At 42.1% G+C, this 72,089-nt stretch overlaps 2 protein-coding genes across 2 annotated transcripts; one reads left to right on the top strand and one right to left on the bottom strand.

Annotated features, from left to right (window-relative positions):
- The first annotated feature begins 12,949 nt into the window (after window positions 1-12,949).
- Window positions 12,950-46,339, top strand: lrfn2b (leucine rich repeat and fibronectin type III domain containing 2b). The gene is made up of 3 exons (XM_056260115.1): window positions 12,950-13,039; window positions 31,091-32,487; window positions 45,373-46,339. The coding sequence occupies exons 2-3, from the start codon at window positions 31,112-31,114 to the stop codon at window positions 46,337-46,339; spliced, it is 2,343 nt and encodes a 780-aa protein (XP_056116090.1). The 5' UTR covers window positions 12,950-13,039; window positions 31,091-31,111.
- Window positions 46,340-67,336: 20,997 nt separating this feature from the next.
- Window positions 67,337-69,701, bottom strand: LOC130091952 (uncharacterized). The gene is made up of 3 exons (XM_056260113.1): window positions 68,868-69,701; window positions 68,389-68,705; window positions 67,337-67,776 (listed from the first exon to the last, which is right to left on the bottom strand). Exons 1-3 carry the CDS (start codon window positions 69,683-69,685, stop codon window positions 67,424-67,426), a joined length of 1,488 nt encoding a protein of 495 aa, XP_056116088.1. The 5' UTR covers window positions 69,686-69,701; the 3' UTR covers window positions 67,337-67,423.
- Window positions 69,702-72,089: the final 2,388 nt, after the last annotated feature.

Below are 72,089 nucleotides of genomic sequence, written 5' to 3'. Positions count from 1 at the left end.
ATCATACTCTAGATCTAATATTATCACATGGAATCAATGTTGATGGCGTTGAAACTCTGCAGCAGAGCGATGACATCTCAGATCATTTAGCCAAGGCTGCAAAGCCGACTCAGTGTTATAAATTTGTTAGATCTATCACTTCTGCCACTAAAGATTGCTTTATTAATAATCTTCCTGATCAGTTTCATCATCTCAGCATCCCAGATAGCTTAGAAGAACTCGATATTGCAACAGAAACTTTTAACTCTCTCTTTTCCAGCACTTTAGACACAGTTGCTCCATTGCGTTTAATAAAGATTACAGAAAATATTCCAATGCCATGGTTAAAAGAAAATAACCGTATTAGAAGAAAATAAACAAAACCCTAGGTATTTATTTGAAACAGTGGCTAAACTAACAAAAAATTAAGCTTCAAGCCCAGACGTTTCCAAGCCACACAGCAGTAATGACTTTATTAGCTACTTTACTTACAAGATTGATAATATCAGGGAAAAATTATAACTATGCAACCGTCTACTACAGTATCGCATCAGGGAGTGCATTGTAGTCTCCCTGAGGAAAAATTCGAATCATTCATTGCTATAGGAGAGGATGAATTTTCTAAACTTCATCTGTCAAAGATACTAGAAAAGGCAGTGTCTTAACAACTCTGTTCCTTTTTAGAAAGAAATGATATCTGTGAGGATTTCCAGTCAGGATTTAGACCGTACCATAGCACTGAGACAGCTCTCATCAGAGTCACAAATGATTTGCTCTTATCATCCGATCATGGTTGTATCTCTCTATTATCTCTGGTTAGTACCTGGATGGGAGACCTTCTGGGAAAACCAGGTTACTGCTGGAAGAGGTGTTAGTGAGGCCAGCAGGGGGTGCTCACCCTGTGGTCTGTGTGGGTCCTAACGCCCCAGTATAGTGATGGGGACACTATACTGTCAAAGAGCACTGTCCTTCGGATGAGACGTTAAACCGAGGTCCTGACTCTCTGTGGTCATTAAAAATCCCAGGATGTCTTTCGAAAGAGTAGGGGTGTAACCCCGGCATCCTGGCCAAATTTGCCCAGTGGCCTCTTTCCATCATGGCCTCCTAATCATCCCTATATACCAATTGGCTTCATCACTCTGTCTCCTCTCCACCAGTAAGCTGGTGTGTGGTGGGCATTCTGGCGCAATATGGCTGCTGTCGCATCATCCAGGTGGAGCTGCACATTGGTGGTGGTTGAGGAGATTCCCCCTTCTATGTAAAGCGCTTTGAGTGCCGAGAAAAGCGCTATATAAATGTAATGAATTATTATTATTATTATTAGTGCTACTCAATCTTAGTGCTGCATTTGATACTATTGACCACAACATTCTTTTGAATAGACTCTGAAATTATATTGGCATTAGTGGAATTGCACTAGCATGGTTTAAATCATACTTATCTGACTGTTATCAGTTTGTAGCAATAAATGAAGAGATGTCTTATCGATCACAATTTCAGTATGGCGTACCACAAGGCTCAGTACTAGGATCGTTGCTGTTCACTCTGTACATGCTACCATTAGGAGATATCATTAGGGAACATGGAATTAGTTTTCACTGTTATGCTGATGATACTCAGCTGTATATTTCTTTAAAACCTAACAAAACTTACCAATTCACAAAATTAATGGAATGCATAGCTGATAAAAAAAACTGGATGACTAGTCATTTCCTACAACTTAATTATGAAAAAAACAGAGATTATAATCATTGGACAATAAACTTCCTCACGTAATAACCTAGAATACTGTCTAACACTTAATGGCTGCTCTGTCAAGTCTTCGTCGTCGGTTAGGAACCTGGGTGTGCTCTTTGATACCAACCTTTCATTTGAAAGTCACGTGTCTAGTATCTGTAAAACCGCATTTTTCCATCTTAAAAATATATCCAGATTACGTCATATGCTCTCATTAACAAATGCAGAACAATTAGTTCATGGGTTCATGACATCAAGGCTAGATTATTGTAATGCTCTACTGGGTGGTTGCCCTGCACGCTTAATAAACAAACTACAGCTAGTTCAAAACGCAGCAGCTCGAGTTCTTACCAGAACCAGGAAGTATGACCATATTAGCCCGGTTCTGTCAACACTGCATTGGCCTCCTTTTAAACATCGTATACATTTTTAAATATTGCTGATTACTTACAAAGCACTAAATGGTTTAGCTCCCCAGTACTTGAGCGAGCTCTTAAAGCATTATAGTCCTTCACGTCTATTGCGATCTCAAAACTCCGGCCAGTTGATAATACCTAGAATATCTAAATCGACTGCTGGCGGTAGATCCTTTTCCTATTTAGCACCAAAACTCTGGAACAGTCTTCCTACCATTGTCCGGGAAGCAGACACACTCTGTCAGTTCAAAGCTAGACTAAAAACACATCTCTTTGACCTAGCATACACATAATACATTATAGACTTCTATAATTCAATGTTAGGCTGCATAGATTAGGTCAGCCGGAACCGGGAACACTTCCAATAAATCCTTATGTACTTGTTACATCATATGAAAGATGGCGTCTACGATAATATTAGTCTCTCTGTTTATCCCGAGGTTTACTGCAGTCCGCCGGATCCAGATCTGATGAAGGACCCGCGTCTGGACACGACAATAACGCAGTCCTGAAGTTTCACTAGTCTCTCCCCTGTGAAGGCCGCCTTCCCTTTACCTCTGTATTGATAATCATTGTCGGGATAATTCCGGTTCGCATGGCTATGCAGACGCGACAATTTCTGTATCATAAATTTTTAAGACCAGACAAGTAGTTTGTTGAGGGTTGATTTGTGAAGAAGGACTACACGCCTGCGCACATATATATTCAAACGCGCATACCTATGGACTGAACATGTGATGCGCCGTCAGCGATTTCGCAGGTTTGCTTTTTTGAGGTTTGCGCAGAGATAATGGATAATCGTTTGCACCTTCGAACCTATTTCAGGGAGTGCGTTCTCGAGACACCAGGCACTGTTTTGTGCGGATGGGCGGCAACAGTTTATGAGGCTGCTGTCCCTTTAAGAATGAATGCACGGATCTGTTACAGCATCTTCTGGTGTCTCCTCAGCATCAGTGTCTGTGGATCTGTGTCCTGTGTAGGGAACGATCATGACTGCAGGATCTGCTTTAGATCTGAAGTGTGTTTGCGCAGTCACAGAGCCATCAGGTCATGAGTGTTATCTCTGGGATCGAGCTCTGTCCTCCTCACCGGCCCAACAGGGATCTGCTCCAACACCCGCAGTCACTCATCTAACAATCACCACCGTGGAGGAAAATACACACACAAATACCATAATTTACTCACACAGAAGGAGATTTGTTTGAAGCATCACAACTGTTAGCTTCATAATAACAGATGTCTATATGACTCACGCTCTACATCTCAAGTCTTCTGAAGTCATGTGATGCTTGGTGTGAGGAACAGACCCAGGTTACACGATAGTATTCCGAAGCCTGTGTGTAAAGTCATCAGTGAATAATAATGCATGTTTCATTTGGTTTCCACAAGTAATCACATGTCCTCAGACGACATGGAAAGCGCTAAAGCAGTAAATAATGACAGATTTTCGTTTTTGAGTGAAGCATTGCTTTAATGCGGCCTAATCTGCTTGTGCTGAGGCAAATCGCCACAGATTTTCCACTTTCAGGCTCTTCTCATGTGAGGTCATTTCTCTTAAGAGCGCCAGTACCACTGACTGAACAGATGTCAAGTAGAGGTCATGATGTTGAGGTTTTTGGATGTATGTTTGAGAAATAACGTGTCTGCGGTGATGGCTAACAGCATTTATAAATGCAGTTACTGGGACAAGCACAACAGAGCTGAGATGAGGAGCTCAGAGAGGAGGACATCACAGCATCGAGGACATGAGTTTGAGAAAAGAAAATATTTTAAAACCGTTTTCTGGAATGGTCTGATCTGATGATCTGTGTGAGATTTGGTGAAGATTGGACAAACCGTTCTAAGTGTTGGAAAGTAGGATTATGTATCATTGGATTCTGTAGGACTCAAGGAATAGAAAGAGGTGATATTTATGGTCATCATCACAAATTTGACAAAAACTATAAACCTATTTGTGTAGTTTATGTCTTTTGAGCACTAGGTGTTGTTGACCCCAAAGCTTCATAAGTAGCTTCACAGTTCAAATACACTTCAGTTTCATGGCAGTACCTGAAAGTATTTGTAGTTCACAACAATAGTAATTCTCCAGTGAAACTCCTCAGGCTGTGACACATAGCAAGTTACAGCCTCAAATTCGTTGAATCATTATTTAAGGCTTGGTCTCTCTAAAAAGCTTTTATATGATATCCGGCAATTTGTGTGAAGGACGATGCAAAGTCTAGGATGAGGTTGAAAAAATAGGTTTCACCACAGGACTACAGGACTTTAAACTGTTCAGACTACAGGACTTTAAAACGTCTGCAGATCGCTAAACATCTTCAGATCGCTGTGCTGTTCAGACTACAGGACTCGCTGTCTGTAATCTGAGTCTGGAAGTTGTTGTGGTGTTCACACTGCTTGACACTGCGTAAATGATCTGCACCAGAGGGTCACACACTACACGAGCTGACCACAGCTGTCACCTTACGACTCTACGACTCGAGTTGTTTATTTGAAAATAGACGTCAGGAAGAAAAGCAGCCGAGATGCAGTACCTTCAGTGCCCTGAAGATGGAGACATCACTTCTGTTCTGGCAGGAATAAACTGCTGCAGAACGACTCGGTTACTAACGTAACCTCGGTTCCCTGAGAGGAGGGAACGAGTATTGCGTAAGTAGCTTACGCTATGGGAAAACTCCTTTTCTCGAGAAATATTGAAGTCTTTATGTAAAACGCATTGCAGCTGCACAGCATACAGCAATGAGCGAGGCAGCTCGGTCATTGGCTGTGCTGCGGCAACTGCACGAACCTATGACGGGGCGACTCTGAACCCGCTTCCAATGAGCGTGCTTCGAGCCCGCCAAGATGGGCGTGGCCAAGGGCTATATATTGGGCGCCCCGTCGTCTGAGTTCTTTAGGTTCAATCGACTGAAGCAAACTGACCAAGCACAAGCACGGCAGATTACGCAATACTCGTTCACTCCTCTCAGGGAACCGAGGTTACGTTAGTAACCGAGTCGTTCCCTTTCGAGAGGTTCCTCCTATTGCGTAAGTACCTTACGCTATGGGAACGCCATGTAAAACGCCGTGCGTGCTGACTTCGCTCTATTAAGCCGGAGGCAGATGCCTGAGCCTTTAAGCAAAGTAATTATCCAACAAGCCAGCCGAAGGCGGGCTTTATAAAGGACAACGTGGAACGGCCCAATGGGCGTCCAGAGAAACACACAAGCACATTTTTATGTACTGTCATGCATAAAAAATCCTCTACATCAGTCAGAGACGGATTCTATGAGGGAGGAGACAGTGCTCAGCATGTACACACTCCAGCCTATGTCGTAGTTAGACCGACAGTATGTTGGAGTGCAATGAGGGGACCTGTAGGTTATAAAACCTGATAAATGTTGACGGTGAGGCCCAGCCTGCTGCCGCACAAATATCTTGAATGGGTATCCCACTCGACCACGTCCACGAGGAGTCCATGCCTCTCGTAGAGTGAGCTCTGATGCCCAAGGGGCACTGAAGGCCCTTGGCTTCATAAGCCAGCGCTATAGCATCAACTATCCAGCGCGATATTCTTTGCTTTGAAACAGCGAGACCCTTGGTGCGGCCGCCAAAGCATACGAACAACTGCTCTGTCTGTCTGAACAGGGCAGAACGTTCCAAATATACTCTGAGCGCCCTGACCGGGCAGAGTAAATTAGCGTCGCTTTCGTCTGCTGGAGACGATAGCGCGTGCCAGGTCCCAGATCGGCACCGAGGGGGGGCGTGGGGGGTTTATCCTCCTGGCGCCCCTCAGGAAACGAACAACTAGGTAGTTTTTCCCTAGTGTGCGTCCTTCTACAGGGTCGTGTGATGCCGCTACTGCAGCCACATATACTTTGAGCGTGGAGGGGGTGCGGGCTGCCTCCAACAGCTCTTGTAAGAAAACGAGCACACTCGGTACTTCGCATGTCTCAGGGTTCAGGTTCCTGGATTTACACCAGTCACTGAACACCTTCCATTTCTGGGCATATAAGCGCCTCGTAGAGGGCGCTCGCGCCTCAGTGATGGTCCTCAACACTCCACTGGGGAGGTTACCGGGAATCCGTTGAGGGGCCACGCATGGAGGGCCCACAGATCGGGGCGGGGATGGAGGATCATCCCGTTGGCCTGCCTGAGGAGATCTAGCCTCAGTGGAATCGGCCATGGGGCAGATTGCATCATCTGCATCAGTTCTGGAAACCACGTCTGGTTCTTCCAGAGTGGGGCTATCAGGAGCACTGCACATTTCTCCTCCCTGATCCAACTGATGATCTGCATGGTCCGGTCCCAAGCAGCGGGCGCAGATGATGTGACGATCCGCGTCCTGAAGAGGGCCTCGACACGAGGCGCAGGAAGGCATTTGAAACAACGCCTTGATAATTTGCTCTTTTAGAAAGTGTCGCGGGGGCGAACACTGAAGCTTTTGAAAGGATATAGGATGATGCGCGCCGGATGGCTTAGCAGAAAAGGTGATCGAAGGCGGCTGAAGGCGCCGGCGTCCTCGAAGCAGTCCTGCTGTAGGCTTGTCGACGGCGGCGGCGAAAAACTCCAAGAAATCCGGAGGATCCAGCGAAGAGAAGGTTCTTTGCTGAAGGAGATTAAATCTAAAGAACTCAGACGACGGGGCGCCCAATATATAGCCCTTGGCCACGCCCATCTTGGCGGGCTCGAAGCACGCTCATTGGAAGCGGGTTCAGAGTCGCCCCGTCATAGGTTCGTGCAGTTGCCGCAGCACAGCCAATGACCGAGCTGCCTCGCTCATTGCTGTATGCTGTGCAGCTGCAATGCGTTTTACATAAAGACTTCAATATTTCTCGAGAAAAGGAGTTTTCCCATAGCGTAAGCTACTTACGCAATAGGAGGAAGCTCTCGAAAGGGAACAAGACAGGGGCCTTGCAAAACAGTAACGGGTAACCGCATCAAAAATGTACTGGAGTAAAGACATATACTTATTCAGAAATGTAGTCAAGTAGAGAGTAAAGGCTGGGCTGCTAATATCTTTGACACTCAAACTACAAAGTACCCAGAGAGAAATACAGTAATAACATTTAGAGCCCTGCACGGGCCTCAAATCTAGGCCCTAGCCCGGCCCGTGTCCGACAGCTCATCAGAATGATCAGCCCGAGTCCGGCCCGAGTCCGACCCGAGCCCGTAAAAAATAAAATAAAAAAATCACAGCCTGCCCTATGTTGCAGTCAGTAAAACAGATATGTTTTGTTCTCAATGGCAAAGTATTTACCAGTAAGTTTATTTTCATTTCTTTATAAAGTTCATTTAGAAATTTTTTTTTTTTTTTTTTTATGACGACCAAGCAGCCGACAGTGAGTTAAACATGTTTGATCCATTTATAGCCTCTCAAATCAACACTTTACTTGGCTACAATACAATCCATATATATAAAACAACTTAAGCATATCACACAGACAGTTAACGTTTGTTTAAACGTTTATTGTCATTTTTGAAAAGCTGAGGCAAACTGCTATGCTGCTCAGTCGCAACAGCTCTCGCAAACTAAATGAGTTTACAATACAATACAGAGAATGCAATCTAAACAAATCAAATAAATTACATTAAAAACAAACATGCAGGTTATCTTACCTCAAAAATCAAGTCTTCACTACAGAACATGGCCATTCTTATTTCCAATAGTTTCCAACAGACTCATGAAAATAAAGTCCAATCAAACAAAAAACAACCTCCTAACATGGCTAAGAACAGTCTCAGAGCCTCGTGAAGGAAAAGCACAGCATCCACAGTGGAAGGTTTTAATCCAGTCGTACTTTTTCCAGCTGCGCTGAAGTCACGCTCGCTACCGGGACACTAAACACCGAACGAGCCGGTCGCGCGAATCTCAGATCGCCCCGCCGGGAAACCTGTGTGCGTGAGCAGACTGTCATGTGTCAGTCATGTCAGTGTGATAGGTTATAAAACGTCTTTCTATGTTTGCTTTTCAATCGTCATCTTCTCATATTTTATTTTAATTAATGTCTAAAATAGGCTATAAAAAAAGATAAGCCTAAAACAGGCCCGAGGCCCGGGTCGCGTGTGAACTATGACGTGAAAATTGGCCCGAAGCCCGGCCCTAGAAGCGTAAATAAGTCAGGGCCCGTCGGGCTGAAATGCAGGCCTCTAATAACATTTACTGCAGTGCTTTTCACCACTGGCCAGTGAATCAGAGCGAAGCGTGAGAAGAAACAGACGGCTGCTCCTTCACCTCACGTTTCCGATCGGAAAGCTCAGCAAATGATTGTGTAGCGTCTTGTTTGATTTAGCATGTTTATTGAACTGAATGTGAATTGAAATGACAGAAACAGGAATTTAAGGAAATTCAACCCACACAAGAGATGAATTTCACTAGTCCAACACACTAATAAATCAGACTGATCTCATGAAATGGCGTATGTATGACACGCCAATTCGTATTTCCATTTTTGGCGTGCTATCAACACGCATAATCGCTTTTCAGCGTGTTTATCAACGCCTTTGACTTAACGTTACATTACTGCAGGGGTCTCAAACTCAACTTAACTGGGGGCCGCTGGAGGTAGAGTCTGGGTCAGGCTGGGCCGCATCAAGTATTCCACAAAATAATAGTATTCAAGTATTCCAAAAAAGGAGCACAACTGATCCAATCTTCTCAATATTTCTTATTAACGTTTCCTCTGAACTGTTCCTCTGAATTAGAACATTCCTTTCTGTACATGATTGGTTCTTCATGAGCTGTCCTTCTGACAGTTGAAGTTCATTTTTACAAACTTTCTTTGTCTATAACACATATTTGTGATATTTATATTTGCTTAATATGTCCTTTTTATTTTATTTATACAACACATTAATGATATTGAATGTTTTTTTTGGAAGGCACATTTCCTTTTATTATACTTAGAAAAACAATTATTGCTTTTGAAATGTAAATATTTGCAGTCATGTCTGCCCGTCTTATTGAATTCTTTCTACACATGTATAGTGTCTCAAATTACTGACTGCACAAATCAAAGCAAACCTTCTTATCAACCTGTTGGACACATATTACAAGCTCAAAATGTTTATTCTCACATTGTTTTAGGGCAGGGTCTCTCTCCAACACGTCGCTCGCGAGCTGCCAGTAGCTCGAGGCCTGATTGGTGGCAGCTCGACAAGGGGCCGTTCACATATCGCGCTCACATATTTTGCGCGCTCAAGTTCGTTATTTCAAATGTAGGCGCGCGGCAAGCGCGCTCATAATTGAAGCGACGCGCTCATTTTTTCCAGACACAGTCGGGGCGCAGTATGTTTGTACTTCGCGGTTGTCTATGACAACTATTGACAACAAACCCACCGTAAGCTGTCACGAGACTATCTGTGGTAGCCCATAAGGGATACTTTTTTTTTTTTTTTTTTAAACGCCGCACACGCAACGACGGGCCGCACTAACATTAAACTTTAATGTCAAGTAGGGGGCCACAAAATATCACGGCCCGCGGGCCGCGAGTTTGAGACCACTGCTTTACTGTATATATAAATATATGACCTACCCCAACCCCGTCCCTAAACCTACCCGTCACTGGGGTTAATACCATTTATGAATCTTCCCCTACCATCCTAGGAAAAAAAATATTGCTCCCCAGATGTAGATCTACATTTTGTTTCATTTCGCTCAGACGTTTAAAGACGTACACATACACGCGGAATCACTCGGACATTTAACGGCGTAGACATACACGCAAAAGATGACGGTTCGTTTCGGCGTGGACACACACGCGGATAGCTCAAAATGCGTATAGATAACACGCCACTTGACTTGAAAGTGGCGTGTACATTGTTTACGCAAAGTCATGATGTCATGTTGCATAAATAATCAATAATCTTTACTTTAGATGAATTATACTTTTCCTGAATTATACTATTCCCTGATACAACTACAGTTTCATCAACTGATTTTCCATCACAAATAAATATTTACATCACTTACAAATATTTACAATATTTGAACCTATTGACTATGTAATATATTGAGCATTTTATAAATTAATTGTTCTTCCACCATGATCCTTAAAATGAAAGTAATTGAATAAATAATTCAGTGTTATTTGAAAAACGACATGATTTTAATAACCAGTGTTTCTAGAAATCCTCCATATGTCGTGTGTATGATGGCAATATGAGTATTTCATGCGGAAACATGACACAGTTAGATGCATTTCTGTCAGTTTCAATTCTGCATCTTGTTTGGGTCTCCATTCATATGCAGGGATTGTGAAATGTATGTTATTATGATCAGTTCTGCAGCACAGTCACATTGTTCTCTGGGCTCATGATGATGGTAGGAACATCTGAAAGGCTTAAAGTGCCACAGAAACTGCCTAGTTTCCGGTTCCTGATGAACGCTCAGTAATATATTCCCTGAAGGGTTTAGCCAGTGTCTCCTTTCACCCGGTTTTCTCTGTTTCTCTCTCCTCTTCTGTAAGAGTGGATGTCTGTGAGGATATACAGAACTACTGTTCAGGTGTGTGTGGCGACTGAAGCCTCCTCAGGAGCTGAGGGCATCGACCCCAGTAAACATGATCAGCAGTCCATGTCTCCGAGGACAGGAACAGCATAAGAAGCTTGTATCTCCCACCTGGATGCACCTGGTGCCGCTAAACCCTGTTTACACATGGAAATCCCTGAAATCAAATTGATTCTAGAACAATGAACCCCTGTGTGCTCAGCATTAATCACAGCAAATCCCCCTCATAACGCACACAGACTGAATGATAACGCAGTCGGGCGCTGAACCCTCGACCAGCCACAGCTGGACTGAGCTGAAGCTTCAACACTCCTCTCTCTCTCTGCTTCATCCTGATCCAGAACCTGTACATCAGCTGGGAAACAGCAGATCTGTACCAGAGACTGTAAATAAATATGGACATAGTGTCCGTGACGTCACCAGTAGTGTTTCTGAAGAGCGTTTCTGAAGCCCAAAGTGGGCGGAGCCACTGTCGCAATCTTGGCCACGCGTCACTCCCGGATAACGGAAATCCACCTGTCACTCAAGTGGCCACGCCCTTAATTATGCAGAACTTAAAGGCTTAATATAATTTAAACAGATAAGTTATAAAATAATTCACCCCCTCACAGTCGTCATGAAGGGCAGAATTAGCTACATAGACCAAAACCACTTTTACCACCAGACTGTAAACATGTTTCTTTCTGCTGTAAAGATGGACATTTTAACATGCGGGTCTATGGGATTGAGTCTCTTCTGCAGCCGGCCTCCAGTGGCCAGTGGAGGAACTGCAGTTTAAGTCACTTCCATGTTGGTTTCAAGAGAGAGACAGGCAGGTCTGTACAGGCTTATTTACACCCCTCGTTTACATTGACCGATTGGAAATGAGAGGAATGTGGAGCTGGATCTCTTCAGACCTGCAGAAACTCTGTCCTCAACAGGTCAAAAAGTACACTTTAACATACTTTTAAATATCAATACTTGATATTGGTGGGGTCTTAAAAGCAGTACCCCTGTTTCCCCCACATCTTTATGTCCCGATCCCCAGAACTGTGAACTCTGCGTCCGCGGATGGACGTGAGGTTTAATGTGGTGCTTGTGAACACTGAGCTCAGAACAGGTTTGGCTTCATCAGAAAGCGCAGGGATTTACAGACTCTGTCCAGCCTCAGGCCAGAGACACTCACTGCTCATCTCCCTCTCTCATCATTATTGCCAGTCATCTCTATCTTTCATTACTCCACATTCACATTCAGTCCCTTCTAACCCAACGCCGCTGCTTCCCAGAACCCATTGCTGCACACACACATCCCCAGTCCTGCAGCACAGGCTGATTCTGTGAGGCCTGGCTGATTCACACTGAGGTATTAGTGATGAGGATGACATGATGTCCAGTCCTGAGGTTTGATCAAATGACCAGCATCAGTCTGAATAACATCAGCAGGCTTGAGTTTCTCTTATCATTAAATTCTGTCCCAGGTTGTAGAAGTATTAAATATTCATCTAATAATTAAATAAATGAATTGTATAAAAAGTAATTTCTTTAAAGGCCGACTGAAGTGCCTTGGAACACGTAGCTTTGTTTGATGCATTGACGTAATTTCCACTGAAACAGGAAGCTAAGGCAGAGGCGGGACATATTGAATGGCCCCTCCCCCTTTCAAATAGCCAATAGCATTTAGTTTCCCTCACAGACTGACAGCACCATGGCAGCGAATCGGAGCGCTGATGATATGCTGATGATTCGACAGTAGAGATGTGAATAAATTCTAGCCATTTCATTCTTAACCAGCGTACAGTTAGAAACCGTAATAAAACTGAAGAGTTTGAGCCACCGAACACACATCTCTGACCCATATTGCTCTGTGACGCGTCAACGCTCGCTTTGGTCAGGTGGTGTTTATAGCAGAGGGTGGAGCTTTAGATTCTAGAGAGCATTTGATTGGACAGAAGATGTGATGAGAAGCTGAAGTCCGCGTGATGTCATCAAAATTTGTGATCCATTTTAGCGAAAGTGAGAGACTGTACGTTTTGAATGCTTAAATCTCCTAAATGCGAATTTTGTCATTGTTTTGGAACACACCAGCTTATTCATAAACTTAAGGCTAACATATTCATACTAAAAGCTAAAAAACTTACATTTTGATTTCAGGGGGCCTTTAAAATGAATGCACTTAATCCTGCCCTCTGAGCTTTATGTACTGTGCATGTCTGGTACTAATGTAATGATTTGGCACACGATGCCCACACATAGACACAAAGCTGTAGTCATGTGATTGTGTCAGTGACTGTGTTGGTCCCACTCACACATGATCATGAGAGATCATGAGAGAACGCTCACCCGATGCTCTCCTCTCCTCAGGTGTGTCATCATCACCTTCAGCTGGAGACGGGAGGATCCTGAGACGGACTGACTATGTCTGAGCAGCGGCTCCATACAGGTAACAATTCCTGACGTCTCTGCTGATTCTCACTGATAAAGTACAGTTAGGGGTGTAACAATATATCGTGCCACAATATATATCACAATACAAAAATGCAGCAATATGTATCGTGGATAGTTCACCCAAAATAAAAATTACTGTGAGGAAAAAATTCAAGTTTACAGTTTCAGTACTACATAAGTAAAGTGTAAAGTAAAGTGTAAGTAAAGTGAAGTGTCAGTACTACATTCAATTAATATATATAATGTTGAATATAATATATAATAATGCAATGGGGGAATATTTGTGGGTCCTGATAATGCCAAATGTCTGATGTTACCTGTAAAAAGTTAGCCTGGTTCTACGAGACTCTCGAACATTTCATTTGAACAGAGAGTCTGGCACCGCTCCATTGACAATCGTTAACTTCCTTGTAGGCGGGTACTCTATTGAAGTCTAAAACTATTGGATCTGCCCAGAGTCACTCTGGATCTGCCACCAATCGCTAAAGGTTGCTCGTGATGTATGTCGAACCCCGTGGGGAGGAGGGCCACAACATCATGGCCAAAACAAAACTAAGCAAAGATTGTTCTTGCTCGGCTTTAACTTCTTGATATTCGGCAGCGTTGCTACAACGGACCGAATGGCTTCGCTCGCATCTTTCTCCGCTGCCATTACTGAACTACAACTCAAAATAACACACAACGTTCTCAGCCACTCCCTCTGTTCGCTGATTGGCCCTACAAAAAATTGATCGGAGAAAACCAAAGTCTACAGCAGAATCCCAGACGTAGTACTGAAGGAAAATGAAATTGAGCGGAAGTGCGTAGGAGGGCGCAGCCAGGCTAGTAAAAAGTGGCCTACATGATTTTAAATAAATCTAGTCAGAGTGAAAGCATGTTCATCTAAAATAATTCTGTATTTTCAGCTTCAGAATCATGAATATTGTTATTCTGGTGTCACTATTGTCCTGTGCTTTGGGTTTCCAGCACCAAGTCCAAGCCTATTCATTTACACCCACAATGTAAAACTAAATGTAGCATTTTAATCAACTACATTTTTTGTTGACCTTTTATCATATGTTTTGGAGTATAATAATATTGTATCGTGAGTTCAGGATCGTGATATGTATCGAATCGTGACATGAGGGTATCGTTACACCCCTATGTACACTGTAAAAATGAGTAGAATATGTCAGTCATTCCCTCTTAGCAGCCACTGATCCTGAAACCTTACATAACTTCTGCTATATATCACACAGTCATTCAGCTGTGAATATCTGCGGCACACAGCAGTTCTGCTTCAGGCCAGCTCTCTCAACTCTCATGGAGAAATCACGGCCAAATGGCTAATAAATCATATAAAAACAGTGCACTTTTATTCTGATTGCTTTTGAATCTTTGAATGCAGGATTTATATCTGCACACCAGGGATGAATGGAATATGAAAATATTAATATATTGTATATGAAATCATGATCATCAACGCTTGTGTGCAGCTTGTGTTTGTGTTTTCCTTCTATAATCATGGGTGTTATTAGAGCTGGAGGAACAGGATTCATCCCACCAAATAATCTTTCTTTTGGGACTCCTCTAGTGTTGGACTTTACATGAAAAGCAATAGCAGCAGACAGTTTATCTGTGGCTTGTTCTGGAGGGAAACTGCTTACCGCAGGACTCCTGTCAGGAACAGTGTTATTTTTAGAGCGGCAGCTTTGTTTGGGAAGTGTTTCCCAGCGGGATTATCTGCCCCGTCGGAGGCATTCGAGTACCTCGCTGTTTTAATCTGTCAGTGTGACTGTAAGTGATAATAGATTATGATGGCAGAGCTGATCCCGCAGTGACCACAGCTCAACCTCAAACGGCATCAGTACGGATCGCTTCAGTCCAATCTAGAGGGATGAGCGGAGCGGCTCCTCACTCCTCTCAGAAGATCATTTATGGTCCGCTCTGGACCGGCCATCTTTGGCTTCTCTCACTTTGATCCTCTGGGAAATTTCATCAGCGGGATGCAGAACTGATCCGTTCAGTATTAAAGTGCTGTCGCTTCCTTCCCAGAGAAATTGCCAATTGATTCTGCTTTCAGAAGAGGAGCTTTTAGTGTGACGTCCAGAACGAGAGAGATTGAAGTGGATTAGTTTATTTTCTGACCTCTGTGTCCAAAAAGGCGTCCGCTATGAAAGCATCTCTGCCTCTGTGTGGATGCGAAATATTCATGCACTGATAACTCATTTACAATGCAGATTTATCACATACTCTAGGGATTAGGCTGATCGGGGTATTGCCGTTCAGGAGGAAAAGCTTTCAAAACTCAACAATATACTGCAAGCAATATACATAGTAAATCTTTAGTACATATTTCAGCCTCTATTTCCTTTTCCCTGCGATGAATGGGAACGCTAACAGACAGAGGTCTCCAGGTCTCATGTTGTACATCAAACTCTTATTTTCAAACTCTTAAAGGGGTCATATAATGCCATTTTTGTACAAGCTAATATGATTCTTTAGAGTCTAAATTAAGACTTTGTAATATACTTTAATTAAAAATTCTCATTAGTATTGTAAGAAAACACTCATTTTACCTGGTCAAAAACAGCTCTGTTTTCAGCACGCCGTTTCAGTGCATATGCCTTTAAATGATAATGAGCTTCGCTGACTCCGCCCCTCTGTTCTGTGCGTACACCGTTTGTAACACAATACCCATAACGCGTTGTTCATTATAGACGTGGGATTATGAATTATATTGAGAACGTCGTACATAGAAAACATGCCGTAATGTACCCTGAGTGTAAACCTTAGACGCATTCATTGTGAAGCGTGCATCTAGCGATTTGCAAAGATTAATATAAATATTAAAGGTTAATAAAACGTTACACTCACTTCAGTTATTTTGGAGGTTCAGCAGGAACACGAATAGTTGGTACTGGTCCAGGAGCAGCTTCTTAGCAAAACCAGCTTTATACTGACCCTCCTCGTTTATAAAGCAGTCTGGTGTGTGAAATGATTCGCGCAAATATGAAAGCATTGACGTTGCTCGTGGGGAATATTCCCTTCGAAAACAAACTCAGCCACTGCGTCTTCAGCGGTTCGGATTTAGGAACATTAAAATGACTGTGTTCGTTATTACACCCAAGAACAGAACACCACAATCGCTTAGACGCCATTCTGCTCATAGACAGTGCTCCAGCATATCAACAATGACCGCGCCGGTCCGCGCGGACTATGATTTACAGCTGGCTCACGAGCGAGGGCGGGTCTGTGTTGAAACCCGGCTGTCAATCAACAATCGTGGGAGCGGCGTGCGAGCTTGTGACATCACAGGCTCGAACGGCTCGATTTGAGGCAGGGGAAACATATAAGGAGATTAAAACAAAAACACTGGATGGATTTTTATCATTTTATGATGGTTGTGTACAGGCACTGCCAACACACATTTCAGTACAATCAACTTGTAAAAGTGCATGTACCATTAAAATAAAAAATAAAAATCTTGAAATTGGCATTCACGCACTAATCTCTTCTAGACTGGACTACTGTAATTCTCTGTATGTCGGTCTTCCTCAAAGCACTCTATCTCGGCTTCAGATGGTCCAAAATGCGGCAGCCAGATTGCTGACAGGAACAAAAAAACGGGAGCATATCACTCCTGTTCTTGCTTCACTCCACTGGCTCCCTGTCAAATTCAGAGTTGATTTTAAGGTTCTTCTTTTTGTATATAAGGCCATACAAAAATCAGCCCCAGATTATATCTGTGAACTTATCCAGCCATATACAACCTCTACGTCATTAAGATCTTGTAACCAGCTTCTTTTATCAGTCCCTCGTTCACGTTGCAAATCCAAAGGTGACAGAGCTTTCACGGTTGCTGCACCTAAACTTTGGAACAGCTTACCTTTTAATATCATCTCCATCGCTCAACGTTTTTAAATCTAGTTTAAAGACTCGTTTTAATACTCTTGCATTTGAGTGATGCTGTGTATGTTACACCGCGTATTTATGTGTGTATGTACAAATGTTCTTTTATTAGTCTATTATTATAAGTTTTTTCTCTATTAACTTATCTGACCATCTGTAAAGCACTTTGGATTAACAAATTTTGTGTTTATGTTGTGCTCTATAAATAAAATTGACTTGACTTGACTTGTTGAGCGTTTGATAAGTAATCCAGTGTTGAGTGTTTGATGAGTAATCCAGTGTTGAGTGTTTGATGAGTAATCTAGTGTTGAGGGTTTGATGAGTAATCCAGTGTTGAGGGTTTGATGAGTAATCTAGTGTTGAGGGTTTGTTGAGTAATCTAGTGTTGAGGGTTTGATGAGTAATCTAGTGTTGAGGGTTTGTTGAGTAATCCAGTGTTGAGAGTTTGATGAGTAATCTAGTGTTGATGGTTTGATGAGTAATCTAGTGTTGAGGGTTTGATGAGTAATCTAGTGTTGAGGGTTTGATGAGTAATCTAGTGTTGAGGGTTTGTTAAGTAATCTAGTGTTGAGGGTTTGATGAGTAATCTAGTGTTGAGGGTTTGATGAGTAATCTAGTGTTGAGGGTTTGATGAGTAATCCAGTGTTGAGGGTTTGATGAGTAATCTAGTGTTGAGGGTTTGATGAGTAATCTAGTGTTGAGGGTTTGATGAGTAATCCAGTGTTGAGGGTTTGATGAGTAATCTAGTGTTGAGGGTTTGATGAGTAATCTAGTGTTGAGGGTTTGATGAGTAATCTAGTGTTGAGGGTTTGATGAGTAATCTAGTGTTGAGGGTTTGATGAGTAATCTAGTGTTGAGGGTTTGATGAGTAATCCAGTGTTGAGGGTTTGATGAGTAATCTAGTGTTGAGGGTTTGTTGAGTAATCCAGTGTTGAGGGTTTGATGAGTAATCTAGTGTTGAGGGTTTGTTAAGTAATCTAGTGTTGAGGGTTTGATGAGTAATCTAGTGTTGAGGGTTTGATGAGTAATCTAGTGTTGAGGGTTTGATGAGTGATCTAGTGTTGAGGGTTTGATGAGTAATCCAGTGTTGAGGGTTTGATGAGTAATCCAGTGTTGAGGGTTTGATGAGTAATCCAGTGTTGAGGGTTTGATGAGTAATCTAGTGTTGAGGGTTTGATGAGTAATCTAGTGTTGAGGGTTTGATGAGTAATCCAGTGTTGAGGGTTTGATGAGTAATCCAGTGTTGAGGGTTTGATGAGTAATCCAGTGTTGAGGGTTTGATGAGTAATCTAGTGTTGAGGGTTTGTTGAGTAATCTAGTGTTGAGGGTTTGATGAGTAATCCAGTGTTGAGGGTTTGATGAGTAATCTAGTGTTGAGGGTTTGATGAGTAATCCAGTGTTGAGGGTTTGATGAGTAATCTAGTGTTGAGGGTTTGATGAGTAATCTAGTGTTGAGGGTTTGATGAGTAATCCAGTGTTGAGGGTTTGATGAGTAATCTAGTGTTGAGGGTTTGTTGAGTAATCCAGTGTTGAGGGTTTGATGAGTAATCCAGTGTTGAGGGTTTGATGAGTAATCTAGTGTTGAGGGTTTGTTAAGTAATCTAGTGTTGAGGGTTTGATGAGTAATCTAGTGTTGAGGGTTTGATGAGTAATCTAGTGTTGAGGGTTTGATGAGTGATCTAGTGTTGAGGGTTTGTTAAGTAATCTAGTGTTGAGGGTTTGATGAGTAATCCAGTGTTGAGGGTTTGTTGAGTAATCCAGTGTTGATGGTTTGATGAGTAATCCAGTGTTGAGGGTTTGTTGAGTAATCCAGTGTTGAGGGTTTGATGAGTAATCCAGTGTTGAGGGTTTGATGAGTAATCTAGTGTTGAGGGTTTGATGAGTAATCTAGTGTTGAGGGTTTGATGAGTAATCTAGTGTTGAGGGTTTGTTAAGTAATCTAGTGTTGAGGGTTTGATGAGTAATCTAGTGTTGAGGGTTTGATGAGTAATCTAGTGTTGAGGGTTTGATGAGTAATCCAGTGTTGAGGGTTTGATGAGTAATCTAGTGTTGAGGGTTTGATGAGTAATCTAGTGTTGAGGGTTTGATGAGTAATCCAGTGTTGAGGGTTTGATGAGTAATCTAGTGTTGAGGGTTTGTTGAGTAATCCAGTGTTGAGGGTTTGATGAGTAATCTAGTGTTGAGGGTTTGTTAAGTAATCTAGTGTTGAGGGTTTGATGAGTAATCTAGTGTTGAGGGTTTGATGAGTAATCTAGTGTTGAGGGTTTGATGAGTAATCCAGTGTTGAGGGTTTGATGAGTAATCTAGTGTTGAGGGTTTGATGAGTAATCCAGTGTTGAGGGTTTGTTGAGTAATCCAGTGTTGAGGGTTTGTTGAGTAATCCAGTGTTGAGGGTTTGATGAGTAATCCAGTGTTGAGGGTTTGTTGAGTAATCCAGTGTTGAGGGTTTGATGAGTAATCTAGTGTTGAGGGTTTGTTGAGTAATCCAGTGTTGAGGGTTTGATGAGTAATCTAGTGTTGAGGGTTTGTTAAGTAATCTAGTGTTGAGGGTTTGATGAGTAATCTAGTGTTGAGGGTTTGATGAGTAATCTAGTGTTGAGGGTTTGATGAGTAATCCAGTGTTGAGGGTTTGTTGAGTAATCCAGTGTTGAGGGTTTGATGAGTAATTCAGTGTTGAGGGTTTGATGAGTAATCTAGTGTTGAGGGTTTGATGAGTAATCCAGTGTTGAGGGTTTGTTGAGTAATCCAGTGTTGAGGGTTTGTTGAGTAATCCAGTGTTGAGGGTTTGATGAGTAATCTAGTGTCGAGGGTTTGATGAGTAATCTAGTGTTGAGGGTTTGATGAGTAATCCAGTGTTGAGGGTTTGATGAGTAATCCAGTGTTGAGGGTTTGATGAGTAATCCAGTGTTGAGGGTTTGATGAGTAATCCAGTGTTGAGGGTTTGATGAGTAATCCAGTGTTGAGGGTTTGATGAGTAATCCAGTGTTGAGGGTTTGATGAGTAATCTAGTGTTGAGGGTTTGATGAGTAATCTAGTGTTGAGGGTTTGATGAGTAATCCAGTGTTGAGGGTTTGATGAGTAATCCAGTGTTGAGGGTTTGTTGAGTAATCTAGTGTTGAGGGTTTGATGAGTAATCTAGTGTTGAGGGTTTGATGAGTAATCCAGTGTTGAGGGTTTGATGAGTAATCTAGTGTTGAGGTTTGTTGAGTAATCTAGTGTTGAGGGTTTGATGAGTAATCCAGTGTTGAGGGTTTGATGAGTAATCTAGTGTTGAGGGTTTGATGAGTAATCTAGTGTTGAGGGTTTGTGAGTAATCTAGTGTTGAGGGTTTGATGAGTAATCTAGTGTTGAGGGTTTGATGAGTAATCTAGTGTTGTGAGGGTTTGATGAGTAATCCAGTGTTGAGGGTTTGATGAGTAATCTAGTGTTGAGGGTTTGATGAGTAATCTAGTGTTGAGGGTTTGATGAGTAATCCAGTGTTGAGGGTTTGATGAGTAATCTAGTGTTGAGGGTTTGTTGAGTAATCCAGTGTTGAGGGTTTGATGAGTAATCCAGTGTTGAGGGTTTGATGAGTAATCTAGTGTTGAGGGTTTGTTAAGTAATCTAGTGTTGAGGGTTTGATGAGTAATCTAGTGTTGAGGGTTTGATGAGTAATCTAGTGTTGAGGGTTTGATGAGTGATCTAGTGTTGAGGGTTTGTTAAGTAATCCAGTGTTGAGGGTTTGTTAAGTAATCTAGTGTTGAGGGTTTGATGAGTAATCCAGTGTTGAGGGTTTGTTGAGTAATCCAGTGTTGATGGTTTGATGAGTAATCCAGTGTTGATGGTTTGATGAGTAATCCAGTGTTGAGGGTTTGTTGAGTAATCCAGTGTTGAGGGTTTGATGAGTAATCCAGTGTTGAGGGTTTGATGAGTAATCTAGTGTTGAGGGTTTGATGAGTAATCCAGTGTTGAGGGTTTGTTGAGTAATCCAGTGTTGAGGGTTTGTTGAGTAATCCAGTGTTGAGGGTTTGATGAGTAATCTAGTGTCGAGGGTTTGATGAGTAATCCAGTGTTGAGGGTTTGATGAGTAATCTAGTGTTGAGGGTTTGATGAGTAATCCAGTGTTGAGGGTTTGATGAGTAATCCAGTGTTGAGGGTTTGATGAGTAATCTAGTGTTGAGGGTTTGATGAGTAATCCAGTGTTGAGGGTTTGATGAGTAATCCAGTGTTGAGGGTTTGATGAGTAATCCAGTGTTGAGGGTTTGTTGAGTAATCCAGTGTTGATGGTTTGATGAGTAATCCAGTGTTGAGGGTTTGTTGAGTAATCCAGTGTTGAGGGTTTGATGAGTAATCCAGTGTTGAGGGTTTGATGAGTAATCCAGTGTTGAGGGTTTGATGAGTAATCTAGTGTTGAGGGTTTGATGAGTAATCTAGTGTTGAGGGTTTGATGAGTAATCTAGTGTTGAGGGTTTGATGAGTAATCCAGTGTTGAGGGTTTGATGAGTAATCTAGTGTTGAGGGTTTGATGAGTAATCTAGTGTTGAGGGTTTGATGAGTAATCCAGTGTTGAGGGTTTGATGAGTAATCCAGTGTTGAGGGTTTGATGAGTAATCCAGTGTTGAGGGTTTGTTCCCTTTAAGAGGAGCGGGGGGATAAATGATGGTGTAGCTCAGCACACAGAAATGATCTAATATTAGAGTAAAAGCGAGGCCACTGAGAATATATTCTCCTCTTAGCAACGGCTCTGCTCATGATAATGGAGCACATGTTCGTCAGTCTATTGATAGTTCATTAACACTCTTCAGCGGCGCTTTGTTTGCTCTGCCTACGCCTGTTCAGCGTTCTGGAGGTGGAAGCACAAACTCAAGCGCAGCTGCTCTGTTTTCTCTTCCTGCTGGTGATCCTCGGCTCATAGCATGCCTTTTTATGTTGTTTTAACCTTCCTTAAAGGTCACTTATGTCAATTAAGTTAATTTATGCACAAAAACTCATTAATGCACAAATACTACACAAATTATGATTTTCTATTTTCATTGTGACACTGTCTGAAACACTTTAAAGTGACCACATTATCCCTTTTTTTCGAGTTTACAATTTCAATTTTGGGGTCTGCCAGAAAACATTTACATGACACACAATACTCTTTTCACCCTCAGACTGAAACACTCTGTTTTATTTTATTGTCTCTATCCCACCTCTCCAGAAAAGCCCAGTCTGCTCTGATTGGTCCAAGGGACCAAACAAAAAATCATATTCTAATAATTGAATAATGCTACTGAATCCTGTTCCTCTGTATGAGAGATCTGCAGGTTTTGTTCTTGTGTTGAGTGTCACATGCGGTCTCTGAATCATTATTAGTATTATGATCATTCAGTGACGCTTATACTTTGTACTGTGGATTCAGTAATTGTGCTCTTACTGTCACTGACTCTAATCACATTACATAATGAATATGGGTGTGTTTCCACAAGCCCTGTGAGATCCTGGTGGGCTATAAAGCTGCTCACTGAAGTGGGACGGGACTTTCTGCTTCCCGAACATTAAAGGTGCTTTATGGGATTTCAGACCTTCTGCTGGTGGAGACGTTGTTCTGAAGAGATAGAGTTTAAAGGGGCTTATCCTACACTCTTGGAGCATATAATCCCACTTATCATGTTAGTCAAGGTTTCTGTGTGTGGCCTCATGAACGGGTTATTTCACTGAAAGTGAAGAAGGTAGCGAGAGAGAGAGAGATAAGTGTCACATGTTTTCCTGAATCTGCTGATTGTTGCCTGGCAAACAGTTACTAAAGGTCAGGTGTTACTTGTTAGCTGAGTGTGTGTGTGTGTGTGTGTGTGTGTGTGTGTGTGTGTGTGTGTGTGTGTGTGTGTGTGTGTGTGTGTGTGTGTGTGTGTGTGCGTGTGTGTGTGTGTGTGTGTGTGTGTGCGTGCGTGCGTGTGTGTGTGCGTGTGTGTGTGTTCCATCAGCTGAAACACTGTGAACAGAAAGCTCTCAGCACTCGCTCAGATCAAGAACGTCTGGTGTTTTTGACCAACAATATGTAGATGTAGTGAGTGCTATTTGGTGTTCATGTAGTTCATTACGTGTCTGTTGAAGTGTGTTTTCTCAGGTCACTGATGCACGAACACAGTTTTATGCACTGTTGTAACCTAATTTTCCTTGCATGCACCTGAAGGAAATTTATATTTTGATTTAAGAACAATTGTTTCAAAAGTTAATGCACTTTAAAAAGTGATTGTCATTTCATTTCAATAAAAGATGCGATGCTTGATTTGGTTTATATTTGCTGATTGCGCACGCTCGCGTCCTCTTGTGGGCATAGGAGACAATGCAGTACTTTTTTAAAGTTTTGCCTTTAGTATTCGAATATAATTTGAATTTTGTTAATATTTCAGAAAGAAATTGGAATTGAGCTTTTCAGCCATTTTGACGCACTCCACAGGCTAATGTGTCGAACGGGGGGTTATTGTGTTAGGCATCGTCCCCAGGCAGACCCGAGGCCGGATCATGTAAATAAAGACAGCAGCGTCTCAGCAACACTCTTTACGGTTGATCTCGTCTGAAGACTCGTTTACGCTCTCGCCAACAGCCCTGCACAGTCGGTTACGCACTCTCTCTGTCCCAACAGTGTGCATGAAGTTTTAATGAGGACATACCCATCTGGAAATGACCAATGAATTGGGGACAATTCTTGTTCGATTGCAGTTTTATTCCACTTTTGTATTTGCAAGATGAAGTCTTGGTGATTCTTGCTAAGTCTATGGTTGAGTATGTTGTGAGTAGTGTAACCTCAGTAACCTCAGCGGACAGTACAGACTAATCAATCAATCGTTTTCTTGTGACGTCACCCATAAAGGAACACACTCCTGCAGGGCAAACCACGGCTTTCCTCCGCTGCCCGCCTGTCCTTTTCCCCAGGTTTGTATTAAGTACTAATGTAGACAGTGATATTAAAAGAAAAATTCAGTATACATCTTATTGATGATGTATAATATAACAGGCGAGCGATGAACCCTGAATATAAACGTAATGCACAGCTTCTGGTTAAGCGCTTTTCCATATAAACCATTATAAAGAAAACACTTAACCATTGAGCATGTTGTGTTGATATTCAGAGCTCATCTGCTCGCGTGGATGAAGTCTGCATCATCAATAACCTGTATACTGCATTTGATCGTGTAATATCACTGTTTTACTACATTAAGGGGTACATCAAGTGTTTTTGCACAGTAAGTGTGTTTGGATGGATATGCTGCTGAGTGAAATACTGCAGCATGTGCTTTATATGGATCATATATTCCCAGAATGTGCATTATTTTAGTTCTTCTTCTTTTGAGATGTGATGTAAATGTCCGTGGCTTGAAACAGATTGTGCAGCAGGTCTGCAGATGTTTTGCCCTCCAGTTCTCCACACCAGTCACGTGACTGAAAACGGTCAATACTACGTTACTTAACATCAACTCACAGTGAAAATACTTTTTAGTTCATGATACTGAATGAACTAATGTTACTGTTTCTTTCGTCTACTTATTCCATGTTTTGATAAATCTAGTTCTTAATTGTAAGTGCATTTCACGTGTTTTATATTTGTTAACAGGGACGTGCACAGGGGGGTTGCTCAGGTTGCCCGGGCAACTGCCCATATGCCCTTCTCACTCAAGTTGCCCTTCCGAGGGAGAATAAATACATAAATAAATCGTACAATGGATGCAGAATTTCACGTAGGCCTAAATAAAAAAAAATCGCAAAGCCTCATTCACTTCCATTCGGGCACCGGAAGTGAAAGTCATTAGGGGAAGGGCAAACTCTGTTTCCGTGGCTGAGCGCTGCACGCGACCGGTGTAGCCGTCGATTCTGTTCTCTACCGGAATTCCTGTTCCCTTTACACAATCATACTACTAATCATGCGTAGTTGCCCAGTTACCATACGTACCATCAGAACTGAATACGAGCAAGAAGCACAACTGAATGTACGGGAAGCCAAAAGGTTAAAAAAGGATTGTATTTTTCCCGAAATCTAAGCGTTTTTTTGCGCACCCTTTTTTCAGGTCAGAGCAACATTGACAGCTTATTGACGTCATTGACAGCTGATTGACGTCATTGACAGCTGATTGACATCATTGACAGCTGATTGACATCATTGACAGCTGATTGACGTCATTGACAGCTGATTGACGTCATTGACAGCTGATTGACATCATTGACAGCTGATTGACGTCATTGACAGCTGATTGACGTCATTGACAGCTGATTGACATCATTGACAGCTGATTGACATCATTGACAGCTGATTGACATCATTGACGACAGCTGATTGACATCATTGACGACAGCTGATTGACATCATTGACAGCTGATGATTGACAGCTGATTGACATCATTGACAGCTGATTGACGTCATTGACAGCTGATTGACATCATTGACAGCTGATTGACGTCATTGACAGCTGATTGACATCATTGACAGCTGATTGACGTCATTGACAGCTGATTGACATGCGTTGACAGCTGATTGACGTCATTGACAGCTGATTGACGTCATTGACAGCTGATTGACGTCATTGACAGCTGATTGACATCATTGACAGCTGATTGACATCATTGACAGCTGATTGACATCATTGACACCTGATTGACGTCATTGACAGCTGATTGACATCATTGACAGCTGATTGACGTCATTGACAGCTGATTGACATCATTGACAGCTGATTGACATCATTGACAGCTGATTGACGTCATTGACAGCTGATTGACATCATTGACAGCTGATTGACATGCGTTGACATGGGGAAGTCCTGTCGAATCTCTACACCTGCATTGGGGACGCGTTGGAATAAAAGTCTAAATTCAATCCGGCTAAAAATATCTTGATACGAACATGTTAATTCCAGATGTACTGTAAAGGGTTTTACTGTTGTGATCAATTATCCGTCCTGGGCCTGTCATGCATGAGATAACCGGGATCTTTGTGCACTTTCGATTTCAGTCTCCAATAGGCATCCGCATAAAGGAATCTTAAGCAAATGCTCATTTTAAAGTCTCTCTCTCTCTTTAGTGCAGTAGCGTGATATGTGAGCGCTCCAAATGAAGTACGACGTCTCAATTACCCGCACTGTGGACTTAATGTGACCCACACTAAACTTATGAAGTATAGATGCGACTGGAGCTCTTCTAGCCTACTGAACTCATTTATTTGGCAGACACTTTCACCTAAAGCAACTTACTCTGTGCTTTAAGGGATAATCCTTGCACAACCTGCGAAAATGTTAATAGTTTTAACAAAAAAAGAGGGATCATAAAAATGTATACATATAGATCACAAGACAAAATAATAAGTGACCTTATAAAAAAGGACCCTGTTCAAAAGTTTACACACCCTTGAATCTGTTGTTACGACTGTTTCTATGTTTCGTGATGGTTGTTCGTGAGTCCCTTGTGTGTCCTGAGCAGGTCAGCTGTCTGCTGTTCTCCAGAAAAATCCTCCAGCTCCTGGACATTCATTGGTTTTCCAGCGTTTATTTCATCTTTTCACACTGAGGACAGTTGAGGGGCTCAAACACACGATTAGAGTAGCTGAAACATCCACTGATGCTGAAGAAGGAAACACAATGCTTTAAGGGCTGGGGGAATTTGTGTATTAAACATGCCTTGCATGTCACATGAACAAAACAGACAATTCAACCATTATTCACAGTTATTTCTATAGCAATTAATTGTTTAATTGTCTCCAACCAGTCTGTTTTTCTCTTTCTTTCTTCTATTTTATCTTCCTCCTTTTGCTAAGCATGCGATTTGTTGTGCAGTTTGCACTATTGACCGTGATTAGGACCAGCCCATTAACTGAAGTATCTAACATCCTCTGTTTTCAGACTTTAATTAGGGAAAATCCTCTGTGACTCTGTCATGGTCTGAAGGTGATGAGGCCTGTGCACGGACAAATGTCTCACCTAAAGCCAAGCATGTTAATGAGCTTGCTGGGGAATAAAATGTGTAATAAGCCTCAAGTGAAGTAAAAACCCGTAATGATAATGTTAGATGGCTTCACACTGGTTCCCCAGAAGCCACCCATCAATGTCACGGTCCTAGCAGAGGCAGATACTCATGCAGCCACACGGAGTGTATGAAACACACTGCATGCACAGCACTTCACATAGAAACATTGATAAGCGAACATAAAAAGAAGCTCAACCATACCAGCTTGACGCTCGAGAACAAACCTCATTGGTTCTTGCTGAAACTCAAACATGCTTGAGCTTCCGTTTACCATAACCGACATGTGCTTTGATATATGTTTGTATGTGAATAAAAGTCTAAATGCAATCTGTTCATCATATAAAGCGATCAAGACTATTCAGAAGATGTGACTATGCCACTTGATTCATATGTATTAGTTTTACGATCTCTTAATTAACTTTTTGTAGTGTTAAAGTGGTAGTTGCGTGGACTGTTAATAGAGGGACAGAAATCTCTCAGATTTCGTTAAAAATATCTTCATTTGTTTTCCGAAAATGAACAAAAGTCTTACGGCTTTGGTACGACATGAGGGTGAGTAATTGATGACAGAATTACAATTTTTGATTGATCTAACCCTTTAATTGGCCTTTGCAGTCAGATACTTCAATTTATGTTCGGTAAAGCCCCAGGTTTTCTTACCATACCGTCTTTCACTATTACGTACGGAGCCCCTAAAGCAGGGTTTCTCAATCTCGGTCCTGGAGGGCCACTGTCCTGCAGAGTTTAGCTCCAACCCTGATCAAACACACCTACCTGTGAGTTTCTACTGACTCCTTGCTCAGGTGAGTTTGATCAGGGTTGGAGCTAAACTCTGCAGGACAGTGGCCCTCCAGGACTGAGATTGAGAAACCCTGCCCTAAAGGGACCTTTGCAAAAATATACAGACTTTCACATGCTCACGAGAATATTTTTATTTTTGCAAAGGCCCCTTTAAGGGCTCTGTAAGTACGCCTGTTTTTTTTGTTGCAATTTTTTTTTTTAATTCAAACAGTTTGACTGTTTGTAACATATTAACTAGAAAATGGAAGCTTATTTAAATGGTTGTTAAGATGTTAAGATAGTTAAGATGACTTTCTGAAGCTTCACTCATCGGCTGTCGACTGACTAAAGTACTTTACCTGTCAGAACCATGTGAGGCCCTGGTTTTACTCCACCCTGATTTATTCTGCAGTGTGGGTGTGTTGGGTCATGTCCCTCTTATGGAGTGGTGAGGGCAAAAGGAAAAAGGGGGAAATATCTCCTTTATTTAACACGCCATTGTATTTGCTTACTTTAAGACTGTAGAGGAAGATACAATGGCCCTATACCAAATGGCACATTTCATGTGAATTTGCGGGCTTGTGTACTTACAGTGGACGAGACTGTAGGGTGTCATATTTGTCATTTTAGGTTTCAGAAGAGTGACTTTTAAAGTTATATTTCTGGCATTTTATGTGTTTATAGGAAGCAATGGGGTTGGGAGAGGGGAACAGGACAGGCAAAAGACCTCAAGCCGGGACTCTAACTCGGGTCGCCTGATGCACATCTGCACCATATGTTGGAGCGCTGGCCACAAGGCTATTGCTCTGACACAAGCTCAATCATTGTGGCCACTATACACACTTCTGCTGAGCCCGCACTGGGGTGAACTCCACAGCAGACTTCTATCCAACAGTCAAAGCTGCATTATGTCACAAACGTGTGGACTCAGAGAGACTGCAAGGGCTTAGAGTGCCATTTGGGACAGAGCCAATCTCTTGCCCAGGCACTCCATACCAGTATTTCGGTTTGTTTGTTTGTTTGTTTGTTTTAGCAACAAATATACCTTGTGGTTGATGTTACCCTGAGGGAGAAATCAGTTTCTTTAGATGCAAATATTTGTTCAGACACTTCACACATCCTGTGTCTGCCACGACCACACTTTTCTGCGTTCACACTGCATGCGTGAGCAGCCCCCCGCTGTGGCACCACAAGTAGAACTCTGCCTTTGAGCCTATTTTTGCAGAGCATTGTGTGCAACTCAGCAGAAAACACTCTGAAAAGGCACTATATAGGCTTTTTTGAAGAAACATACAATACAGAAAGTGAAGTTCATTGTTCAAACAGAGACATCTGCATGTTCTACACCGAGTGACAAACTTTTGACGCAAACTTTTCAGTGTATTTAAGACGATGAACTTTGGCCTTTGGATGCAAATGTGGCTCTCCTCATTTAAATTGGATTTCATGACAATCAAATTGTAATTACATTGACTTGCTGTTGAAGTCATAGAGCTGTACCCTGTGCTGTCCCAGACACAGGCCTTACCATCTCTCACAGCTCTGGACTGTTTCATGGCATCCTGCACACTTGTAACACACATTATTAAGGATGTCCCGGGATTATGCAGCATCAATTCTTCTTCAGCGGCACTCAAGTGGTTAGAATCTTATCTATTAAATCGATCTCAGTCCGTCCAAGTTCAGAATCATCGATCAGCTCCCCTTCATTTGTCGACGGGTGTCCCAAAAGGATCCATTTTGGGTCCATTACTATTTACATTATATATTAATGATCTTCCATCTGTATGTTCTGACACCAACATCCAAATGTATGCGGATGATACTGTCATTTATTTACATGGTAGCAGTAGGACACAAGTTGCTAATGGACTTACAAATTCCATGGCTCATGTAACAGCACGGTTGCAGCGATGCTGTTTGCAGCTAAATGTGGAAAAAACAATGTGCATGTTTTTCTCTAAGACAAACAGTGCATGTGTAGACCCTGATGTCTTCGTTTTAGGGGAAAGACTACAGGTTGCATCTGAGTACAAGTATCTTGGAATTCTGATTCTGATTGGAATTCAATCTTTCTAATTTTAGGTTTATAAGAGATCACGTCAACAGAGGCGGCTAAAATGTACATGTACTCCATGGTCATTTCAGATATTATTTATTGTCTAACAACTTGGTCACAGGCTAGCGCCACTACGCTACTACCATTACAGTCACTGTATTAAACACTTACAGTTCTGGACAAAAAATCAGTACATTTTCATCATTGCCCAATATTAGTAAAATATAACTTGCTGAGCTGGAAAAAATCTGATTAAATATGTTAATGCTTGTCTTATGTACAAGATTATACAGGGACTGACTTCTCCCCCACTCAGTCAGTTTGTTATTACAAGAACAACTGCTTATCATTGTACAAGAGGGTCAGCAAGAGGGGATTGTATTATCCCTTTTAGAAAAAGCAATTTCAGTCAGTCTCCATTTTCAGTTAGAGCTGCACCAGAATGGAATTCCATCCCAATTGCTATTAGAGAATTGGATACATACAGCTCATTTAAAATTCGTTTAAAGATATGGTTAATTAGTACACAGCTCTGTCAACACTGAATTTGAAATTGCATGTTGCTGGCATAAAAATGTCTGATGTTACTAGTGGGATTCTTCCTGCTAGTCTGCCTTTTCAGCGTTGTATGTATATCTGTTATCTGTGACCTTGTTGTATTGTTTTTTTGTTGTTGTTTTTTAAAACTTTTTTTATCTATGTATGTATTCATTATGAGCTACGTTGTACGTTATTTTTTTTAAATTTAATTTAATTGTAGTAGTAGTATGAGATGTCCATCCAGGGACTACAGATGAAAAATAGTCTCTTGGCTAATTCTGGCGCATTTGCATTTATGCTTGTTAATGTGCATTGTCCCTGCTAAATTAAACTGTTTAAATTAAATTAAATTGGTATCGGGCCCAATTCAATTTTTTTGAACTGATCGGTATCGGCTATCTTAAGCCCAATCCTTTATTTTACGTCAGCTGTCACACAGGTGTTGTGACGTAGGTGGCGGTGTGCACCTTCAAGTGGGTTTTCCAACCGCCATTAAAAGGAAAAGAATGCAGATGTTCAAATGTAGACTTAATATTCAATGGATCCTGATCCTGATAAAAAAACGGGGTTATATATAAGTATATATAAAATCGGGATTATGCATAAGTACTTAAACTGTGTGGTTACCATCTGTACAGCTGATCAGTATTCACTGTTTCTAGAAAGTTACTGCATATGCACAAGTCCTCTGTTGCTTCTTAACATCCGTCACAGTAACCTGATTCAAAGACACTGAATGAAATCATAAATGATCCTCTATTTCATGATACTGATTGTCCCTTTTGTGTTGTTGTCCTCCAGGTCCCTTCATGTGAATCTACCATGGACCACTTGCTCTATCAGATGCTGGTTCTGGGTATGGCTGTGATGATGGCCCGAGCGTGTCCCAAGTACTGTGTGTGCCAGAACCTGTCTGAGTCGCTTGGGACCCTGTGCCCGGCTAAAGGCCTGCTCTTTGTGCCACCTGATATAGACCGCAGCACCGTGGAGCTCCGTTTAGGGGGAAACTACATCCTTCGAATCACACAGCAGGACTTTGCCAACATGACAGACTTGGTGGACCTTACTCTCTCCCGCAACACAATCAGCTACATTCAGCCCTTTTCCTTTGGGGACCTGGAAACCCTCCGTTCTCTTCATATTGATAACAACCGTTTAGTGGAGTTGGGCCCTGATGACCTGCGAGGGCTGGTCAGCCTGCAGCATCTCATCCTCAATAACAACCAACTGGGTCGCATCTCTGAGAGGGCGTTTGAAGACCTTGCCGCATCCCTTGAGGATCTGGACTTGTCCTACAACAACCTTCAGGCTCTGCCCTGGCATTCAGTCCGGCAGATGATCAACCTGCACCAGCTGAGCCTGGACCATAACTTGTTGGACTACATTCCCGAGGGGACCTTTGTGGATCTGGAGAGGCTGGCCCGCTTGGACCTCACCTCTAACCGGCTCCAGAAGCTTCCGCCGGATCCCATCTTTGCCAGAGCACAGGATTCAGAGGTGATGACCACACCGTTCACCCCTCAGCTGTCACTCAGCATAGGAGGGAACCCGCTTCACTGCAACTGCGAATTGCTTTGGTTCCGACGTCTGGAGCGAGATGATGACCTGGAGACTTGTGCCTCGCCTCCCGGCTTGAAGGGCCGCTACTTCTGGAGTGTTCGGGAGGATGAGTTTTTGTGTGAGCAGCCACTGATTACTCAACACACCCACAGGATGCTTGTTCTGGAGGGGCAGACCGCTAGTCTACGGTGCGAAGCCATAGGAGATCCCACCCCAACTATCCATTGGGTGACCCCTGATGATCGATTACTGGGCAACTCTTCCCGCACTGTGGTGTACCGCAATGGGACCCTGCAGATCCTAATAACCACTTCAAAGGACTATGGGACCTTCACCTGCATTGCAGCCAACCTGGCTGGTGAATCAACCGCTTCAGTGGAGCTGTCAATTATTCAGCTACCCCACATAAGCAATGGCACAGGCCAGGCATCACAACCCAAGTCCCGTCTGTCAGACATTACAGACAGCTCAAGGACTAGTAAAGGCTCTACCAAGAGCCTGCCAGAGAAAGCAGTGTCCGTGTCTGAGGTGACTGCTGTGTCTGCCTTAATCAAGTGGTCCGTCAGCAAGACCGCTCCCAAAGTGAAAATGTACCAGCTACAGTACAACTGCTCAGATGATGAGGTCCTCATATACAGGTACGAAGCAGAATGTCTTCTTTCACATTTCCTGGGCTATGACAGAAATACTGATCCCAGAGAAAAATATGTCGTGATTTAACCAACTGTGGGGATCCAAGTGTTTGTTGGTTTGTTGGGGGGGAGCGGTGGGGCATATCAATAAATTATGAACTGGTATGTGAGCTGGGAAGGATTTGCATGCAGATATGATGTTCATTCTATTCATCAGTGTCCATGTTTTATTAACGGTTCCTGTTAGTATTGTGTACTGTAACTTTTTTCATTCAAAATTTATATAACGAGCAAGTACATCATGGATCCATCTTCCAAACCGTGCTTTTGTCTTATTCCTAATCACTACGGTACTCCTCTATTAATATCATCTATCTATTTTCAATCTTTTTGACCGAGCGGGACAACAGACAACCACTGCAAAGTAACCCAAGTACCTGCATGACGCGTCATATACATAAACAGAGAGAAGTAGCTCTGGCTACAATGTTCTTCCATGCAAATCAACCAAATTGTGGAAACTTCCTCAGCTCAAATTCAAGATCTCAAGTTGTCATGACAGAAATAAGATTCTATATTTGAATCAGTTTTAGAGATTTTTGGAAGAAGGAAAATTTTGTTCATTTTAACAGCTTCTAAAGCTAGCAAGAGTTCAAATATGCAGTATCGTAACTACATGTTTGAAACAAGTTTCAAGGAAAGTGTGTTTGCTCTCCCCACACATTCTATTCACATCAAAAACCACGATTTACCTCACCTGAATTGTTTAAGTATTACAATGTCCTATTGTTCCAACATGTGAAGCATAAACAAATCTAGTAAGATCAAGTATCCACTGCTGAGGGGCATGTTTGGTGAAATCACTGATAATACCTCAAACTATGAAACATTTAAGGGCTCCCAAACTTAAAGTAGTTCACCCTGGGTAATTTAATATGCAAAGAGACGTGCATCACTGCAGCGTATCAGGAAAATGCCATACCAAACACATTGCTTTCCATCAATGACAGTTACATCGCATTGTTTTCATCCTAGTAGCCTGATAAACACATCATCTCTTTAAAGTAACAGGCCATCCAGATCCAGAGTAGTATTAGTAATAGTCAGTAATTGTCTATTGAGCAAGTTACCTAATAAATTAAATAAACCAGACTAAAGAAACACCCAACGCGAAAGGGGAGACTGAAATTATCAAAATGATGGTAATTTTGTCAGTCATTTTGTCTACCGGTCATTAGATCTAGCATTCTGCCCTCTTCAAATTAGACATAGCGAAAAAGTCGTTTGGTAAGATTACATTTGTTTGAATGAATTAGAGAGAGAGAGATTGTGTGTGTGTGTGTGTGTGTGTGTGTGTGTGAATTACCTTTGTCTATGTAGTGTCTCTTTATTAATAGTGAAGCTGTGTGTTGATTTAAAACAGTAATGCTTCTCTCTCATTGCTGAGAAATGTTATGTAGCGTTTCAGTAGTGCTACCGAGTGACTGTCTGTATGTGTGCGCATGTGCTTCAATGAAGCCATAGACTAATGAAGTGAATGACGTCGTAGCTTTACGGATGCGGGCCGTAATCCAGCCGGGCCCATTGGCACATGCATACCCTGCATAAATAGATGCTACGCCACTGGATCCCAATATCTCTGGGATTGAACCATATAGGGCCTTACAAACGAAGATACCAAAAGAAACATTTCTTAGGAGCTAGAATCTAAAATCATATTAAGATATTGAATACTTTTTGAGTTACAGGTATGCTAATCTCAGCCTAAGAAGTCACCCCCACAGACCGGAGCAAAACGAACTGTGATTGGTTGCTGTACATGTCAGTCAGACGGCCTCTGCGTGGTCCTTGGCCAATGAGAGCTGTGATGGAGTCCAGACCTTCTGCTGTCAGTCTGAAGCTCTGGCTACGCGAGGCTACAGCTTTACAAACTAAGGGGGAAAACACAAGTGCTTTTCCCATTTTTGAACAGTCACTGTTGGCATATAATTCAACAAAGATTGCCAAAGTCAACAGAATTTATTACAATACAATATTGTTTCAAAGCAGCTTTACAGTGATATACAGGAAAATGATTCGATGATGCAAATAGAGTTCAATTCGGCTGTACAGCAGCTCTAAGGGAAATTAGTGTCATTGTTCAGCCGAAGTCAGTCCTGTTGACTCAGTTCTGTGTAAAGATCATCAATTATTAAATTCAGAAAACATTGATGTCATCGTCCAGTTCAGTTCTCATGCAGCTGTGTGAGTACAGTCAGATCAATAATATTCCTGAATATTAAGCGTCCCCAACTAATGAAGCCAGAGGCGACAGCGGCAGGAACCCAGACTCCATCAGTGACCGAATGAAGGAGAACCCTTGGGAGAACCCAGACTCGGTCGCTCAGGTCTCCTCTGTGTCACTATGATTCAGGCTGCTTCACTGGTCAAACTCAGATCAGGATCGGTAACATTCAATTATTCATCCAGTTCCCATGTCTACTTGATTATTCTGTGTATTCACAAACTAAGGGGATACGGAGACTCCGTGGGTGAGTAGTATGTCAGTCCTCTGCTCTTCGATGAGGTAATAGTACATTATAGCAGCTGCTAAAGTGCCCTTACAGAGAGGGAATCCAGACTGAGGGAAAATCACATTACTGAAGCCATTCACTCATGGATCTCTGAAGAAACTGCTCGGCTCATAGGCAGTAATTCTGTGTGGCATCTTTATCAGAGGCGTCCATGTTGTGCCGGTGTGAGAGAGTACATTATCGACTCGTTTCTTCATAATGGCTCAACGAGCTGCCTTGGAAAATGATTACTGGGTAATAAACTCTCAACGTGACAGATGCAGTGTCAAAACCAGCTGCGACAGAGTCCTAGGACAAGCAATGTTTCTATCTGCTGAAAATGCTGTGCTATACAACAGTCACAGCCCATTAGAGGCGCGAGGGTGCGATCTCTCTGTTTGCATGCTCTCTCACACACTCAGACGAGGGAAACTAACACACACACCTTGGGTCTCATTCATGAAACATTCGTAAATATACGAGTAAATATGAGAGTGATTTGCGCGTAAAGAGACCTTCCCGAAAACTCATCTCCTGATTCACAAATACTTTGTAAACGTCAGATGTGAGAGTGAAATGTGTGTGTGTGTGTTAATGAATTCCAATCAGCCGTAAATGGGACGCGCGTGCACGCTCATTCTCAATTACCATAAATCCCGCCCATTAAATCCGACTGACAACTATATATGGGCATCATATTATGACATCAAACGAAGGATTTCAACATGTCTTCTCAAAAGCGAGTGAAAAAGAAAAATTTCTCAGATGCAGAAATCAAAGTTTTATTATCAGAAGTTCATTCAAAACACCACATTTTATTTTCAAGCGTACATAGTGGCGTATCAGGTCCTAAAGAAAAGCAAGCTTGTCAGGATATTACAGATGCAGTTAATGGAGTTTCATGTGTTAATCAAACAGTCCCAGAAGTAAAAACAAAAACCATATGTAATTACTATATATAATATTTTTTCAAAATGCTGTGTAAATATGTACCCGATTAAGGTGAATTAAAATGCAGGCTTAGTTATTAATGAGCAAAACGTTCGGATGTTAAACCCAGTATTTACGCGTGGCTGGGAGCAGGAGTAGATTTCTTTCGTACCAACTAACATTTGGAAAATACGAACATTTTAATGAATCCGAAAATTTACGCCAGAACCAGTTCACACACGATTTACATAAAAATTCGTCCTGCTCGTGTTTCATGAATGAGACCCCTTGTGTTTTGATGAATTCTGTGATGCTTCTCCAGATGACATTCTTTTTTAATGCTTTTACTGGTGGAAATCATATATACTATCATCATTTTTGGTGTTGGCAGGGCTATTAAAATAAATCATCAGACAGACTCCAGAGACATAAACAAGTTGTTTAAACGGAAAAAAACCGAAGTTCTTTCACTCTTCCATTTGTCCTGTTGTCTGCACACACATCTGGCTTCTGTTTGTGGGCCAGTGGGCGGGGCCTGTGATGCAATGCTGTATAACTATTGGTCGAGGTCTTGCTCTGGAGGGGGGCATCTGCAAATTTACATGTGTGATGTCACAGATCCCACAATATCAGAACGAGCTGTTTGATCATATGATTTTTGGCAAATTTGATTTCTCATGTCATTGTAACCTGGAGTCAACAGAGTTGGGATCCACGTGCAGCTTTATTGTAAAACAATGCTCGAAGTACAACAGACAGGAGTAAATCACCGGCAAAAGGTATATATCCGAGGCAAGGCAGAGTCGTCAAGATAACAGGAAAATGCTCAGGACAGGCAGCAAACAATACCAACAATATCCAGCTAAACAGACAGACGATCTAAAGGCAGCAACAGGGTAAACAGTCCAAGGTCATACACAAGAGATCAATATACAGGAATACACACTCAGAGATGTCAGCAGCAGCAAGTGTGTGTGTGTGTGTGTGTGTGTGTGTGTGTGTGTGTGTGTGTGTGTGTGTGTGTGTGTGTGTGTGTGTGTGTGTGTGTGTGTGTGGAGTCCTCTGGTGGCGATCGGAGGCTTGATTTGTGACAGTCATAACACTGTTAATTGAAATATTTACCTTAATTTGTCTTAGTTTTCTTCACAAATCAAATGCAAATATTGCATAAACAATAAAATGCAAATATAAATAAAAATAAATGATGAAAACATAATACAAAAGTTATAGTGTCCAACACAGTTTAATGTGGCCTTCAAAATAACAAAAAGAAAAATATTGTTATATGTTAGTTTTGATTTGAGCGGTAGGTATGTTTTAGAAACCTGAGCTCTTTTGCAAGTAAAAGAGAAGAAAAGATAAGAGAGGACGAGATGAGCTGAGAGGAGGAGAGCAGTGCCTGGATGAGAGGCTTTATTTAATGATTTAATGAGCTCAAACAGGAACCCTGAGAAGAGCGTCTGTGTGCGTTATCACCGTTCACCGTAATGAACTAATGAAGCACAGTGGACCTGCTCATGCTGACGTCTCAAACTGATGTGCAACAGCATCAGCAAACCGTGATCAGGATCCAGAAGAGCCTTGCCACCATCCTTTCACAGGCGTCCACAGATCAAACGATTCACTGTCGTTCTTGCTGTGCTTTTCCTTTCCTGCGATCATTTCTTTATTAATATATGTCAGTGATATGAGGTTGGCCATCTGCTCATGGCAGCGGCACAGATGGGTTGAAGAAGTGAAGCCAATTACTGTCGGCTGTCAGCTCAGCATGGACCGACTCAAGGGAAGTTCACCCTCAAATAAGAGGCGTCCAGTCTAGTGGACAGCTGAGCAATATTTTTAGACATTTGACTACTAATGGCATACAACCTGGTCTCGTTTATGGCTTATTCTGGTGAAGAACAGGAACAGAGTGTCTGAATATCTGAGATCTATGATGTTTGTCTGAAAATAATTCAGTAGAAAAAAAAAAATAGAACGGAAAACACTAAAGAAATGAGCAATAACATGTGTAGACTTTGTGATTGATGTCAGAATACACAGGGCTGATTGTGGACGTCAAACAAAGAGTTTAATTTTTGCAAAGATTTAAAGTCAATAGCAGTAGTAAATAATTCTATCCCTTAAAACTCATCTTTTATCACCAAAAATACATATTTAAACATAAACATATATTGAATGTAACTCTACACCCTTGTTTCATTTAGTATACACGGTTCCATGAATATGCAAATTCGCCCCGCCTCCACTCACTCACGCCAGCTCACAGATTCACTCGCTCAACTTACTGAGGTAACGCTGCCCAAGGATATCGCTCTTTACAACATCGGACACATCCCGGTAATTAATCTGCCTTTTGCTTGACTGTTATCAAACAGCTAATAATGTGTTGCTAATGTTACACAAACCATGTTCCTGTTCGCCACCTCAGAGCCAGCTGCCGTCTAACAATCATCAGAAACGCTTTGAACAACTCAGAACGTCAGTGGAGAAAGACATATAGTTCTTCATAACATCGTAATATACATCATACACCCGCTATATTGCTAAATCTACACAATTTTTCATCTCAACAGAAAAATATCCCGGGATAACCTGGCATCTCTCGGGATTCTCCTGCTAGTCGCTGTTAATGATATGCTGAAGCCCGCCGGAACACATTGATCTGATTGGTTACAAGGTCGTTTGTGACGTCAGAAACACCAGCGATTTCAAACCGTGTTTTTGAGACTGTCTTTGGTTCACTGCAGTTTTAAGGAGGAAATACTCAGCAATGCTGTTGACTTATGAACTTACACATGGTGTGTCTTAAAGCGTATTAAAAACACCATATAGACACATAAACAACATTAAAACCGTGATTTTCACCACAGGGGGGCTTTTTAATACATAATTGATGAAATCCATAACTACTCAAGTAACTTTCCTAAATGTCAGGGGCCTCATGTATCAACACTGCGTACGCACAAAAACACGGCGTACGTCAGCTTTCACGTTCACGGCCAGATGTACTAACAGTGAAATGAACCTAAGAATGTGCGTTCCTCCAAGTAAACTTCATGTCTGGCGTACGTATATTTGTCGGGATTTTTGTCCGTTGGCGACTCATAGAGGCAATAAAGTGAAGTGGTAAACATTACACTACGAATTGTTCTATCGCACCACCAGCTGTCAGATATTGCTTATAATTTGTAATTGATAAATTATTTGACAGATTATTGTCACACGAGTCTTATTAAAATATTCTATTATGCAATTAAGTAAGAAAGCATGTGCAAATTGATACAACCCGTCTAGCAATGGCAGTGTTGGCTTAACTAGGAATAAAAAATAAACTTCATTAATTCGGTCAGTAAAGATAAAAAAGAAAGTAATATTTTTATTCAGCAAGGACACATTGAATTTGTTTAAAAGTGAGAGTAAATGCATTTATAATGTTACAAAAGATTATAAGATTTCTATATCTGTTTGATTTAAGTTTTTATTCATTAAAGAATCCTGAAAATACTATATCACGGTTTCCACGAAAATATGAAGCAGAAGCACAGCTGTTTTCAACACTGATAATACTCAAAAATGTTTCTTGAGCATCAGATCCTCATATTAGAGTGATTTCTGAAGGATCATGTGACACTGAAGACTGGAGTAATGATGCTGAAAATTCAGCTTTGATCACAGGAATAAATTACACTTTCACACAGAATACATTTTCAGTGAAATTTCGTTTCTTGCTTGCTTTAGCCATGTTCTTGCAGGTTTCTTTTGCCAAATTGGACTAATTACTAGGGCTGTGCTCAGAATATCGATACGACGATACATCGTCATGAACTCCTGACGATGCGCGTATCGATACAGCAACTGCTGTATCGATACTGTCGTGCTTTTGAATGTAGCCAATTCAGGGCTCGAATTTCAGCGCGGGATTGCAAGTATTACGCATTATTCTAACCATTCCCGCAGGTCTCCCACTTATAATGATTAATCCATACAGGTTATAACATCGAATTAGTCATTTTAAAATATTCGAGACACAATTTCACAAACAGCGTGAGTGTTCAGCTCTGCCGCGTCTTCTGTCTCTATCTCAAAATGGGTTGCTCAAGGCAAGCGTCAAACGCGCTGAAGGCGGCGATACACTCTCGCTTTCGGGAGTTGGGACATGACGGAATATTCACTTGCATATTCGGGCCAGTATTGCATTGTCACTTAAGTTTTACCATTCGCTCGTCTTTTTAAGTCTTACCACGCAAAACATTCAAGCGATTTTAAACTATTCAGTGCTCGCACGCTCTCTGAGAGATGGTTTTCTCTGCATGCATACATAGAGTAAAGCCGCCTCACAAACAGCCTGCGAGTAACAAAAGTTATTTTTCACGGATTATATCGCTTTTACGGACAAAAACAAGCAAAATGATGTCAAAAATGTCAATCTTGGTGAGTGTCTAATACAGTCGGTTAATGCATGTGACAGTATAATGAACACAGGATCCGTGCACTAGCTCTTAAAGCGACAGCAGCCATGTGTGTCTGTCATTAATATTGTCGTCAAAACAACAAAAGATAGCTTTAATTATAAGGAATCTGGATTTATAGCCAATGTATTTAATTTAGTCAGGACTAAAATACTACCCAATGTTATTTTACATTTAATTACTTTAAGTGTCTGTAGTATTTCTGAATACTACTGCTAGACCTATTCAAAAACGTTTCTCTTTATTGGTAGGCTATATTTATTCTATTGTATTTATTTGTTTAAAATGATTTCAACGTAATGTAAAGAAATTACTTTGTTTGGTGCACATTCTAACACTTATTTAATTGAACTCTCATTGTTTTTTAATGACAAAAACGAAATAGTTTTTCAGTTATCACAACTGTGATAACACTGTTTATTCAATAAAGATATTACTGCTACTAAACTCTGCTCAAAAGAAATTTAAATTCCAAATTGATCCATATCGTGATACGTATCGTATCGTGGCTTTAGTATCGTGATGCGTATCGTATCGTGACATTGTTGGTGATACACAGCCCTACTAATTACCATATTTAAATTATTTAATTGGGGGAGGAGACTGGGTGGGGCGTTGTGCTCATGCATGTGCGCTCAATTTTACGTTAATTGGGATGTACAAAGAGAATATGCGTGGAATCCTTCGTACGCAGAGATTCATACATCTACTTTTTTTTGTGCGTACGCACATTTACAGCTTTGTCCGTACGCAATGTTTTAGTATGAATTCAACGCAAGTCTTTGTACATGAGGCCCCTGGACCGCTACCATCAACCAAACTCCGGAGGTCATTGTGTACGGTAACCATCAGACAGCAGCAGTTTACTTCATGGGAACAGAGCAAAAATAGTGCACTTGATTTAGACTAGTGTATACTGAACTCAATGTGACATCACAGACACGCCATGGCCCGGCTGTCACAATGAAAGTCCTGAAATATGACTGGCACTCCAAACACAATTAAACAAAAAAAATCTAATTTGAATAGGATGCCCAATCTTCTGGGGTTTTTTTCCCCATGTTTCTGTGATATGTTCGATTTCAAGTAGTTTTACTTTTCTTTGTACACTTTGTAAAGTGCAAATTGTGCTGAAGCGTCTGCTGCTGTCTGAATTTTCATCTTCTCTTTCCCTGATTTGCATAACAAAGCATCTGCTAGATGAATAATGTGTCGGAAGTGTTGGGATTACCAGTTCAACACATGAAACACTGGGAGAAGTTGTGTTTTCCAGAGGGAATCTCTTCATATTAGCTGAAACACGAGTGGCCAAGTGACGTTAGAAGAGCCGTCTTGATTTGAAACAAGGCAAAAACACTGATCATTAATACAGATAACATGTATAATTGTTACGAAGTGCTCCTAGACTTGGGTTGAAGATCCAAATGCAGCTTTATTGGGACAATCCAGAACTGTAATCCCTATAACAGGCCAAAGGTCAAACACACAGTCCACAATACAACTGGGCAGAAAGGACAGACAAAAGGGTAATCCAGAAAACTGGCAGAGAGTCAGAAAACCAGGACACAGGGAACCCGGATAACGCTCAGAATGGCAGCGTAATAGAAACACAAGATTTTATAAAGTAAGAGTTAATACACAGGGCTTAAACAGGCAAGAGTAAAGGAGAGAATAACAGTAATCTGAACAGGATTAGTCCAGCAGTGGGTTGTGGGAGTTGTGCTGTAGATAAAGCAGATGTAGAGAGCGCCCTCTGGTGGACATCATGGGATGGGACAGTAGTCTAGAGAGAGACAGTGGGTGGAAAGCAATGTTTTTCATCATTCTGAATTCAGATGTAGTTATTTGGGTTATTGTTCACAATACTTTTGTTTTGTTAATACTAAGTTGCGTTTCCAACATCAGTGTGTGGCGTATCGTAATAAATAACGAATGCCTGAGGTTCAAGAAGTCTCTTCTGCTCACAAAGGCTGCATTAATTTGATAAAAAAAGGAATATTGTGAAATATAATAACAATTCAAATCAGCTGTTTTCTATGTGAATATATAGTAAAGTGTAATTCATTTCTGTCATCAAAGCTGAATTTTCAGCATCATTACTCCAGTCTTCAGTGTCACATGATCCTTCAGAAATCACTCTAATATGAGGATTTGATGATCAAGAAACATTTATGATTATTCTCAATGTTGAAAACAGTTGTGTTTTCACTTTTCATGATTCTTTGATGAATAGAAAGATCAAAAGAACAGCATTTATCTGAAATAAAAACTTTAGTAACATTAAACACTACCGATCAAAAGTTTGGGGTTAGTATAATATATATATTACTGACCCCAAACTTTTGATCGTTAGTGTTTAATGTTACAAAAGATTCTATCATCGAATCCCAAACCAAGTCTAGAAGCTGGAAGGAGCACAATCTTTTTGGTGTTGAGCCTCAGCTCAACTTTCTCATGTGAAACAGAACAACATCTTAATGTCGAGATCTAAAATCAAGCAATCGTCGATATAATTCAACACACGGATGCCCTGGAGTCTCAGTGGAGCCAGAGCTGCATCCACTCATTTCGTAAAAGTGCGGGGTGATAAACCTAGGCTGAAGGTAAGAACCCGATATTGGTACACTTCGCCCCGAAAGCGAACCTCAGGAACTTCCTCTAATGAGAATGGATTCAAATCAGAGTTACTGAAAATCCTCGGACTGAATCTGTGACACAATCTGTTTGAGTGTAAGCATTTTTAACTTGAGTTTTAGAACCGTGCGGTTTAGTTGACGCAGGTCTAGAATAAGACGCAACCCTCCATCCTTTTTTGGAACAATGAAGTAACGGCTGTAAAACCCTGACTCCCCCTGCTGGGAGGAGGAACCCTTTCTATAGCCCCCTTTTGTAGAAGAGTCTTTGCTGCATAACCAGAGCCTGGGCGGACAAGAACCGCACTTTCTGTAAGTCTTTTCTATAGTGAGCAGGACCCAACGAGATATATTTGGCAGTAGTTTCCATGCTGCCAGAAAATCTGCTGAGGGGACCAGTCTCTCGAGACTGGCCTCTGGTATTGGTCGAACAGACACCTTGGCGCTCTGAAACGGCGAACCGGCAAGGAACAACCAAACTGGCAGCACTGCGGCCCTCCTCCTTGGATCTCCCCATAGAGGGCGCAGAGGAGAAACAGGCACAGTGCAATGAGGTGTAATCCGTTTCTCCCCGGAGGGGGCCACCCTCAGAAGTCTGACGGCCTCTGCGTCAGGACTTCTTCTTAGTCAAAGCCTTCTTCAAGATAATGACTGTCCTCAGATCTGTCTTATCCCAAGACGGCTGAGACTACTAAAGGAACTAGCCACTCGAGACTGGTCTCTAGTAAAGCTCAAGAAGCCAATCCAGCGTCCTGAAATGGGTGACGGGCAGGAAACAACCGAACTGACCTCTCTTAAATCCTCCTTCTGGGAGTCAGACACTGAGACTAAAACTCACTGGAGACCACTGCGCCCCGAAGCACACGAGGTTGTGAGGTTGGCAGAACGGCCCCTGAGGGCACCAAAGGGAGATGGGCACCGTATAATGAGGTGTTATGCATTTCCCCCCAGGAATTGCACCATTTATTTCCACAGAATAAATGCAGCCAAAGATCAACCAGACACGGTCAGACATCAACCTCCTCAAAGATCAGATGAGAGCATATTATTTAATTTTCTTACAAATTAAATGCAGCCAAATATCAACCATACAAGTAAACACGGTCTGGATGAAGGGGTAAATAATATATTAGTACAGACATCTAACTCTCAAAAATTAAGTGCAGCCAAATATCAACCAGACAAGTAGAAACGAACTAGGTGAAAGGCTGAATATAGTGTATTAATACCAGACATCCCAACCTGCAAGAAGTAATTTCAAGGAGGTATATCTTGGTGATTGGTTTGTTAACAGGGGGTTGGAGAGAGATAGATTGGTTTGTTGAATATATATATATATATATATATATATATATTGAGACCCATTATCTACACATTGCCTTGGCAAATGCGAGATGAGCCACTAGATTCATTAGATTCTTATTGCAAACCCGTAATCTACGTGCTGCCTCTGCAAACGCGAGATCCGGGCCAAAGAATCTTAATTGAATTTCTTCCTTCAAGAAGAAAGCTAACAGGACAGAGGTACAACTCTAAATAGTGCATATGTTACATTTATGAATGAGCACTGTCAGCCCCCTTTTACTAGAGCTGACCGTGCATGCTCCGCTCCACTCCCAAACAAACAAAACATAAATCGCGTGTGTCCCCACTCGTAATGAAGCGAGGGCAAGGACGAACACACGATCACAAAAAGCTGTTTGCTCGCCATTATACTCCTGTCTAGATATATAATATGCTTGAGGACAAACAACAATAAATAGACAGAGACTGTTTCACACAGAACGCTTGCTGAATACACAGAAGCTAGTGACTGTTTGTTCCAGGTATGCTTTATAGTTTCCTGGTCAATGACATCATCTTCCGTCACACCATTTGGACTGATTTCATAGGTGTTTCAAGACGCAATCACGCAGAGGCGTTCCCACAACATCTTGACGCAGCTCGAGTTCCCTTGAAAGGGTTTCCTTCCCCATTTAATAATAAATGTTTCTTGAGCATCAAATCATCATATTAGAATGATTTCTGAAGGATCATGTGACACTGAAGACTGGAGTAATGATATTGAAAATTCTGCTTTGATCACAGAAATAAATTACACTTAAAACAGCAGTTTTACATTGGAATAATATTTCACTATTTCGATCAAATAAATGCAGCCTTGGTGAGCAGAAGAGACAAGAGACATTAAAAAACTAACCGATCCCAAACTTTTGAATGGCAGTGTACATGTCAGATGTGTTTGTTGTTTGCTTCTATCAAAGCCTGTCTGCAGATGATCTGTGTGTGTTTGTGTGTTCGCAGGATGATTCCTCCCTCCAGTCAGGCGTTCCAGGTGTCCAGCCTGGTGTCGGGGTGTCGGTATGACCTGTGTGTGCTGGCGGCCTGGGACGACACCGCCTCCACGCTCACGGCCACCAGCGTGGTGGGCTGCGTGCGCTTCCACACCGGCGAAGGGCTCCCGCGGTGCCAGGCTCTGCACGGGCAGCTGCTGGGCGGCACCATGATCCTGGTGGTGGGAGGAGTGATCGTGGCCACGCTGCTGCTGTTCATCGGGATCCTCGTGCTGCGCTACAAGGCAGGAGATGGCGGGAGCGCTGAAGCTGAAGCTCCGGTCAGCAAGCTGAGCGACAGCACTGACTCCTACTCTCAGCCCAACGGAGGACGGCTGGGGCAGAATGGCGTTCCTCTGCTGCGGCCCAAACCCAAAGCGACCCTGCAGGACAGAGTGGTCCAGTTCAAGTCTGGTTCTCTGCAGAGCAGCTTGTCCTCCTCCTCTTCCTCCTCAGGTTCAGGAGACGCTCCTCCCTACAGCCCCAACAGTACCCTCGCCAGCATCCTGAGGGCCGCTCCGCCCAGACCCCGGCACAACCTGGACCAGCTGTTGGGGGCCTTCACATCTGTTGAGCTGCGGGGCCCGTCCTCGGAGCCGCTCCCATCTGGAGGCCCTGCTCCTACTCTCCCGGCGGTGGAGCCTACGGACCGGGAGCCGCTGCTGGGCCGGACTCTGGACTCACGGATCAGCAGGTTACTCACATCGCCTCTGGCCTCCAGACCCCGGAGGAGCCACTCATTCGACACCGGTGACTTCACCGTGTCCCGCGCACAGCAGCTGCGCACGTACCCGCGGCGGATCAGCAGCATCTGGAGCAAACGCAGTCTGTCAGTGAACGGCATGCTGCTGCGCTGTGACGAGAACGGGGACGGGGACAGCAGCGGGAGAAAAGGCTCCAGCGGGAGCGCAGACTGGGTCATGGAGAGCACTGTATAGGGCGGACCAACAAGCAGAGACTGGGTCATAGGGGACCCTGTATAGGGCTTATCCTACGAGCACAGACTGGGTCATGGAGAGCACTGCATAGGGCTGATCCTACGAGCGCAGACTGGGTCATTGGGAGTACTGTATAGGGCTGATCCTACGAGCGCAGACTGGGTCAAGGAGAGCACTGTATAGGGCTGATCCTACGAGCACAGACTGGGTCATGGGGAGCACTGTACAGGGCTGATCCTACGAGCGCAGACTGGGGGTCATGGGGAGCACTGTATAGGGCTGATCCTACGAGCGCAAACTGGGTCATGGGGAGCACTGTATAGGGCTGATCCTACAAGCGCAGACTGGGTCATGGGGAGCACTGTATAGGACTGATCCTACAAGCGCAGACTGGGTCATGGGGAGCACTGTACAGGGCTGATCCTACAAGCGCAGACTGGGTCATGGGGAGCACTGTATAGGGCTGATCCCACGAGTGCAGACTGGGTCATGGGGAGCACTGTATAGGGCTGATCCTACAAGCGCAGACTGGGTCATGGGGAGCACTGTATAGGGCTGATCCTACGAGCACAGACTGGGTCATGGGGAGCACTGTATAGGGCTGATCCTACGAGCGCAGACTGGGTCATGGGGAGCACTGTATAGGGCTGATCCCACGAGTGCAGACTGGGTCATGGGGAGCACTGTATAGGGCTGATCCTACGAGCGCAGACTGGGTCATGGGGAGCACTCTATAGGGCTGATCCTACAAGCGCAGACTGGGTCATGGGGAGCACTGTATAGGGCTGATCCCACGAGTGCAGACTGGGTCATGGGGAGCACTGTATAGGGCTGATCCTACGAGCGCAGACTGGGTCATGGGGAGCACTCTATAGGGCTGATCCTACAAGCGCAGACTGGGTCATGGGGAGCACTGTATAGGGCTGATCCCACGAGCACAGACTGGGTCATGGGGAGCACTGTATAGGGCTGATCCCACGAGTGCAGACTGGGTCATGGAGAGCACTGTATAGGGCTGATCCTTCGAGCGCAGACTGGGTCATGGGGAGCACTGTATAGGGCTGATCCTACGAGCGCAAACTGGGTCATGGGGAGCACTGTATAGGGCTGATCCCACGAGTGCAGACTGGGTCATGGGGAGCACTGTATAGGGCTGATCCTACGAGCGCAGACTGGGTCATGGGGAGCACTGTATAGGGCTGATCCCACGAGTGCAGACTGGGTCATGGAGAGCACTGTATAGGGCTGATCCTTCGAGCGCAGACTGGGTCATGGGGAGCACTGTATAGGGCTGATCCTACGAGCGCAAACTGGGTCATGGGGAGCACTGTATAGGGCTGATCCCACGAGTGCAGACTGGGTCATGGGGAGCACTGTATAGGGCTGATCCCACGAGTGCAGACTGGGTCATGGAGAGCACTGTATAGGGCTGATCCTTCGAGCGCAGACTGGGTCATGGGGAGCACTGTATAGGGCTGATCCTACGAGCGCAAACTGGGTCATGGGGAGCACTGTATAGGGCTGATCCTACGAGCGCAGACTGGGTCATGGGGAGCACTGTATAGGGCTGATCCTACAAGCGCAGACTGGGTCATGGGGAGCACTGTATAGGGCTGATCCCACGAGTGCAGACTGGGTCATGGGGAGCACTGTATAGGGCTGATCCTACAAGCGCAGACTGGGTCATGGAGAGCACTGTATAGGGCTGAACCTACGCCCCATACACTGCAGGACATCATCATTATTACTGTTACTCGCCTTGCCATATTCAGAACAGGGGAAGAGTCAGGGGGAATTCACCAAACAATCTAGAATGTTATTTGTGACCCTGGACCACAAAATCAGTCAAGTCGCACGGGTATATTTGTGGCAATAGCCAACAATACATTATATGGGGCAAAATTATTGATTTTTCTTTTATGCAAAAAATCATTAGGATATTAAGTGAAAATTATGTTCCATGAGGATATTTTGTAAATTTCCAACCATAAATATATATTAAAAAAAGTTATTTTTGTGAGTGGATGCAGCAATATCGAGGACTTCATTTGGACAGCTTTAAAGGCGATTTTCTCAATATTTAGATTTTTTTGCACCCTCAGAATCTAGATTTTCAAATAGTATTATCTCGGCCAAATATTGTCCTATCCTAACAAACCATACATCAATGGAAAGGTTTTGTACTCCAGGGTCCCATATTTCAGTACAAAAAAAAACCTGAATCTTGCAAATCATGCAAATCATCTAGTTTTCAGCTAAACACGTCTATTTTCTCAGTAAAGTACGCTTGTTTTAGATTGCGCCTTTAAACCCGTGCTCATCAGGGATGATCACTATAATGATACGGTTTTAAAGAAATGATCTACATATAAAGATAAGCAGAGTCCACATCATAACGGTACCGTTCTTCTGTTATTTTTATCGCTGGAATCACTTTCAGAACAATTTTTTCAGCTGATGCAGTATAAAAACATTGACAGCCAATCAGAATCCATCCTGCTTTAACAAGCTCAAGCATTTAAAGCGACAGATGCTAAACTGCAGCATGTGTGTAATGAACGGAGTGATATCGTGAGTTAGTGTGGACTCTGATACAGTTATCATTATCTTTATAGTCATTGTTCTCAGTAGGGGTGTAACGGTTCAAAAAATTCACGGTTCGGTTCGATACGATACACTTGTGTCACGGTTCGGTACGTTTTCGATACAGCAAAAAGAAAGAAATGCCAGAGAAATTTCTTTGATTTAATTTTTTTAATGATATTTTTATTAAAACTAACATCATAAAGTATGATATTTTTTTACTTTGAGCAACGATGGAGCAAAACAGCGAAACAGAATATACAAAACAGCTCCTTGGACAAAATGAAATGTAATATTGTAGTAGTTATAAACAAAGGTTTATTTTAGTTCAGATTAACATTTGAGGGCAGCAATTGTATTCATATTGTCAAAATAAAACCGACGTAATGTTACTTGAAAGCATTATAGCCTACTATTCCTGCCAACCTTCCATGGTTACAGTTAGTAGTGTTACTACAGTTACTACAGTAAACCCATGGTGAATGTGCTGATCTGTGGACACTGGATAGTTCATTCATGGCACAATGTTTGTCCTGGTTTCCACGTCAGCGCTGTTTGATCCGTTAATAACGAGGAAATGTGAATGTTTCTCACTAGATCTCGCAGCGATGTTATTACTTCAGTGGCGAACTCAAATGTTTTCTTTACTGGATTTGGCTGTGTAGTGACAGTGCTGATGATTAAGATCGGCTCGCGCTGCTTTGGTCCTGATAAACGGTCCGTCAACCACACAATAACGAGTAGCTCAGTTTCGTTCCGCTTACATTACATTTGCCATTTGATGTTGGGCAATGTTGTGGTCACGCCAGCGTCTCTTACATTATGAGCACGCTTGCCACGCGCGACGCGCCTACATTTGAAATAACGAAATTTTGGTCAGCAGGAAAAATGGTCCAACGAACCGAACGGTTCAATACGAATACGTGTATCGTTACACCCCTAGTTCTCAGTGTGAACGGGCCTTCATTCATAAATTGGCCTGGTGAAGTTACTGTCGCACTATTCCTGCGTCCAGATGTTTATTCAGAAGAGATGATTCTGTATCGCTGCAGTTCTTCATCAAATGGAGAAGAGCATTATAACAGATGGTGCGGTTGAGGGCTTTCAGAGCGGATTCAATGTGATTCAGTTATCGTTACATTACCTGCGTCATGCCTTCTGAGTGAATTCCTCCTCAGCTGGCTGTGCTGATTCACTGGTGTGAGTGTGTGTGTGTGTGCATGTCATCTTTATGTCTTATTAGGGTCTGAAACTATGGGATGGGTTGGACTATAAACTCTAGTGCTACTGCCGTTCTCTAGGCTGGTATGAGAACTGATGAACACAGACTGAGGAAATGAATTTGCCATACCAATGGTTTCCCTGAAGAGCAGCATAAAGACTCTGTGAATATCTTCTTGTAAAGTTTTATATTTTTTATCTTGTTGGTCAAACGCTCCTCTTTCTTGATGAAAGAGAACTGAAATGCATTCATCTCATCCTCACTCTCTTCCAGCTCTCTCGTTTACTCGTTTTTCCCTATGAGAAATCATGTGTGCAATTTCAATGAATCTTCAAATATTTGAAGCTGGTTGTTTACATGTGATGTTTTTCTATATTTATGTATTTACAAAGGTGATGGAACGACATGAGACATTAGTAATGAAAAATGACTGAAAACATAGCTGTTGTGTTATTTTGAGTCACTTTACAAAGACAACCAACTGCATTTCTTGTGATTTAAAGCAAGGCCAGTCCAGCGGTTCTCCAACAGGGTCTGCAGTTCACTGACCTCCAACTGTGCCATGGGATCACTTTAAAGATTTAACACCTCCCAAATAACTATTGTGTATAATGAAGAGCATCCAGTCATTCACACACTGTTGGTCGGCCTCGAGGACCACTGGCCATCCCGTCCAACACAGCTGGAGAAAACAGATTTGCTTTCCACATTGAAACATCATTCTGGGTTCAGTGTTATCTGTTCTGCTTCACATGATTCACACACAGTTCAGTAACAGGAGTGACACCGTATCACACATCCCAGATCATTCCTGAAGGATTCAGTGCGTGTACATCAGGAGTTCAGCTTGTCTGAGAAACAGAGGTATGTGTCCAGTGTCCGAGTTTAGTAGTTTCATGAAATTAAACACAAATAACCCTGAAACATCCCACACTGATAGCACTGTAGTGATACGAGTCAGAAACTAAACGAATCTGAAAAAGCATCCCAGCAAACTCTGATGGCTTCAGGTTTGTGTGCCGCTTACCCTTTTATTTTGTAATGAATTTCATTTTTGTTTGCAGCCGTATCTATTGTGTGATCTGCCGACTGCAGCAGTTATAAGCCGAACCGTGACGGCTGACAGTGACGTTACAACAGAATCTCACATTATGGCATAAAGTATACAGATCTGAAATCATGCTAGTTAATTTTGCAGGGAATTCAATGCACAAAATTGTATATAAAATAATCATGAGTTAATGTCTATTTTTGATAATCAGCTGAATTAAATTTTTTGAAAATGAAAGGTGTTTGCCTTTTTTTCACATTTTTCTTTGCATCTTGATGAACACAAACCAATTTATCAGATTATTCATCACAAATGTTGAGCTGGTTTGTTGAGTAAATCACATCACAACTCTTCCTCACTAGTTTAAAGATGAATGAAGAGTTCTGTGTGAAGAAAGAGCTATCAATTTGCAATTATAAAAACTTCAGCATTTAATCATTTATTTTCATTTCGTTTTGTTTTCTAAAGAAAAGACTGATGAAACTATGTCAATGATAAAGACCTGGTCAAGCAGCACTGACCCTGATCTGGGGAGAAATAGAAGTGTCCGAGAACCGCTGCTCATCTTACCATATACACTTTCCCATGCACTTCACAGTCATATCACTCAGCCGACAGCACTAACAGCCAGGGGCGTAGCAGCCATTATAAAAGTGGGGGGGACAAAATGGTGTGGTGATGTGACCCAAAGGTCAGTCCTTCCAGAAAAATGCGGAGTTTTTTTGTGATTGTTGATTAAATCCTTAATCAAAAATCAATAAATCCAAAAATCCTTGATTATGCGGCGATGGAATATGCAGGATATTTGCAATTTTATGTGATGAAATTGCGGGAACTTGCAAAAACTGTGGTTTGATGAAAAAGAGAGAAAAAGGGATTCCCTAACACCCTGTTCTCACTGGGCTACTACCTTAATGTAAAGAGCTATTTCTTATTACTTCCTATGATAAGCAAGCATACTACATCACAGAAAGTGCTGGAATATTTAATATTGTTTTATTTCAGACCTTAATAAACACATGGCTCAGTCTCAAACTTACAAAACATTGATGAGTCAAACAAGTTCTGTAGCTTTACAAAAGGAATATGCTTTTTTCATTTTTTTTCAATGATGTTCATGTCGAGTAATTACGCCGCTTCATAACGTTCCCATGGAAACCGGGGGAAACGGCTGCTCTCGTGTGAAGCAAACGCAACATTTTTCAACTTTCTGCTAAGATATATGCGACTTTTTTTTGCAACAAAAATGCGGGGATTATGAAATCATACAAGCCCCGCATATTTTGCGTGGAAATCGGCAATTTATACGGCAAAAGTGCGGCGTATTTGAAAAAATGCCCCCGCATAAATATGCAGACTTTGGCTGATTATTGAATCATGCGATCGCATAATCGCGTTTTTCTGGAGGGACTGAAAGGTGATGTTCATAATAATAAATTCTAGATGGAATAGCAATTGGCATTTTACAGCACCCTAGTGCCAATTTTGGGAACATGCCATGATAGCTTACAGCAACCTATTTTTGTGAAATCATACTCGAAATAAAAAAATATTGCAGGACTTGGGACTTTCAGACAACTGTGGACATATATACTTTATTTTTATGAAATAAAGATATTTAATGATATTTACAATATTTCAGTTAAACTACACTTGAACAATAACTTTTATCTCACTTCTTAACAGTTGGACCAAAAAAAAAGTGTTCAATGAGTACAGAACAGATTACCTCTAGCCTACAGTAATTTTATACAACAGACATTTTATAAAAATATATCAATAAAACCTAAATCAATGTATTCGGTATTGGACATCAATTTAACATTGACATGTTGAATTTACATTGAATTGTGGTCACCCGACGTCGCAACCAAAATTTAACCAAATATCAACGTCTTATGACGTGTGCCTGCTGGGAATAATCTGTTATGTCTCATTTAACAGACGCTTTTATCCAAAGCAACAAGTAGGAGAGCATTTAACACACACTCGGCACAATCCGGCGCGACGTGACGAGGTCCATACGGGTTCTGTTGTCTACACGTCTTACAGCGTTACAGTAGGTTAAATCATAACAAGGAAACTTTACGTGTGATTCATGTCATCGCGACATACTGTAACAGTGTGTGTTTGAAAAAAATGATGTAGTCCTCTGCTTTTTTTATGGGGTGCATTAGACGGCCAAACAGCAAAGCGACTAAACAAACACGAAAATTCGCAAGAGCAACAAAAGATTTGAAGCTCATGGCAGACGCGCCCAATAGATGCTTCGCGCTGTGATTGGCTGAATGTTAGCTCAGTGTTAGACGTGTCCCCCCCGGTTGCTACGCCCCTGCTAACAGCTCTTACAGCGCTAACAGGCCTGAGTCCCACTGTGGGCCATCTCTACAGGCCTCTGGTCTCTGTGTGTGGAAACGGTGTCATGGCAGTCAGTCTCAAGGGACGTGTGATGAATGGAGCTGCTTGAGTCTGGCAGTTAGTCACTGTCTTATAAAACAGGCCAGAAACACTCGACCTGGGCCAACCTGTGCATTATTCTTAATCTCAGAGGGAGTTTTAGGACCGTCTCTAGAGTCTGGTGTTTGCAGGACTGAAACATGATGGTCACAGGTGTAAACAATTCAAATGTCCACACGAGTCTCTTCAATGAATACTTTGTATTGTTAAACAAACGTGCAGGTAACATACAGGCCAGTGCTAAACTTAACTCTCCACAACCGTGTGCGACTCCCTTAGGGTAACGCCCCCCGTACGTGTGTAGGGACGTAGCAGAATGCCCTTAAAGGTATAAAGCCACATTTACATGTGCACATTCTATGACAACAGGAGTCTTCCGTGCGGTTTATAGCTCAGAGAAACATCTACACTCATTAGTGATGGGAAGTTCGGTTCTTTTCCGCGAACCGGTTCTTTCGGACAGTTCGTTTCAATGAACCGGTTCAAAAAACCGGTTCACCAGTTCTTTTACGTCCTCGCGTAATGACGTCAATTATATCATCCCGGCGGATAAAAATACTTTAAATTAAAGGCATTTGTAATCATAACTTCACTTAAATAATAGTACTCATCGTAATAATCCTCTTGGATAAGTTTCTTACATTTACATTTTGCAAACGAACCCTGTAGCCTACAGGCGATGTGCAAACGCGGATGTTTAACATGTCTTAAATATATAAAGTGCATAAGTGGTCTTCATCATTTTATTTGTAATAAACTTACATTTCGCCGAATTCGGCCCCTCATTTAAGTCCTCGGTTCACCCGTGCTGCGTGCTCATCAGCACATCATCAGTTGGCCGAAAGAAAGTTCTGTTTAGAGACGGTGCTATCACGCATGCTCAGTATCTCCAGCTCATCGGTTCTCCGTATCGAACGTGTCCGAAAGAAACAGTTCTCGGTTCTGTACTGGTGATTCAAGAACTGCAACAACCAGTTCTTGACTCGAGAACCGTAGCATAGGCTGTGTGCTGAGCTGAGAACTGCTGAAACCTGAATATACAGTCGACAAAACTAAAAAAATCGATGCATGTCTTTCTTCTCCAATATGTTTAATACGTTATGTTTTAACACATTATAAACATTTACTAAGCAGTACTGTGCAGTGTGCACCATTAAAACTTTGGCAAAAGTTTACATCAACTATTTATATCAACTTACTTAGAAATTAAATGAGCTGTTCCTGAAAATATTATTTTAATAAATCTTTAGTTTGACAGTTTTACAATCCATTCATTGTGTTCCCAAACTTTAAAATAATACAGTGATAATACAGTAATTATGTGATAAACATGTTTCCAACATGTTTTTTTTTATTACACTTACTGATGTTCAACTAAATAAATACTTAAGAAACGTACATTTCGTCCCTCAGAAAAAAATTGCACGCGTGCTCAGCTCATCGATCAGTTGTTCTCATTATGTCGAACGTGTCCGAAAGAAACAGTTCTCGGTTCTGTACTGGTGATCCGATAACCGCTGTTCATGTGCGTTCGGTAGTACGCGCATGCGCAGTATCAGCTCGTGCTCATCACTCTCAAAAACAGCACGTTTCAAACTGTTGGATTTACTGGAGTGAAATATACTCCGGGATATTGGTTTATTTCGAGTCAGAGGGACTGTCAGGCATGTCTGAAAGTGAGTAACTTTAGTAACTTGTGTATCAGCACTGACGCAAGGCGCGAACTGTTTCGAACGATTCAGTCCGATTTAGTGTACTGGTTCGACCGGTTCACTAAAAAGAACCGGTTCAAAAGAACGATTCGTTCACGAACCGGCCATCACTAACACTCATGCTCACGCAGTCTTCTGTGCTGGATAACATCTGGCAGAAGCTGTAGCTGTGCTTCAGTCACTTGAGTTCACGAGTCCCGTGATAAAACGAGGATCAGTGGGAAATGCCTCAGTGGATTCCCCGCGTCCCACGGCACTGTCCACAGGTGAATTAAAGAGGTCTGATTCTGCTTTTCTCCATCTTCATCTGTCTTCAGTGTGTGAAGTTGCTGTTTGATCATGAGCTCTTCTCTATATCAGTGTCAGTGTTCCTGAACTCCTGAAACGCCTCCATTGTAGTCTTGAGTTTCTTCCGGGAACGAACACGTCACAATATTCCTCATTATAATAATTAATATGCAGAATAAAGGGGCGGGGCCTGGTTGAGTTGGTTAGTAGTGTGTTAAACTGGCGGTTATGGAAAGGGGCGGGGCATTTCCCAAACACACTCGAAGCGCTCGACCAATCACAACACACTGATTCAGCTGACCAATCAGAGCACAGTGTGCTTTTCAGAAGGAGGGGCTTCATAGAGACAGGAAGTAAACAGAGCGTTACTGACAGACTGGAAAGAGAGGAGCCGCAACAATGGAGAATATGAGGAAAATAATCAACATTCAAGCAGGAAAACCTGTTCTAGTAGAGCCTGTAACTACATCAAGAGTTTGAGAAAGGGCAGAATATGGGCTCTTTAAGATCTGAATTATATGTCTGACGTGATGATTTTTCCCCCTCTGACACACAAAACAGATTCATTTAGCAAGAAAAACATCTTGATCATTTGAGACTGAACTGAAACACAAGAGCATCTCTAATGACCCTGAAACTACATAGAACAAGAGTATATTTCCCTAGAAGAAAAAAAAAATGCAATAGTTTTACTTGTACTTTTCTTGAAACACGAAAGCCCCAAATAAAACAGCTGCACTTTTGCTATTAAAATAAATCCCGGTATAAAGCACAGATATTTACCCTGGTACACTATTATTACGGAAAGGTACGCAGTTTATGTTCTCACTACATTGCTCCCAAATGTAATATTGATGTACCATAGTAGAATAAGAACCCCTTAGTTCTAAAATACTTACACTATAAATAATGTGTTAATTCTCCTGGTTGTTACCCCTTTATTCCCCAAACTTTACATATTGTTCCCTTTTACTTACATGTAAGTACTTTATAGGTACACTATAATTAGGGCTGTAATCTAAAGCGTTACCCAGATTTGAGGAGCTGCAGCAGAGCGAACCATCGCCAGGTCAATCACTTAAATTCAGTCTGTTCAAGTTTTCTTATTCTGTACCATTAAAATAATCATATCAAACTGGTTTTGAGCAACATGAGTAAATAACAACAGAAAGACAGAAATGTCCTCATAATAGCAGACTACTATAGTCTCAGATACTTGAGCTGGGATCTTCTTTTGCTTATGTTTAAGTCTTTTCTTCATTCTCTGTTTGTAATCAACACACGTGTTCTTTCTTCTCTCTTTCCGGCAGCTGATCAATAAATCCTGTCTCGTATCTGAGATCTGGCTGTGACTCCATTAACACATTAGTTGAGAACGGTAATCTGACCTGAAGGAAGAAGAAGCGTAGCGATGTTCATGTAAATGCTGTAGAGTTTAATAAGGCACTATATTATAAATCATAAACATTTGATCATACACACAACATTCCCAAAAAACATTACATGAAATGAATAATCTTTCAAATGCCACCGATAGAATATTTCTCAAACAAACTTCATTTGCATAACTTTCCTTTTAAAGCAGATGGTGGATGATGAATTATTTTCTCAGAAGTCTTCGACATGGAGGAACGTTTGAGAATGAAATCTGCAATCTCAGTGTGAAACTGGGGGACACACAAACATTAGATTGAGAGCTAAACGGATGGATAAGAAGTGCAGTCTGTAGGTTAGAAGCCTCAGCATAGGACAGCTTTTAAACTGTTATTCCACTACAGGGCTGAATGCTGGAATCTGATTGGCTGATGAATGTTCTGAGGTGTGCAGTTACGGCTAAAGTAGTTCCAGCAGATCTCGACCGCATCACAGCTACAGATCACTTCGCCAATTCATTTCAGTTTCAAAGGTCTTTTCTACGGTGGCTGAGAGGGCTCAACGCACTGCAACTGAAGAAAACACATGCAAATAGAAAAAAACACTCGCAAATTAAGAAAACATCTTCATCAGTTTCACAACACAACCAAATACGGAAACACACTGCTAATAACACAGACCACAGCGGAAATGTTTCCAGGGGAACCAGATAAGTGACGCACCCGGTTGGTGCTGGTGCTTACAGCTCAAAGTCTACTTTATTTTATTTTATTTATTTTACCTTTTTTTTTTTTTTGCACAGCATATAGAGATTCCATTTTGACATTATGACATACAAATTGTATACAATATACAAAATGTATTAACAATGTTAAATGTCATCAGAATACAAATGAGAAAAGAACAATGAGATGAAAACTAAAATAAATAAATAAATAAAAAAGATAGAGAAGAAGACCATGAAGGAAAGATATTAATCTATACATCAGTTACACTGTACAAATTGTTCATGTTATGTTTACATTTTCATAAAGAAAAGTTTCATAAGAAATGTTAGCTAATGTAGGGTCCAAAGTTTTAAAGTTGAGACACACAAATATATAACGCATATGTCACGGAGTGACTAGAGGCAAGCGGAGCCTTTTTTTTCTTTTGGGAGGTGTTTCCCCGCTGGAGCAGTTCCGGTGCGACCCCCGGCCGGTTCCGGTTGTCGTATGAGCCATGATCAAACGAGGATTAAAGGAGGAAATGAGTGTCAGGTGCGCGAGAAGAGGATGACGATCGGTGATTGGGACACGTATCTGAGATGCGGATTATAAAAAGAGACTTTGAGGAGGAGAGAGGTAGTTCGGTACACAGTGGGAGAAACCATCGCGCGAGAGAGGGAGATCGGGAAGAGAAGAAGTGGGGTAGAGACGGATTTTCTCAGGCTGTTGACTGGAGGTAAAACTGATTCTGTAAAGGAGGATTCTCAGAGAACGAAGAACGGATGTGCACATGCTATCTTTGGAACAAGTTAAGTACCACACTATCTTCTATATTGATCCTTAAAACTCTTTGCTCCTACATGGATGTGATGGACTGGTTGAGAACTAAACTCTTTGATGCTCTGCTAGCTCCTCGAGGTGGTACGGGTTACAGAGGCGGTGCGCGAAGGGCCGGTCAACCGCCCCGGCCAGTGACCTTGAACAAATGACCGCGTTGTCTAAGACCCTTCTGGAGGAGCTCCGCCGGGGACGGCCAAATTCTTTAACTTTGCCCCGGGAACGTTCTTATTCGGACGGTAGGCTTGCTACGGTAGTCGGTGTTACACGGTGTTCAGTCGCAACACCGGTTTCATCACTTGCCCACCGCGACACCGAAAAAAAAAAAAAAAAAAAAATTATATAGCCTAATTTATATTTAACCCTCTGGGGACCAGAGTGTTTTTGGGGCCCTTTGGATGTTTTGACATGCACTGACATTTGTGCTTTTTTCAGTTATTTATAAACATGTTAATGGCAAAGGTGTAAATTCACTCTATATAGCACAAACGGGGCTACCATAATATGTGAGCAACATGTATGTACATATTTGTTTTTTTAAGAGAATAATGTTTATGCGTGGTTATTGAAAAAAAAAAAAGAAAGTTGCTGAAATAAAACCACAAAACACATACTAAATATGTGTCCACAAGACTTTTGACTAATGGATGTTGTCGCTTCGAGTTCTGGCTTCAAAATGATGTGAAAATCACCCTGCCTGATCGTTCACATAACACAATAACATTCATTTATACTTTGTATGACAGTTTTTTGGTCAGAAGAGGTTTATGCGTGGGAGTGGTAATGGCCTATCAATATTAATGAGATTCAGACCAGGGGTGTGACAGACACTCTCCCAATGGCTAATGGCCCATCAAGTGAGGCAGCCTGAACAAAGAATGAGAGGAGATTCAAAGGTTTTCAATCTGTTTTATTGTAATTCCTCTATGTGGAGAAACTAAATGTTCTAAATTTGCTCTAAGCAAATCAAATGTGAGTAAAATAAATAAATAATCAGTCGGCTATAAACAAAGCAATTGTGAGCGATAAATAAACTAAACTAAAGGCAGGTATCTCACAGTAAATGCATATACCCCATTGATGCGGGCTCTAAGCAAATCAAATGTGAGTAAAATAAACAAAACTAAAGACAGGTATCTCACAGTAAATGCTTATGCCCCATTGATGCGGGCTCTAAGCAAATCAAATGTGAGTAAAATAACAAAAGTAAAGGCAGATCGCTATCCTCGCAGACCACGCCTGCTATGCTAGTGGGCTAAGGCTAGTAGCGGAAGTTCGGAAAGGTGGATTTAAGTAGTGAAATCAAAGCAATCCAATTGTTTTGAGAATACAGTTACATGTCTTGGTGCCATTTTTGAAAACAGTTCCTGTTCAACTGAAGACACAAGTGAACATTACATGCCTGGCATTTCCAAGGAGGAGTGTGTGTGTCAGCAGGTCTCAGTTGTGGTCCAGGTTCCTGTGCTGGCAGGAATCTCAGAGTCTGTGGAACCAGATCAATGTCAGTCTCTGTTTTCCATGACAGAGTGGACTGCTTGTTGCTTGTTTGTCTTGGCCCTCTTTGCAACAGGTGTCTGATGATCACCATCATCTTTATAGCTGTGAGCATGTTTATTACACAAAAAACTGTATTTCAATCACTAAAAGTAATATTGCCCAGACAAAACCGGAATATGTAAACAGAATTATACTAATATCCGAAAGAAAGGGAATACGTGTACTTACTTGTCATTTTCAATTGTTCTCAAAACTGAACGACACCGGTTGCGTGCCCTCCTCCCAGTGTGAGTTGCAGGTGAAGGTGAGAGTGATGCTACCACATTCCTATAAAAATAATAATATTAATAAAGGTTTAACAAAGTACTATGCCAGCACATGCATAACTGATGGACAATCAGCATGTTGATAAAATAACAAAAAATAAGCTTTTATATTAACATTACCAATCACTAATTGTAATATTAGCATGCATAACAACAACAACACAATTTTTGCAAAGCCACACAGGCACATATGCATATTGTATCGTCACTAAGTAGGCCTATATAAACAAAATTGAACTAACATCTGTAAAATAGTGGGTATATGTACTTACTCTTTCTGATTTCCGTCTGTGTTGTTGCGTGCCCTCCTAGTGCGAGTTCCAGTTGATGGTGAGAGTGAGCAAGCTACATTCCTTTCAAAAAAAGTTGAAAACTTATTATCATAATTTACAGAGTAGGCCTACTATTCCAGCACATGCATAACTGATAGGCATTAGCATGCTGATAAATAAAACATATGTAACATTATCAACCAACCTCCAAATATAAATAAATATATTATCACTAAGCAGCCTATATAAACAAAATTGAACTAACATCTGTAAAATAGTGGGTAAATATCTACTTACTCTTTCTGATTTTCGACTGTGTTGCGCGCCCTCCGAGTGGCAGGTGAAGGTAGTGATGCTGCAACTACATTCCTTTAAAAAAAGTTGAAAACTATTATTACATAAATATTTCAAAGTATAGTACCATTGGCCTATAGTATGAATAACTGATGTGAAAAATGGTAGACGCATGCTGTATATGCGTGTCAATGTGCCATTACCGGAGATAGCACTAACATTAAACATTAACACATTTTCGCACTTCATCAACCGGGCATATTTACACATTTCAGCACATTTACAACAGATATTTGCGAGGCAATGCAAGCACACGCTTAGTTGATGATAATGAGGCAGCATAAACACTATAGCCTAGTCAAAATATAATCTAAACATAGATAATATTTTTTAAATATCATTTTACATATCATACAGCATTTAGCCTATAGGCTAGACAATTTAAATGTAAGTAAAACCTGCCTATTAAGATATATTTTAAATTTCAATACTCTGAATAGGCTACTGGATGGCAAGTCTGGAAATAGTCCAACCAGTAAAATATGTACATGTTTATATAAAATAGCTAGTCAACTAATGTAAGTTCAACTAAAAGACTTACTCATCCGAAATTGTCCATGGCTGGATCAAGTCGCTCTTCAAAATACAAACGCTCATCGTCGGAGTCCCGCTCTTCTTCTGAGGAAAATGTGAACTCTTCGTCACTGTCCAGGACGAGCTGAAGAGCTTCCGCGCCGGTGTATCGTGTCATCTTCCAAATGCGCAGGAAAGTGAGTGAATCTTATTATGAAACTTGCTGCTTTTAAGGCATTTGCCTGGGGGCGTTTCTATTTTGCATATGGCCTCAACACATTATCTTATGAATAGCGCGCTCTGCGAGTGGGTGTGAACAAATTAACGATAATGAGCTGAGACCGGAGAAACTGTACTTCTCTTTAGTTTTATACAGTTTACATTGCAGGAGAATATTTGTTTTAAATGTGAATTGTTTTATTTAAAAGTAGAAATTTAAAGCGTTCTTTAGAGGTATGTTTCATGTTTGTGTGATAAGTATTGGCTGAGTTTCCGTTAATTTTCCAGACATGTTTCAGAAAGATTTTTGCGGAGACAGAGTGAGCTGAAAGCGCACCCTGTTTATTTTATTTATTTAAAATAAAACACACGGTTTTGATGTTAATGTGAGTGTACATAAAAACAAGAAGACCCTCTATAGTTTATAATCATGTATTGATTTTATTTATATGACCATAAATGACGGAGTATTTTAAGTCTATGTTGCTGCTATGTGAAAAAAAAACAGCAAAACGCGCGGGCGCGTTTCTGGTCCCCAGAGGGTTAACGCAATTACGCAGTATCCGTTTTTTTCTGTTACCCGTTGACTAGCGTTGTATGATCACGCTATTAATTATTAGTTATTAATGTGAATGCTTTTAAGCACGACAAGACTAAAGAGACCGCGCTGTCCTGCCAACACATACACACGAGCGCGCGCGAGTTCTCTTTCGGGCTTGAACAAACTCTAACACACACAAATTATGCCAAAATGTCCGTTTTGTCGAGTGTCCTCATAAGAGCAGTCTTAAATGGTTTAAATAAAGTCTTAAATTAACGTAGAGATTTGTGAGAAAATAGGACGCGTGTCGATCGAGTCTCTCAGCAGCAGCAGGTGGTCTTAAAGTGTCATTAATGTTAATCAAAGAACAAAAGTAAGAGAGTAAATGTCTCACTCAGACCCGGAGCCAGGAGGATTATTAAACCGGTAGCCTAATAATCATGAATGCACTCCGCTATCTTTTAACACATCTCCGGCGAATGGCTTCTTCACGCAAAAGATAAACTCTTCATGAAGCGCAGTGATATTCAGCGACCAATGGCGTTTCCTGATGGATCGAGGTTGTTCGTTAACTTCATTTTATACTTGCAACTCACGTAGCCTATAAGGACACTGACAACGCACTGACAGACAGGACAGAGCAGGTAATATTTAATATGAAATTTAAAGTCTCAACTTTCAAATTTGGTCAGTCAAAGAAAATGAAACAATAAATAGGCCTACCGTTTTGTGGCTCTAATGTGTCGTGAGAGATTGCCTCAGTTAAAGCCAAGTACAAATCCACTGCTGTTAATCTACTAACTTTCCTGACTGCTTTGCCAGACAAAAATGGTGGATTTTGATTTGTCAGATCGCATCAAACTCCCTGCGAAGGATGAATTGACGCTAATTTAAAAGTGAAAATGAAGTGCACACTGCTGCACCAGCTTTTTATAAGCGATGTAAAAAATTTTTTTTTTCGTTTTTTAAAATTAGCGGCAATTCAGCGCGCAATAACAAAACAGTGTTGCTCCGCACGACCACCATTATGCATGCCCGTGCAAACGCGTGGATTTTACATTTGCCTTTAAATTAGCGATTTAAAAGCCCCCGCCGGTGATACCGGTATTACCGGTGTCGTCACACGTCGATTAACTGGTGTGAAAATATCCTCACCGTCACATCCCTATCGGACGGGAGTCGAGACCCAGGAAGAACCGGGGAGTCGAGACACCCATTCCGACCTGCTGGCCCTAAATCCCAGTGGGACGAACAGGGTCGCTCGATTTGTAATGGCTGTGGAGAACCTGGACATTATAGTCGCCAGTGCGGCTCTCGCCGCGGTTCACAGGGGAGTTTTAAGAGTTACCGGCCACTGTGGGTTAAGTGGTCGGGACCCCCTGGATGGACCCTTCTTTGTCTACTGTCCCTAGAGACAGTTTGGTCGGGCATTGCCCCCTTGTGGAAATTCAGGTGAATGGCATCAAGGTCCGGTGCCTAGTGGATACCGGGTCCCAAGTTACCCTATTCTCCGAGAGTCTGTCTAAAGAACTGTTAAACGCCCAACGCTTGCAAGAGGCAGAGGTTCCTTGGCTTACTCTGCGAGGGGCAAACGGTCTGGACATCCCTTACACTGGATACCTGGTCGCAGACTTTGAGATCCATGGGGTAACCGTACCGCTGAAGGGGGTCGTGATTGTCCGAGACCCTTGCTTGGGGACGCATCGAGCCCTTCTGGGCATGAATGTTATTACGGATTGTTAGGAGGAACTGTTTCAGGCTAGGCCCATTCGAGCTGCTCCGCCAGCCGAGAAACGGGAGTGGGAACGCATCGTGGCCGATTGTAGCCGGATCCACACGGCCAGTTCCCAAAGGAACCGTGAAGATACCGGCCGGGTGGCTTGTCCATATGCCCTTTCTATTCCGGCCCGGAGTGAGGCTGTTTTTTGGGCCCGGTTGCCCACTCGGACTTATGGACCAGAGGACTGGGTCCTCGTCGAGCCCCATTGGGACTGTCAGAGCGTAGGTGGCTCGAGGACTAGCCGTGGCCCGTCGGGGCTGAGTCTCTGTGAGAGTACGAAGTGTAAATCCCTATCCCGTCAACCTGTACCGCCATCAACGTCTGGCCCGAGTTACCTCGGTGAGCCCCCAACAAGTGAGAGAAGGTGGGGGGGGTTAGATTCTGTCAAGTGAGCTCTAAGGTGGTCGAGGTGGCCCTGGAGCGAGTGGATCAGCCTGTGAACCTTTCTGGAGAGGGGATGCTGGCACATCTTCTGGGAGAATCACTGCGAGGAGAGGGGCTGGAAAAGAGTCAGGCACAACAGCTGCAGGATTTCCTGGCGAAATGGCAGCATGTATTTTCCACACATGACGAGGATTATGGCCGTACCGACGTTGTGAAACATCAGATTCCTACCGGTGATGCCGCACCAAGCCGGGAGTGGTATCGTCCGGTGCCGCCAACTCTCTATTCGGAGGTTTGTACCCTGTTGGGGGGGATGTTGGAGAAGGGGATTACTCTGGAGAGCAGTAGCCCTTGGGCAGCCCCGATCGTCCTGGTACGAAAGAAGACCGGAGCCTGGAGGTTCTGTGTGGACTACCGTAAATTGAACCAAGTAACCAAGAAGGACGCCTTCCCGCTGCCGCGGATTGAGGACTCTCTCACCAGCCTGACTCGGGCCACCTGGTATTCCACATTAGATCTTGCCAGCGGGTACTGGCAGGTGCAGTTGGAGGAGGGGGATCGGGAAAAGACTGCGTTCACTACCCCCTTTAAGCTCTTTGAATGGGACCGGATGCCGTTCAGCCTTTGTAATGCCCCAGCCACATTCCAGCGGCTGATGCAGCGGTGTCTGGGTGGCCAGTTAGTGGACACCACGTTAGTGTACCTAGACGATGTCATCGTTTACTCTCCAGACTTTGAATCCCATCTCCAACATCTGGAACAGATGTTTCAGGCAATGGAAGTTACAACCAGACAAATGCCAACTGTTCCGAAAAGAGGTGAAATTTCTGGGCCACTGCGTAGGCGCCTCTGGAGTCTTTGTGGATCCTGAAAGGTGTCGGTTGTCCAAGGATGGGATCGGCCCAAAACAGTGCGACAAGTGAGATCCATCTTGGGCATAGTAGGGTATTACCAGCGTTTCATCAAAAACTTCTCGAAGATCGCCAAACCGCTAAATCGGCTCCTTGCGGGCTCAGGCCGTCCCCGTGCCCGGGGGTCCCCTCCTGTCGCTTGGGACTCCGCATGCGACGTGGCCTTTCAGTGACTCAAGCAAGAGCTGTTACAGGCTCCAATCCTGGCGTATGCGGATTTCACCCAGCCCTTCGTCCTGTCCACCGATGCCAGTAACCTCAGCCTAGGAGCAGTGTTGGCCCAGTGGCAGCAGGGAGTGGAGCGAGTTATAGCTTATGCCAGCCGAAGCCTTCACTCTGCCGAACGAAATGATTCCAACTACAGCTCCTTTAACCCTCTGGGGTCTAAGGTGTTTTTGGGGTCCTTGAGATGTTTTGACATGCCCTGACATTTGTGCTTTTTCAGTTGCTTATAAACAAATTACTGGCACAGGTGTAATTACACTCTATTTAGCACAAACAGGGCTACCATAATATGTGAGCAACATATTTGTATTTTTGAGAGAATATTGTTTATGCATGGTTATTGAAAAAACGAAAAATTAAAGTTTCTGAAATAAGGCCACAAAACACATATTGATTATTTCTTCACAAGACTTTTGAAAATTGTATCACATAGCCTAGAATATTTGCTCCAAAACTATGTGAGAATCATCCTGACTACTCATTCAGATCTTTTAGAATGTGTATGACGTGTTTAGTGTGAGAAAGCTTTATGCGAGGAGGCGTGATCTCTCGTTAATATGTATGGAATTTCACACCTGAGAAAGACAAAGACCCTCCCATAATGGCCCTATTAGGTGCTATCAGGCCCTAGTATTATGAGGAGCCTTGCACAAAGAATGAGGAGATTTAAAAAAGAATGGCTTTTAGATTGTTTGGATTTATTTACAACACAACATAATCCAAAGACACACAACAAAGGACAAAAAAGCACATTAGTAAACACACTGATCTAAAGACAGAGGCTTGAACAGTCACACAACATTGTCCCATTCCTGAAACATAGTACATACCTGTCATTTCCACAGTGTTTGATTTTTCATTTTACCATGTTCATGTACAGAGACTGTTGAATGTTGAAGTCAGCAGGACTTATCAGTGGCATATCGTCCCTGTAAAAAATAAAATAAAATAAAATAAAAAAACACCTTTGAACATGCTGATATCAAGAGAAACTATATGGCTGCACGACTTTGGGCATGCATTGTAGATTTTTCTGGTTAAAATTGCGATTTAATTATATATATACACATACACACACACACACACACACACACAGTGCTTAGAATAAGTGAACACACCCATGCTAAAGTCAGTGGTGGAGGAAGTACTGAATCTCAGTACTGAAGTAATAGTACTAATAACCAGTGACAAATTTACTTTAGTAAAAGTAAAAGTACCACAATGACAACCTTACTTAAGTAAAAAGTAAAAAGTACCCGATTTTAAATGTACTTTAAGTATTAAAACTAAAAGTACTTGCATAACAATTTATTATCTTAATGTCTATATTATAATAATTACAAAAGAACAGTATGGGCTGTGGCATTGTAATTGTGCTTACCATCTGTGGCCCAGTTTACATTCTGACTTACAATTCTGGTTATCTATCAAGGTTATCTGCAGAGTTAAACACCATTAGCTTAATTAGCATTAAAATACCATTAAAACCAACAAAGAAGACTGGGTATACATCTTTCAAATATTCATTTAACTGTAACACAAATATTTCATGTTAATTGCAGTACATTAACCATTTTAATATTCTAACAATAAAATTGTTAATTACCATATGTTTAAGGCTGTAAACATTTTTGATTCAGTGCATCAGTTTTAATTTGACAGAAACATGTATTCTCTACTTATTGACTTCAATTTCAAGAATCCATTAAGTATAAAACTTTCCTTAACTTAAAATCATCAGAATTTCAACTCCGTCTCTAGTCTCCATCAAGACTCAAAAACCAAAACAACCTGTGAACATTTTGGAGCACTTTTAAAAAACTTCACCACATCACCAGTATTTTTTGTTGAGCTTCAAAAGGAGTTGGTTTTCAAAGTTCTCTGAACCGAGCCTGCCTCTTTTGGGGGTAAAAATCTGCCCTGCTGAGCTGAAGAGTCTCTCACAGGCTGCAGAGGCAGGCAACGGTGTATTTACCTTAAGCGACAATCTGTACACGGCAGGCACTGATTTGAGAACGACCATGGTGGTAGCTGTGCTGGCCAGGTATACATCCAGCTGCTTAGAGGTCTCTTGGACATTGTCTTTCATGATGTCAAAGTAGTCCTCGTCCTCTTCCTCTTGCTGCTCTGACTGGTTAGACTGCACTGGCTCCTGCTCCAAATGAGTCTTGATGTAGTTCATGCCTGTCCATTGGACCAAATAAAGGGAAAAAAAGAAAAGACAATATCTCCATAACCAGATATAACCATTAGGGTGACTAGGCTATGGTTATTTTGCTCCTCAGTAAATATACAGTTTTATGCATTTGGGCACCCCCGATAACCCACATTTGTCAGCCATCAAACCTGACTGATCTGGAGATATTTTGTAAGGAGAAATGGTTTAAAATACTTGCAGTCATACATCAGGGACATAGCTGTGGTTAGTGGAAAAATCTACAGGGTGTTATTTCACAAAAAGGGCGTTCCACTAAATACTGATGATGTGTTTACTCCATTGGGACACCTATGCTTTTTCACCTGTCTGTTGTTGAAACTTGTTGTGATGCACATTACATTGTTAATGTTTATTCTATAAATGTTATTTTGGAACTGAAATGTCATTAATTACATAAGGTGCGAAATATGTCAAGCTGCTGCTTAGAAAGCCCAGCAGATGATAAACTGAAAGCCTAAAAATGATCAGAGGCACCAAAACCTTTGCATAAAACTGTAACAACACATTTTTTATTCTACTGTTAGGTGCTGCTCTTTGCCAAGCTTTCCATGTTGCAATTTAAAGAGACAGTGACTTACCCAGTTTCAGCAAGTCCTCATTGCTTGTCCAGGAAGTCCGAAACTTCGGAAGTAAAATTGCAGCAGCAATGAGTTCGGGGTCCAAAAGCATGGGTCCAAACCGCTGCTGTATTCCTTCTTGAAGGGCAAAGATCAGTGGCTCGCAGAACTTGGATGAGGTTAGGAGGCGGTCAAGCTTCACAGTTAGGAGGGTAATAGTGGGCACCAGCCATCCCATATGGACATTCACTTCTGTCTGCATTATGTTCAGTGCCTTGGCGATTGGGCTCATGGTAGCAACATATTCAGTCAAAAAGGCAAGTTCTGCAGGGCTGAACCTGTCACACAGCGATAGAAAATCATACAAAATGTCATGTGGCAATAACATTTGTAACATACACAGATGGCTAATGTTACTAAATATTACATTAGTTAATATTCCATAAAGTTTTATGTTGTATGTTTATGCAAGACAATGTGTTTGGCAGTATAACACTTACATGGGGACTTTAAGTGCAATGCAAACTGCTCTGATGGCTCCTTCTCCACTGTCTTGGATGATTCTTAGCAATCGTTCCACTGAAAGAAAGAGGGAGTTCCACCTAGTGTCATTTGGTCGAATAAGTTGGAGCTTGCACTCCCTTTCAATCACCTCTGCAGCTGAGGTGGAGCGAGCACTCTTGTTCCACAGTGCCGTGCACTTAGCAAATGCTGCACGTGACATTTTTTTGTAGACCTGATTTGAGTTGGCTTTTGTGGCATCTACTGTTGAGATCAAGTTCAGAAGATGACATGCACAACGGTGGTGCTTTGGGAGCTGATATTCGGAACCACCATCCTCTTCATCCATGACACCTTGTATCTCAACACCCTCTATCTCCTCTTCCAGATCTTCAGCATTCTCACTGTCACTCACATCTTCCTCTCCCCCCCCAACCGAACTTTCTTCGTCACAACCATAAACCCTGAAGGCCTTGATGAAATTTGAAGCATTGTCAATAGTGGTCCTGACAATCTTTTTGCAAATGTTGTATTCAGTATGGATGTCATTAAGGGCTCCAGCTAATACATCAAATATATGTGATCCTTTAAGCCTTTTGCACGCAAGAGCAACCGAACATCTCTCTAGGCTGTCTGGCTCGATCCAGTGGGCGGTCACTCCAATAAAACTTTGACGAAAAGCCGTCCAGCAGTCTGTGGTAGTCGCGATGTATTCAATGTTCTGCATCGCTCTCCTTACTTTGGCTTTCATTTCCTCCGTTGTTTTTTTTATTTTAGCTCTGACCGTTGTTCTGGACATCACTGTGTAGTTTGGCATAGTATGCTGTATTAAATTTATATATCCTGGTTGCTCCACAACTCTGAAGGAATGCAAACCCTGAACAACAAAGTTGATGACTGCCTGGTCCATGCTCTTTTGTGAGGCTGTGGTGTCCTCTAGTTTCAGCTGCTTACTGTCTGACGCATTCTCACCAGCAGGCAAGCTTCCCTTCCTCCTGATTGTGGGTGCTGTCAGTTGAAGATATTGGTTGAGGTGATGTGCATGCTTTCTCTGAAAATAAAAAGTAACAATATACTCTTGGTTAATTCATTAATTCTAAGTCAAAAAACCTAATACTCCTGTGGAGGTTACTGTCTTCCGACCTTTTATCATCATGTCAATTCTCAATTGATTTTGATTAATATGAGCGAGCGAGGGAGGGAGGGAGAGCAAGATAGCTTATAGACGATGAGAGAGCGAGAGAGCGCGCGCGGAGGAGGGGCTCTCTTTCTGCTCGTTCTTTAAAAACAATTGCGAACTGTCACAAACGCAGCCAGTCAGTCATCTATACATCACTGACCGATCAAATAAGGCTTTGGCGGGATAAAAATCCGCTTTGGCGGCCGCCAAAACCACAATATGTGGCGGCCAGTGTTGTCGATTCTGTGGCGCACCGCCACGAAGTAGTCGATGTGTGGGAAACGCAAACACTGATGATGACTATATTGTATGTCGCTTTGGACAAAAGCATCTACTAAATACCAACAGGGTTCTCAAGTCTCACGCATTGGCCGTGAGACACACGCAATTCAACCAGTTCACACGCTCACACGCCACACAGTGTATTTCTCACGCTGAAAAGGCAATGCCAACCAAGTTGTCCTGCAAGCTTTATACATAACGTTGTATACGAGGCGCAGGCACACAAAGTGAAGTTTCCTGCCGCCAGCGCGTCCGTATCTCGGCCAGATTGCGTCGTGACTAGGCAACATAGATGCGTGAAGTCCGCGAACACACGTACGGAAGTTGACGGACATATTCTCGGCCACCGCAACATCGCGCGAACACACGTCGTCATGGAGAATGTAAGTTGGAAGAAAGCTCGCCTAACATTTTTAGGCTAGAACATATAAACATATAGACCATATATAGTCCCTCGTATACATTATTGATGCAGTCAAAAACTCTACAACTACTTTGCAACCAGGCCAGAAGCTTTGACTCAGTTTGGCTAGTTATCTGAAACTAAGGGAAATTTTATGGGAAGGAATTAAGATGTATTTCTTAATTTTATTTTAAATTATATATTATACTGTATTAATAGTCTTTCTAGTTACATTAAGGCTACGTGTATTAAAGCAGAGTGCCCTGGGTAATATTTTATATCCTGTCAAAACATACTAATCATAGCCTAATCATTGCTATTGCATTTGTATTTTTCAAAGATGTCAGGGGAAAATGCAAAAAGATTTGTTTTTCCAAACTGTTTGAAACAATTTGTTATTTGTATTTTGAAATATAACATTAAAGAGTAGGCCTATATTTGATGTGATGAATTGCTCTGTCATTTAACAGATTTACCAACTGCTATAATTTCAATTTGTGCTGGTTATTATGAACAATGGGTAAAATTGGGGGCGGGGCTCCATTAAGGCTCCTCCCCTAACCGCATGTGATCTCACTCCAAGCTTTTGATCAAACTTGAGAACCCTGTACCAACCATCTATATAATCATGACTAAACTATATGTCAAGATGCATTTTGCAAGATTGCAGCATAAATACCACGTTACCAAAATGAATAGCAGTTAACGTACAACAACATGCAAAAGCAGCGGGGACATTAACTGTCATAGTACTAGCTAACGTTAATGTATTATTAAATTTTTTGTATAAAAAAAAAATATTCTTACACAATCAAGTCAATGTGGCGATTTATGGGAGAACATTTTTAATGAAAATGACATTGATTCTGCTCAGCAACGAGATTGCTTACCTCAACATGTTTCTACAGATTTGAAGGAGAGTTCTTGAAGGCCAGCAGCTCATTTTTTCGGGGCAGGCATAGTTTACATAGGAACCTCCACGAGTCATTTTTTGATCCTGTAATTTCGAATAATTCTCGTAAATACGGCCATGGGTGGCTAATTGATTCGGGCTCAGACTCCATCGGATAAGGGCAAGCACCACACCCACAGTGACCTGACTGACCACATTAGACTATGCGGCCGTTGGAAAAGCGAAAGGGGCCGGGCTCTAGAATCTTTGGATTGAAGGATCATACCTGATTGGGTCCAGAGCCTTAGTTATAGGGCTCTGATTGGGTCAAACTAAGATTAGCGTTCTAGAATCGTTTATTTTTTTACAGTCTATGGTAGCAACCCATATCTATGGCAACCAAAATTGGCCAGACAAACGTCATGTGCGACGGACGGACGGTCAGGAAGACGTTTTGCCAGGGG

Source organism: Rhinichthys klamathensis, unplaced genomic scaffold, assembly GCF_029890125.1.
Source record: "Rhinichthys klamathensis goyatoka isolate OS25496 unplaced genomic scaffold, OSU_Roscu_1.1 h1tg000173l_1, whole genome shotgun sequence".
Lineage (NCBI taxonomy): Eukaryota > Metazoa > Chordata > Actinopteri > Cypriniformes > Leuciscidae > Rhinichthys > Rhinichthys klamathensis.
This window is presented reverse-complemented; position numbering and strand designations above follow the sequence as displayed.

Bases quoted from the DNA above. Each gene is read 5' to 3' on its own strand.
- lrfn2b (XM_056260115.1), top strand. From the start codon at position 31,112: ATGGACCACTTGCTCTATCAGATGCTGGTTCTGGGTATGGCTGTGATG. The intron at 32,488-45,372 runs GTACGAAGCAGA...GTGTGTTCGCAG, and splicing joins GATGAGGTCCTCATATACAG to GATGATTCCTCCCTCCAGTC.
- LOC130091952 (XM_056260113.1), bottom strand. From the start codon at position 69,685: ATGCCAAACTACACAGTGATGTCCAGAACAACGGTCAGAGCTAAAATA. The intron at 68,706-68,867 runs GTAAGTGTTATA...GCTGTGTGACAG, and splicing joins ATTGCACTTAAAGTCCCCAT to GTTCAGCCCTGCAGAACTTG. The intron at 67,777-68,388 runs GTAAGTCACTGT...TCCAATGGACAG, and splicing joins TGAGGACTTGCTGAAACTGG to GCATGAACTACATCAAGACT.